General features: G+C 44.8%; 1 protein-coding gene and 2 long non-coding RNA genes across 4 annotated transcripts in view; 2 read left to right on the top strand and 1 right to left on the bottom strand.

Moving 5' to 3' along the window:
• Positions 1 to 8,208, top strand: part of TRIB2 (tribbles pseudokinase 2) — a 24,828-nt gene extending 16,620 nt beyond the window's left edge. Inside the window, exon 3 of the mRNA XM_039887823.1 lies at positions 5,738 to 8,208. Within this exon, the coding sequence (XP_039743757.1) occupies positions 5,738 to 6,206 (469 nt within the window). The 3' untranslated portion in view covers positions 6,207 to 8,208. The remainder of the gene's footprint in view (positions 1 to 5,737) is intronic.
• Positions 8,209 to 35,515: 27,307 nt separating this feature from the next.
• On the bottom strand, positions 35,516 to 66,361 carry LOC120621950 (uncharacterized). Of its 2 annotated transcripts, XR_005658357.1 has the most exons (4): positions 66,102 to 66,361; positions 55,928 to 56,324; positions 50,726 to 50,795; positions 35,516 to 38,747 (listed from the first exon to the last, which is right to left on the bottom strand). It is a non-coding gene; the product is annotated as an uncharacterized LOC120621950 (long non-coding RNA). The 2 variants fall into 2 exon arrangements; XR_005658358.1 differs by lacking the exons at positions 35,516 to 38,747; positions 50,726 to 50,795 and adding an exon at positions 51,930 to 54,450 and having other exon boundaries at positions 54,661 to 56,324.
• Positions 55,124 to 56,862, top strand: LOC120621951 (uncharacterized). Its single transcript, XR_005658359.1, has 3 exons — positions 55,124 to 55,208; positions 55,959 to 56,205; positions 56,304 to 56,862. It is a non-coding gene; the product is annotated as an uncharacterized LOC120621951 (long non-coding RNA).
• Positions 66,362 to 72,089: the final 5,728 nt, after the last annotated feature.

Below are 72,089 nucleotides of genomic sequence, written 5' to 3'. Positions count from 1 at the left end.
GAGGTTGGTGCCAGTTGCCAACATTAGAATCCCCCTGATATGAATTCGGAGGTCACTTTTTCTCAGTTACCCTATGGAGGACCTAGGACTTTTCATTCTGTTCTCATTTTACAGAGAGAAACCGAGGCTGAAAGAGCCGGTGGTCACACTGCACGTTCGACTTAGCAGCCCGTTGGGAGCCATTCGGGCCTCTGCCGAGCGCGGGCAAGGCGTCGGGGCTTTCAAGGCCATCGCTGCCACCGCGTGGGGGGAGGGGGTGGAACTATCCTGCTGCTTCTGGCTTCCTCCCCTGGCTCGGGGTCGGAGGACACACGGCCTGGCACTGGGCTGGGCAGGCAGGGAGTACACGGGCCGCCCCGCGCAAGCCTTGTTCATTCAGAGGTTGAAAGCGAAGCTAGCTGTTCCCTGCCCGTGCCAGGGACAGGTCGCAAGATGCACGCGGGGATGGGGCGTCTCGGCCACATCGGTCTTGCCCTGGGCTCGTGGCTCTTTTCTCCGAGAAATTACAGTGGATGACCACTGTCATTTATAGCTTTTTGGCCGCAAAAAGCTCTACCGCCAACCGCACCCCACCCCCGTGATGTTCAGGGATCTCTGTTCTTCATGTACCATCTCTAGTCCCACCGCCTCCCGAAGCCCATCCTCATGGCCTTAGTCAGGACTGAAAATAGTGAGCGGGAGCGAGCTGGGCACATGGAAGGGGGAAGAACATTCCAGAAGGGGAAAAACGAGTGCAGAGAGCGGAGGAACGAACTGGGCACCGGATTCACAAGCATTTCGATCTGCCGGAGGCTTGTTTGTCTGTCTTCGCCTCTGGGGTTCAGGTTGAAGGTGAGGCCTTATCTTAATAAGGACAATCAGAGTTGCCACCATGTGCTCCTGATTTTACTGTGCAAGCCTTGTTCATTTAATCCTCACAAAAGGGTTGGTGTTACTTATCATGTCTGTACCCCAGTTCCTAGTGTAAATGCCTGAGTGATTACTGGGACATGTGAATTACTAGAACCACTGACGCGCCCATTGATTTTTATGCAAATCAATTTCTTTGCCTGGAAATTTATAATCCAGACTCTTGAGGGGATATCAGAAGTTAAAAGCAAGTTCATTCATTTCTTCCCATTCCGACACGTGCAAGCGCCCGGCCGGACCCTCCCCACATGCACTGTCGAGAGGAGAGGTCAGTGGCCCCCGTTCCCAGAGCGGGAGCCAAGCCCCGGGGACCTTCCTTGTGCACTGGGTCCATGGGGACTGGAGCCGGAACTCCAGCCGGGCCTCGGGTCCCTGACGTATGTGCACCCTGCGAGGGCCTTGTTTAAAGACGCAGTCCAGGCCTCTTGCCTCGACCCTTGCCTGGGAGTGATGTAAACAAGTTCAGGATGTTCCCAGAAGCCGGCAGGGTCACAAGAACGCCTGCGATGCTGTTTCCTCCGCGTCCTTTTCCAGGCTTCTCTTCCCTCTGCCCTGGATGGGAAGGAGCAGGGCTCCTGCCCCGGAGGCCGCGTCCCTGACCTGGGCGCATGCGCGCTGCGGGCTCTGATGGAGCCCCGTTGACTCCGATGCCGATGCCCCACCGTGTGATTTCCTCCGCAGGTGCTCCGTGGCGGGTGGTGGGGACAGGCCTGAGGGCCAGGTGCTCAGAGCCCAGAGAGGCGAGTGCCCTGCCCTCAGCTAGCCTTGCTAGCCCAGCCGACGAGCTTACACGCCCTCCCTGAGCATTAGGCCCGGGGTCCGCGTGAAGGAATGACGATTCCAGCTTTGGAAGTTGATTTTATGAACTCTAAAGAGAAAATATATGTAGCTACCTAGCACACATTCAGGTTCACAGATGACGCTGATATTAGGTGCTTGGTAATTTTCGAAGGCAGAAGTTGAAAGTAGTTCGCTCCGACTTTAAGACTGAACTGGCCTGGTTCCTGTGTAGCTGCCCTTGTTCGGCTCGCACTGCATTGGATGCGACAGGCAGGTGGGGGCACTGAAAGCCTCCGCAGGGAGGGGGATGATGTGGCAGGTGGGTGAGCCCAGGGGCAGCTGAACCACAGCGTGTGGGGTGCCTTTATTTCACTCTCAAATTCTTTAGCTATTTGCATAGCTGCCGAGTCCTGCCTCGAGGTGGGGGAGGGGAGAGAGGAACTTCAGTGAGGGGTTAATTGATAAGAGGGAGCTCTTGACCATTTTCTAGGGCCCTTTCTTATGATCTGGAGGATTCTACTGCTGCCCGGAAGTGGAAGGGGTGGGGGGACAAGGCGAAGGAGAGTCGGAACCTAAGGTCGTGACCTGGAAGGGGATCAGAATGGAAAAGGGCTTTAGATTTGACTTAGCATAAAGAGCTTGAGGTGCTGTCCCCTGAAAGGGCTGAATCGCATCTTCCTGTGGCCCACACGGTGAAGGTGCTTGAGGCGCCGTAACTCACAAAGCCTGTCCTCCATACATCTCACGTGACCTCTGCTTAATTCTGGCCAGGTAGACAGAGTAGGGGCCCTTGTTACTTCAAAAGTGAGCACACCGAAGCTCCAAGGGGTTAACAGGGTGACTGTCCCTTTTACTCTTGGATTGAGTGTCCGTTGTGGGCCAGGTAGTAGTTTAGGAGCTGAACGTATAGCAGTAAACACAGGTGATTTTCTCTCTACATACAAAGTGACCTCGGCCACCAGCCCACGAGCTCCTGGAGGTGAGGAATGAGGGCCGTCACCCTGAGACGACCACGGGAATACTGTGTAGAGCCAACACACATGACTGTAGAAATAAAAATGCGTCGTGTTCCAGGGGCTGAGGCAGATGGGGCGTCCTGCGGCTGCGGGCACTACTTTATACAGGATGGTCGGGCATGGCCTCTAATAAAGTTCATCGGAGCAGAGACCTGAAAAAAGTGAGCAGGAGTGAGCGACACCTGTGTCTGGAGAAAGAGCACCCGGGTGGGGAGCGGGGGGGAGGGGTCCCCAGGAGGGACCTGGCTCAGCCTGTGTATGTGAGGGACAGCGAAGAGGCTGGAATGGAGAGAGGGAGTATGGCCGAAGGTGTGGCTGAGAGAGTCCTGGGGGTCACCCTGCAGCCCGGTGAAGACGTCGCCCCCACCACACACACTTGGCTGAGCTGACACCACTGGAGGATTTGGGCAGAGGAACCCCGCCCCAAGCCTGATCCTCTGATTCTAATCTAGTGCTCATTCCGCTGGACTGTCCCTTGTCACACAGATGGGTGGACTTACTATTATTGCTTCCGCTGCTGTAATTATTCCCGTAGCGACTCTGCTTCCACAACAGTGTGTTTGGAGGTGAGGAGTCAGCCTTACTCCTGAGGCTTGACAGGGGGTTTAGGGGTGAGAGTGGGCGTAGAAAGGGGTCGAGGGAACCACTCGTGGTTCACGCTTTCCTCCCCTCCGTCCTCTAGATTTCCCCGACTCCCCTCCAGACTCCCCTCCAGTCTCGGCGCGTCTAGTGAGGTTGGCGTGGGTCGGCGCCACCTTCCAGCCGAGATGAGGAAAAGGGAGGAAACTTGTGTTTAATCAGCTCAATTCCAGACAGGCACATCGAGACCCCTCCTGTGATCTATGGCACATCGAGACCCCTCCTATGCTTGTAGATCCCCAGCTGGGAGCGGAAGAGAAGAACGTGTACTATAGACAATAGTGGGACACAGGTGAGCAGATAGGGAAGATGTGCTGCTAAGTACCACAGAATCCCAGAGTGTTAAAACTGGCAGAGACTTTCACAGCATCTTGTCCAGATGGGTACACGACATGTGAATATACCTTAACGCTCATGAACTGTACACTTAAAAATGGTTTAAGTGGCAAATTTTATCTTATGCATATTTTACCATAGTAAAAAATTTAAATTCCGCCTTGCCCAACACTCCTTTTTAAATCTGAGACACAGAGAGGTTGAGTGACTCATCCACAGCCACACAGCGGGTGAGACGTCTGGCCATGATCCGCTCTCTTAGCTCCCAGCCTAGAGCTTCTTCCCTTGACCACAACCATTTCTTGCTCGTTGAGGGAAATGAGTAGAGGGACAGGGTCACTCCTTGGCCTTTGGAACGCCTGTCATCCAAATAGAAGATCTTAGAATCAGCCGAGGAATTCATCAGACCTTCTCTATGGAGAGCTCCCAGCAAATCTCCCCTGAATAATTTGAGTCTCGTCTCCCTTCTCTGGCTCTGAGTAGCTGTGGCGATTGCTCTGAAAAGCTAAGGCCTGTAGTAGGAGGGAGGAAGAGAAATAGCAGTGGATGGACCTGAGGCATAAGGTCCGATTTAGGACTGAGGCCTTATTGTGTTTTTTTTCAAGCGCTTTCCGATTCTCCACTCATTTGAGCCTCATGACACCTGGGGCAACAGGGTAGATGCTATGAAGTGCACTTTTGAGATGAAGAAACCAGAGGATGTGGATGACGTGGGCCTCGTAGGACCTCGTTGGTGCTGTCTATGAGGTTCTCACCCCTAACTCCAGCCCCGCCTCACCTTCATGGCAAGCCATAATCAGTACGACAGAATGGGATTCACTGAGTTTATGGGGCCTGAGAGCTACTGGAAGTCTGCGGTGGCAAGTGTCAGGCCAGGAGAATGGGAGAAAGGTTCCAGATTTAAGCACCGAAAGGTGGTCCTAACTTTCCACTTACGCACGGCAGGGAAGCAGGAGTACTCAGGAGGCCTTTGGGCTAAGCAGAGCATCCTGGGCTAGAATCTTGGAGTGTTGGGTTAGGGACAAGCCTCTGTCTTAAACAAGTCACTTTACATCCTGGTCCTCAACTCCATTCACGGGACACTAGGTATAGTTAATGAATGATAAGAATTCAACTCACTTCCAAAAGTGTTTATTGAGCACTTACTTTATTTTATTCCCAGTGATAATACCAAGCCCCGCTGTGTAAAGATGAGTGTATTGGGTTTCAGGGACTCAGAGGTCACTGAGGCGTTTCTCCCGCTCTGTTTTCCCCAGCATATCCAGGAGAGTCCCGACATCCTCGTCAGCCAGCACTGGGGCCCTTAAATGACGGGGAGAAGACTGGGGACAGGGCGATGAGTTTGAGAAGGGTCTTGAGCTCATGCTGTTATTCACATACACACCCATGCATACAAGTGTGTGTGCACGCGCACACACACACACACACACACACACGGTGGACTTAGGAAGATGAAGTCAAGTCTTCTCTGTTTCCCAGTTGAAAGGCTTTGGGAAAATTACTCAAACTCTGTGCCTTGACGTTCTTGTCTGTAGAATGGGATAGTAGTGTCTCCCAAGTCTACCAGAAGCACTGTCGTGAGGCCAAAATGCAGTCGAGTGACGCGAAAGGCCCTTATATCATGCAGCCTTATATCATGTCAGCCAGAAGTTTGCCAGAAGTGGACAGAGCTGCTCTGAACTCAAATCCTATGAATTCCCATCACTACTCAGACGTGACTTTGAGGCCATTACTTAATCCCTTGTTCCGGTGGCGCTAAGACAGGGTGATAAATAATGTTGTTTATGGTTTGTGTGCTTGCGGAAGGTTTGAGTCCCCCAGTGGACTGTAAGCTTCATGCAAAGTTCTCGGCGGTCTCGGTCACTCCTTTGTTCCCAGCCCTGGACTAGTGTCTGGCACCTAGGAAGTACTCAGTAAGTCACGTTTGGCTGGTTGAATGAATGCATGGATGAATGAAGCGCCACTGGGAACATTCTAGCAGGAGCTGTGACGTGACGACAGGAGTCCTGTGTTTCAGAGCACCCTTGGGAGCTCACGTTTTTCTCCCTGTCTCGTAGGACTCGAGTCAAGCTGGAGAGCCTGGAGGACGCGTACATTCTGCGGGGGAATGATGACTCTCTCTCCGACAAGCACGGCTGCCCGGCTTACGTGAGCCCAGAGATCCTGAACACCAGCGGCAGCTACTCGGGCAAAGCAGCCGACGTGTGGAGCCTGGGAGTGATGCTGTACACCATGCTGGTCGGGCGGTACCCTTTCCATGACATTGAGCCCAGTTCCCTCTTCAGCAAGATCCGGCGTGGCCAGTTCAACATTCCAGAGACTCTGTCTCCCAAGGCCAAGTGCCTCATCCGAAGCATCCTGAGGCGGGAGCCCTCGGAGCGGCTGACCTCACAGGAAATTCTGGGCCATCCTTGGTTTTCTACAGATTTTAGCGTCTCGAATTCAGGATATGGTGCTAAGGAAGTGTCTGATCAGCTGGTGCCGGATGTCAACATGGAAGAGAACTTGGACCCTTTCTTTAACTGAGCTCACACCCCACAGAGACTGAGCAGGTGCCAGGAGCGAGAGAGGGCAGCGGAAACGAGTTCGTCCAGGGAACACACGTCACCTGGCTTGGTAGCAAGAAAGACACTGACACTCACAAGTTTCTTGGTTCGAAGAAGGAAAACCTTCAAGGAGCTGACTGAACATGTAGCATGGGGGCAGGAGATGTGGGGTGGGCGTCGGGCTCTGGGGTCGGGTCAGATGGGTGGGAGCCCCCTGGAGCTTCTCTTCCCTGATGGATGGAGCCCCAGAGGCCACCCCTGTTGGTTGGGCCACTTCCGCCTACCCCACTTTTCATTTTGTTCAAAAACAGTTGTAGATCCTGACAGAATCGAAACACTCTGCCTCAAACACACATCTTGGCATTGCACTGTTAGCATTTAGCTTCTCGTCATGATTCAGGGAAGGTACAATTGGCCAAGGGTTTTCGTTTTTGTTTTTGTTTTTGTTTTCTTTTTCAAACAAGCCAACCACCTATCTGATAATTATCGGGGTTCACTTAAAAAAAAAATTCGGTGCACACAGACTGACATGAAACCTGGGTGCTAAACTAAAAGAAAATAAAAGTCCAGTTTGTGTCTCTTAATTGCTTCTGCAACTCATTTCTTCTAAACAAACTATTTAATATCCTGGTCAGGAAATGACATGTTAATGCTTTGCTCCCTGAAGGGGAAAAAAAAAAAAAAGAAAAATCTGTCCTTTAATAAGCTATTCTGTTTTGTGTCAATTGGTTTGTGGCAGGAAGCTATTAGAAGTCAAACTTCCAGATGCATTACCGCTATCGTAGTTGAAAGAAAGGAAGAAAAAGAAGAAGAATGGAAGAGGGAAATTCGACTTCTTAATCTTTTTCTTTTGAATGATGAGGGTTGCATTGCGGACGTTCCTCTCGGGGAGATGATAACGAGGGTGTGACATAGCAGGGAGCTTTTGCAGTCTGAAGCTTTCGTAACCCTCTGCTCCGAACTAAACGTTTTTGTTTCATTGGAGACTAGCGAGACAAAGGCGGTTGTCCCACATGTATAAAATACAGGGCAGCTGTTCAGTTTTCTTTACGGAGAATGATCCCTTTGGCTTGGGAGGCCCTCTGGTTTGGACGAGAACCCTCAGTAGAGACGAACGGGAAAGAAAATAAGCTGAAAGCTAGGATGGTATAAATAAAATCAGCTCAATCCCAATACGCACCTTTGTATCTTCAAGAACTCTTCTATTTATTAAGGAAAAATGTCACATTGTGATGTATTAAGCCAGTACTTCAATTACGGGTTGACTTGGGGTGACATGTTACATGCTGTCGTTAACGTTTATATATATTTTTTTCTTGTTTGAGTATATCTGTCTCTGAAATAACCTTTTCTTTGGCTTTTCTAGATAGCTTTATTTTATTTCGAGTGGCCACAATGTTTTTTTTTTTTCCTTTTTTTTTTCTTTTTCTTTTATTAATGGCTTTTCTATTGCTGTATGATACAGAACTCTTTTGGCATAAATATTTGTGTTTCCAGTACCTCTGTTGTTTGAATTTTACTGCCTGTACACGTTTTGTGAAATGGTCATGTTTTTGGGTAGGTAACACGTGGACTCTAGTATGTAAATGTTACTTGAATCTGTGCTTCATTATAGTATGTGGCATGTATGTGCAGACCTTGGATGCTTTACACCTGCTCAGCAGGGGCCTGGCCTTCACCTTCCCACGAGGGCGGCCTAATCGTTTATGTCAGGAGACAAGGCGGCCATGGATTTGACCTTGATTCTATTTTGATATTGGAAGATATAAAGGAGAGAGTTTTTTTTACATTCTGAAGATGGTGCTGTGTCAAGAAGGACCTGTTTTTCTTCCCTCTTCCCTATTTTTTAAGTACCCCGTAGGAGGAAAGATTGGTGACATGCATGGCGGGAATCTATGGCCTCTGGTGCTTTGTCCTGTATTTGGTTTAATGTTTTTGTCCTAATCTCTTCAATCAATAAAATTGTGCGTATTTAACTAAAATTCTGGGGTCTGGCAAGTGATGATTTTCTTCCATCTGTGGTTTGTGGCCACAGCACACCAGCCAGGCCTTCACTCTTGGAGGATGAACCGTGACTACTGTTTATACAAAGCAAAAGTTACCCTTCTATCTTGACTGGGCCTATGCTGGCCAATTTATGTAATATATCTCACTGAGTTAGTTGTCACCCACCTTCGGAGGTACAAACTACATTCCTGTTACAGATCAGGAAAGAAGTCCAGAAAGATGCATAACTTACCTGAAGTTAAACCACCTGTAAATGATAGAGTTAGGAATGGCCCCCGAGTCTGTTGACTCCAGAAGCCCGTTACTCTCTCTCTGAAGTGAGAGCCCAGGGATTCTCAGGGCAAGTGTAAGAGAAGCTCTGGAGTAGCCAGGTTTACCTGCGACCCAGTAATCCAGGCTTCCACACGATTCCCCAGGAAAAGCGGCATCTACTGCAGACCCGATTGAAAATCTCCAAGGAGATCACCCAAGTCCCAGAAATGATAGTCTGATCAGTAGCCCTTCTCTGTCAGACCCACAGAGTGTCGGAGCTCGGTGGGTCCTATCAGCAATCACGTCCATTGTGCATCTCATTTAAGAGACATAACTACAGCCCAGAGAGAGTGAATTTGATCCTGAAACTTTACGTCCCTCCTTTGGTATTTCGGTGCAGGTTGGGGAAACAGACATGGCCACAGACAAAGGCAGTGAGCAGACTGGAGTGGTGGGTGGGCACACTGATTCATGGAAGCCTGTGGGATGGGCACCCACCTAAGTCTGTCAGGAGGTGTCCTAGATGAGGTGACAGCTGAATCAGAGTCCAGAAAGAAGCGGCTTTGGGAAGGAGGGAAGGGAAACAGCAGAGGGAACGTGTGTGAGAAATATCTTGAGATTTGCCCAGTGAACACTGTCTATGCCAAGCTGTGAACAGAGCTCATCGAAGTCCTTTCAAAGTTGGGTTTGTGGCGTGTGAGGACACGGCTGATGTGGAGGATTTTTAGCCGATTGGACCAGACTTCTAAATCCACAAAATGCTCATCATCTAGTCATGTCCCCTCCGCATCGCCAGCATCACCCGACCCAGTGCCTGACATGACACATGGGAGGTTTTCAGCAAACAACTGTTAATCGATGTGTAATTTGTGCCAGAGGACTCTATGTTGTTAAATCTGGTTTCTACGAGGTGCATCGTTAGAAAACAGCCTTTGCAAGGACTAAAGCCCACCAGTGGCTTTGGCTAGGGCACGGATAGGCTGCTCCAATGTCTGCTCTTTTACTGCCTGTGATCAAACAGGAATGCACCTGCTGCCTAATGAATGTCGATTTGAATTGTGTTCTGTCAAATCTTGGTATGTTTGGTTGCTGGGAGGACAGAGTTGTTGGCACACATCTTCCAGCCTCTACATGACGTGCTTCCACCTTGGTGGGGACCCAGTATCAGCAAGCTCCTTCCCCCTTAATGTCCCAAGGCTCAGCCAGCAGAAATCTCTTATTTTCTAATCCCCGTGGGGACAGGTACTTCACTCCCTTGCTGCTTAGTCTAGACCGTGGGGAGTGAGGCAAAGGCTGGGGAGGTAGCTGGCCTTGGCTCTGGATCCCTACCCTCATATTAGCTGTGACTTGTGGCCAGGAAAATCACTGAACTTTGTAAAGACCAAGGTTGTTAAAAGGATTAACTGAGCTGGTGTGTTAAGGGCTTAATCCTGAACTTGCAAGAGGTGACGACTCCCTGAGACCCCTCCCCTGCCACAACCAAAGAAGCTCCTTTTTTAGCTTTACACCTGTCGTTCTAATGTAGATTTATAGGGAGGAAGATAAAGGGTGATCAAGTTCGACTCTTGATAAAGAGTTGATGAAGCGACATTGATAGGTGGCCCAAATAGAGTGGGGGACCAAGGTAGGCAGGAGCTTTGTAAGCGGGTGGCCCTGTACGCACTTCAGGGCTCATGTTATTCACAATAATTTTAGGTCCTTTATACTGTGGCCTTCTTCCCCGACCTCGTCCTTTCTCTTTGGTAACCAGCTTGATGACTAATCTTTAATGGATATCAGATGATAATCTGCAGTTATTTATGAATTATATATCAACATATAAGAAGTCTAAACCAAAGTTTTCTTATTCATTGTGCCTTTTAGATGCTCTCATTTAGGACAATTGTCTAGTGTCACAACAGAAAACAAAGGCCTGGGTACTCAGTTTTGGAGACTGGGTCCTTCCCTGAGCCCATGGATGACACTTGTCAGGTCTGTGTCATTTCCATACACTTGAATCTCTAGGGTATATATAGGCTGTCACTGTAGGAAACCAAACTTTGAAAGACAGACCTGGTCTAAGAGATGAAGGGAAGCAGGAAATAGGAACCAACATCTACTTAATCCATCGATTAAATAGCCTATCAAATCAGGTAGCAAATTTTACAAATGAATTAAGTGAACCTTCAATCGATTAAATTAATTGAAGGCTGCCATCCAGCTGATGTCAAATCCTCTGTTTGAACCCTGGTTTCACAGCCCCCAGAGTCATCCCACATTATAAAGACGCTGCCTCTCAACACAGGGGCCTAAATATCCAAACCTGGGAGCTGTGACCAGGGCCCCCTCCCCATTCTCCAACCCATTCCGAGAATATTCTCTGCAGCCACAGAAGCAAAGGATCAGAGGCGAGCCGTCTAGGAAGTCATCATAGTACATTCTCATACGGTTACGTGGCTGGGTTGTACAGCTACGTAATACAAGTTATCGACTTGGCATCCGAAAGAGGTCTCTATGGTCTTGTGCATCTTCCCCCACAGGAGGAGAGCCAGATCTTCACAAGGGAGAAGGGGCCACTTCTTCAGACTTTGAGGCATCGGGATCTGGGGAGCCAAAATCTTTGGGTAAATCCACCCAGATGCATCAGGAACTCAGCTTTTCTCAGCCAGGACCTTGACTTTTGCAAACAGACCTGCCTTAGAGACACATGCAATTGTCTTTGAGGCTCTATACTAAGTTTTAAATCCGGAGTGAGCGTCAGCGTTTTGTGTTCTCACACTGAAATACAGAAGCCCTCTGGGCTTCACATTCAACTTTTCATCATCCCCCTGCACTGTGGTGCAATCCCATTGTCCTTCTAGTACACTGGTGAAGGTCTATCCCTTCAGCAGACATTTTCCTAAAGTTGCCACTGCGGAAGGTTTAGCAATCAGGCCGCCACTTTGTCCTAGAGACGCTCTGTGCTCCACACACCACCCGGCATGCAGTCCTTGAGGCAGCTGGGTGGTGAGCGATCCAGCCCCCAAACCCCGTCTAACCACCTGCTTTCCTGGACAACTCCACTGCCGGTATCTCTGTGTCAGTTGGGTCTTCGCGAAGCATAAGGTAAGTTGAAATCAGAAATGCAGGAGATCTACCGCAGGAAACCCCTGTGGAAAGAAGCTGGAGGAAGCCGGGCTGGGCAGCCCGTGTGCGGCAGTTACTGCCCTGTGAGGCTAGACTCCTGTACCACCGTCTCGCTTTGTCATTGGCCGGGCCACCTGGGAAGAGCAAGGCTTGGCTCCCGAGCTGAGATGGACTTGGAATTCACGGCTGCAGGTGGCCAACCAGCCACCGTGAAGGAATTCTTTCCTAAGGGGGTCCTGAGAGGCACCTTCCTGGGTCCCCTGCCTCGATCCACACCGTTTATGGGGGAGATCAAGCAGATGACACTTAGGAAAACGTAAATTCCACTCCAAGGACTTAGTTTCTTCTCAATTTAAACCTGTCGTGATCACTTGAGTGAGACTGGAGTGAGGTCGGGCTCACGCCCTGAAGGAGCTCGTGGGCTTGTTGGGGAAACGCAAATTTAAGGCATGACATTTTCAGAGCCGATGGGATTCCCAGTTCTCTGATGCTTCCTTATTAAAAAGAAATACACTCAGACTTCAAAGGGAGCACACCTCCCTGGAGCGCCAGGCCCATAGGAAGGAGAAACAATGGGTGACATCCTTTGCCGGCTTTTCCTTTCCTGGGGAGGAAGTGGAGATCTATGGGCCTGGCAGGACCCAGAAGTCCCAGATCCTCCCTCCACCCTGGCTGTGGAGTCACAGGCCTGGAGCCCGAGAGGAAGCTGGAAAGGTGGCCTGGGGGGACATGCTGGGGAGGGGCCTGGAAGGGGGGTGGGAGGAAGGGGCCCGCCCCTTTCATGAGAACTGCTGATGTGTATCGCCTGCTCCCGGCCCTGCTATTCCCACAATGCCCTGGGAAGCTGGACAGGGAGGTGGAGAGATCCGCTCCGTGAGGCCACCTCTCAGACTATGATCAGCGTCTTTTCCTGAGAACACAAAGCCAGGACCAGGGCCCAGGTCCTTGGCATCTACCGTAATGCTTGCCTAACCAAAGCAGACTTAGGTCATGGGAAGGAATTTTAAAATATAAGCTTATTAATTATAAAAATAAGCATGTATTTTACGTCTTCTGTGTGCCCTAAAGTTACAGGTTCTGCTTTAAACATCCCTTTTGGAAAGCTGAGCCCGAACTGCCTCTGGGCTGTGGTGTCCTTGAGGGCAGGGTTAAGTCTAACTTGTGTCACTGGTCCCAGTGGCCCGCACAGGTCCTGGCACAGAGTCAGTATTCACCCTATGTGTGTTGAATGTATAAAGACAGACCAGAGACACTCTCAGGGTCAAATCAGAGTTTCAGAGCACGGGATTCTGATACGAATCTCACAGCTGACATGATTACGCCAGGTGGCATTGGAGCAGGGTGGGTGACAGTCAGGGAGGAGGTCAGCGAAGAACAACTGGTGAGCTGGAGAAGCTATCCTTTCCCTTCTTCTTCATTGCGTGGGAAGCTTTGTCGTTTTTAATATAGTGACTCTGGCGGCAGCGAGGAGGTGTACCAAGTTGTAAGTACTAAGAACATCCACGATCCGTCTGAATGTCTCAACTCTTCATACCGCTGAAGGGACTGAAAGCTAGGCTAGGTGGGCTTCTCAAGCAGGAGCCACATTCTGTTCATTCTCGAACTCTCACAGAGGGTCCGGGAAGTGACCGGCCATCAACAAATATTTGCAGAAAGAATGAACGCTGGGTTTCACGGACTGTGCTTCTTTACAAGCTGCCGATGCAGCTTAATGCTTTTTTTGCCAGGGATGTTATTCTGGAGAGAAATGTAGAACTTGTTTCAATGTGAGGAAGATTCTCTTATGTGATCTTTACAGTGTTCACCGGTGTCAACATGAAACTTATCGAGTCAGTGGCACAATGGCCGGGGATATTGTGCCCAGTGTGAATCTGCAGCCACTGCTGGTAGATGAAGCTGCATGATGACAGTTGGGACGACACTGGACAAACTCAGCCATCTCTGTGCCCCACTCATCAAGCTGTATTTCTGATATTTTCCCTAAGAGTTTATCTTCAGCTTATTTTCATAAGGAGGAGACTTTTATTAAACATTATTTTCTGCAATTCGTATTCTTTTAGGATGTATCACTCTCATTTTCTAAGTATAAACTTGCTAAGTTATTAAACATGCTATTTAAAGCCCCACACATATGAGATTCTGACATTCACCTGTGGGGATCAACTCCGTGAGCCTTAGCCCACCGGGTCATCAGAGCAGACCCCTGGATGCCGTGAGCTACGGTATCACTGAATCCCACAGAAACTTCAGGGGCCTTTGGCGATTAAAAGGCAGTATGATGAATGAGAAATGAGAAAATCACGGCCCAAATTTCAAATGCTGCTACTCTTTCAATTTGTGGATTTGGCCAAATCACTTAGACTCTCTGAGCCCAGGTGTGATTTACAAAATCGGAATGCTGACAACTGTTTTGCTGATTTCTAAAATACTCTGCCATGAGAGCTAGGCTGGTGGGAACGGTGGTGGAAGCTACAGACACCGCGGGCAGGGGGCGGGGGCCGGGCTGAGGCGGGGGCCGGGCTGACGAGCGACCTCGCCTCGCCCCCTGGTCTGAGCTGTCGAGTGGCAGATTGTCCCAATGGTTTCAAAGCTGTCAACCTTCCCACTGGCTTACAAATGCCTTTTCCAGGAACAAGGGCCTGTTGATAAAAGACACGGTTTGCAGTTTTGACCCATAAAGATTATTAACTCAGTTTCCCTGCAGCCTATTGACCTCCCATAACACAGATGTACCAACAATTCACTTCCATGTGACTCTGGGGTGGTGGTGAGTTCTGAGTGAGCCAAACTGTTAATTATATTGGTATCACAGAAAAGTTATCCCACAGGGATCTTATAGATATTTGTAAATTTACTTAGCTCACTCTACTTCTTTCTTCATAAAAATATTATATACAACTTTAAGAACAGAAACCAAAGGATGAAGGGTAAATGAGGAAAAGGTAAATCTGGGGTGACAATTTTTAGCGTGGAACATAAATTTAGTTCTGACCTCCCTCTATCTTTATTTCCTCCCTCCTTCTTTCCCTTCCTCAATCCCTCCCTTCCTTCCGTTGTGTATTTATTCAGTTAGACATTAAATCAGCAAATATTCCTGATAACATCTGCATCGCGCATCATTCAAGAAATACAGACACGAAAGACACATCATCTCTGCCCATGAGAAACTCAGCGTGTGATGAAGGAAGCTGACAAGAAACCAGACCATCACAGCGTCCCGTGAGAAGAGCTGTGACGTGCCTAAGCTCCAGACTTACGGGACCACGCGATTCAGCCTCGAAGGAGGTAAAGAAGGACCCGCCGAAAAACAGCATGGCCAGATTGAGCCTTGAAGAATGAGTAAAAATCTGTGAAGCAAAATGGTAGATAAGTATTTTTAGGTAGCGTGATCAGAAGGCCCATCAGTCTAAGACTATGGTGTGTTCCCAGCCGTCGTTGCCCAAAGCCAGACACAATTGGTTATGAGATGCAGCATGTCTGAGTAAAGACTTTAGTTAATTAGCAAAAACACACTTTTCCTGTCATCAAACTCTGAAAAAATTTTCCTCTGGTGTTGTAAGTAGCGTACAGCTTGGTAAGCCATGTGTTTCGAGATCGATTTTGTTATAGACGCAGATACAGACTTTACCTGATTTCATCATCCAGTGCCCCCAAGGTCCCAATGCATAAGGACACCTGAGGTCACCCCCAGTGCTCGGCATTGAAATGGAAGGCACGACCTGCCAGAGAAGTTGTAAGCTTATGAAGGGAGACAGCTCCAGGAGACTGGGGACACCTAAAAACTCTCTGGCAGGGTGCCTCTGAGTTTGAGTCTTGATTGATTTCATAGGATTAAAATTTCTGCCAACAGGGATTATGAATGGCTCTTGGTACTGGGTTTGCTGAGAGCTGGGCCTCAGCCTCTAGTTTTGAGAAATTCACGTTGTAGAACAACCTGGAAGGACAGCCCAGGACGCAGAACGTTTAGAGCAAATTCCAACCCACAACATCAGCTCAGGGTGTCAGTGGAACTTTGTTCACTGGGGCCGTTTTTCCTCTGAATCCCGAATCTAAAGCAATGATTGTTCTCACCAAGACTCGCAGTGTACGTTGCCAGTATTATATCAGTCGGAGGAAAGAGTTTCGTCCTGTTTTTCAAAAAGCTTATGTTCTCACATTTACTAAAAAACAAAACGAAACAAACACAAAAACACATAGCTTCACATAGACAAAGTAGGGGTTGAAAACCTAGGAGCAGAGTAAGATGGCCTTGGTTTGAATTTTGGTCCTGCCTCTTTAAAATGATGTTGTCTAAGTTACTTAACTTTTCTGTGTTTCCGTTTCCACATTTGTAAATCGGGGATGATATTACCTACCTCATACATCTATTGTGCTATTTATATGGGACAGTAGATTCGAGATGCAATAATGTCTTCCTAATATTATTAGATGGCCAGTGTCAGTCTCTCTCTCTCTCTCTTAATTTGCTTCTTATGAATCCTAGGAATCTCTGAGACACATATTTTCTTGGAGGAAAGAGAAAAGAACCATAATTAACCACTGGTAGCAGATAAACCCATGGCCTCCCCGAGAGGCCTTAGGAAGGGAGTCTGCACGTCTGAAGTACCCAACAGGCCTTTGTGCAGTGCCGTGCAAAGGCTCTCCTGGGCCGGTTGGGACCAGGGCCAGCACTGGGGGTGACCTCAGGTGTCCTCATGCATCGCAGTTAAATCACTCAGGAGAGATCCTATGGAAACAAGGGTAAAAATGCCAGGAGGTGTTGCAATATTGTTTTAGAGGATTCATCTGCTTAATATTATAGTTCCCCTCACTTAACCCTCAGAGGTTTTGGACTCTGTCTGGTGTGAAAATTTTTTTCTGTTTAGAAAGAGTTCCGCTCATTGCTCATTACTTTAGCAGACTGCACGTTGGGAAGACTTGTCTATCCTGCTGAGTGAGTCATCGAGAGCCTGCTCTATACTAAATCATGGCAGCATCTCGGGGCATCTCCAGCTCAGCTCTCTCATTTTACCAGTGGGGAAACTGAGGCCCGAAGAAGAGAGAGACGCGTGTAAAATCATGCCACGGTGGATCTCAGCCTAGAAACCAGGTGTCCTGATTTCAAGTCTTGGGTGTCATTGACTAAATGCAACAGACATCAACAGAGTTTGGGGGGAACTAGGTGGAAAGGAAACCAAGCTAAATATGATACATTTTATGTTCCAATTCTACCTCTCTGCAGCTATGGAAGAAATGCGTATTTTGGAAGCGGGATATGGCACTTAGTTAAGCAGACACAAATAGAAAATAACGCCATCATTAATCCCATATACAAATTATTTGTGCACTCGCTCCCTAGCCAATGCATTAGGTGCCGGGATATAAAAAAGAACATGACAGTCATGGTCCCTGCCCTCGCTGGGTTCATAATCTAGAATCTGTACTACTCGAGTGGTTTTAAAATTGGTTACTTGAAGCCCTAGGGTCTCAGAGTGATGCCTCAAGGTCTGCTGTGAGCTGCAGAGGAGATCAAGCTGGGTTCCAAATGTTCCCCCACACCCCACGCCAGCTCTAGAGGTGCCATTGTATCTCTTTCTATATGGGGACCTCATGGAAGATTTTATTTGAAGACAGGATTTCTTTGATAACCCACTAAATTGATTCATGCGGCCTCCTCCTGTTATTCATAAAAAGCTTCATGTGTAAGTGCAAAAACTCAATTCGAATGAACTGGACAACAGAAACCATAGAATTTATTGGAAACTTTTGGATATATTAAGTTTTAGGCTCAGCCAGGCCAAGAAGCTCAAACTCTGACCGGACTATGTCCCTGTTTATCTTCAAATAGGTCCAGAGCCTAGAACTTAAATAAGAACGTCAGGATTTGATCTCTCCCTTTCTCTCTCCACTCTGCTGACCCCTGTTTGGCTTCATTAGTCATAATCTGCCTCCAAACAGAAGGCGATATAACTATTGGCAGCCCCAGATTTATAACTTCCAGCAGAAAGAAACATTTTCTCTCCCTATAAGCGTATAGCCATCCCGAGGAAGAATATGATTGGTTCTGTTTGGGTCCCTCACTTATCTCTGAACAAATCAGTGGAGCCAGGGGCATAGGGATAATTTTACTGATCAACCAGTGCTCAGGTGCTAAGCCCTGGCCACTATGATTGACAGTCCCATCCACATCAAAGAGAATGAAGGATAGTTTTATAGAAAGAAAAGATGAGAATGTGCAGATGGGAAGACCAAAGCTACGTTATCATATTCTTTCCCTTTAAATTGAGATGTGTCATGATAACCTATAACCTTATTCTACTTCCTTTCTTAACATTGACTAATTGCAGCAATGGTTCCAGGCAGCTCCCGATAAAGCATAGGAAAGATAAAACTCAAATCTCAAATGAAAAGGCAAAATGGAATGATCATCTCATTATTCCTAGAAGCCCTCGCAAGGAGATGACATAAATATTGAGAATGACATTTCAGCCTTGAGTTTCTAGGGCTCCATTCAAAGAAGGGAAGAGTGGGTGCCTGATTCTCATATTAGAATCGAGTCGCCGATGGTTAGCACACTTTTATCTGCAACCTCGGCTGGTTCTTTTCTAAGCCTTTTGTGAAAAATAAACAGAGCCAGCATTTTTAATATTGATGTTATTCGAAAGAGAGCCCCGTGCTTCTAAGAGAGCTGGAGAGAGATAAGGAAAGATGACTATGCTGACGACCAACTCAGGTGGTTCAGAGTCACAGGAAGAACCAGCTGCAACCATCTTCTCTTCAAAGGAAACCGTTTCCTTTCTGTTTCAATAAGAATATGGGAACCACACAAACTCATTGTAAATAATGTCAGTTTTATCGAGAAAGTCACTGCAAAGGAGTCACGTCCAGAAAATTCTGACATAGGTGGTGGTACCACTAGGTGCATTATTACTCTCTTGTTCTATGGACAAGAAATGCAAACAAGAAATCTCTCGATTTTATAAGTAGGAGAATGCATGCAGGTTCTAAGAAAGGCAAATAGAACCCGGAACCTCAAAAGTCATAGTCCGGGCAATCTAGTTTATTTTTCTTTTTGTTTTGTTTTTGTTTTTTTTCGGTCTCTGCCCTTATTTGCTATATTGCCCTGTCAAAATACCTTTTTATTTGGGCTTTGTTTTCAAATCAGTAAAATACAAGTCCTGGTTTATATGATTACTAAGATTTCTTCTGGCTCTAAATGTCTATATCGAGGTCACATTTTTAATAATACGGTTTCTAGAAAACTATGCCTACCTATTCAATCTTTAAGTGACAATATCGTTTTCCACATGGAGCTTCTGGAAATCGATCTTGTGAATTGGCAATAAACTCTCATATTTCCAAAACACTCTTGTTTTTCTGTTTTTTTTTTTTTTAACAAAACTGACATTTTGTTGAGAAAGATTTTGAATATCTCTCCCTCTTAAAATTTGCTCTTTATAAATAGCCCTCTTCCTCAAGATACAAAAAAAATGAAATATTCAAAATTTTCTTAAAGATCTTTTTTCTCTATAGCTTCTCCTTATGACATGCACTTGAGTCTGTCAGCCACCAAAGAGACTTGTTCCTTGCCACCATGCTTTGTAAGGGGGCCTCCCCAAACCCTTGCCTCCAGAAAAGGACGACAGATCCCCACATACGAACCAGACTTAACCTTGGAAAGCTTGATTCTTCTATCTCCATGAAGGTGAACATATTGAAAACGAGGAAGAAAGACTTCATTTAAAAAGCCTGAGATTTGTCTCCCAGTTCTGCCAATTCTTATGTACATAAGAATTGCTAATACCGATTTGTCACTTTGCAGTTTACAATACCCTTCCATACGTATCATTTCACACTATTTTAACAAATGGCCCTGCAAATCGACAATATTCCTCGTGTTTCCTAGATGGGGCAGTGGAGGCCCAGACGGTTTAAGCGGAGCTGCCCAGAGAGCTGGTGGGGGAGGCGGGAACCGGCCTGCGTCCAGCTCTCACCAACTCATTGCGAGAGCGTGGGCTGGCGTTTTCTGTGCCTGGGCCTCAGTCTACTCACCGGTAAACCAAGAACCATCACCTCGGCCTAGCTGATTCACAGGAGCGAGTGTGTTTCGAGAAAACACAAATGCCATTCATTTCCTACTGAGCAAAATCCAAGTCTATTTCAATAGTCCAGAAGCATGGTCAAATATCAAAGACCTGAATTTAGCAACTCCCGACGTCAAAACAAGCCGAGCGCCACACAAGCTCTGCCTTCTCCTCAGAACAAGGTGGCATTAAGCGTCGAGCCCCAAGCTGACCCAGGACTCTGTCCAGCGGGACCTGAGAGGGGAGGAACGAACTTGACGTTTGTAATTTTGGTGTGGTTTGAGACTCCATTTGCAAAAAAAGAAGTTACTTACGATGGATGAGAAACATTTTTGTGGATACAAAAACTGGAGACAAAATAGGAAAAAAAAAATCAGAGATTTGAAAATCTTACAAAAATAACAAATGAATAATTTACAGTTTTTCCTTCATTTATTGAAAAACATTGGAACATGTTCTTACTCAATGCAACTCTTGAGTTCTCTTCCTGCAGCTATTACTCACTTAGTCATCTTCTTCTTCTTTTTTTTTTAAAGGCATTTATTTGGAGTTTGTTGCTTCTGGCTTCTCATAAGACACCATCTGAGCACCACCTGTGTGCTCCTGCTACGCAAGCCTTCTGCCTTCAGACTCAGTGTCTATTCGCCTCTGCTGTCTCTCCATTCCACGCCCCCTCCCCAATTCTGTCTCTCAAGACCTCCACCCCTGCAGCCTCTAGTCCCCAGCCTCGGATTATCACTGATTCGCCTTCACTCCTGCCCTTCAAAAATCCTCGGGTCTTATTCTTCTGATCTAGATCAACCTTCCATTGTGGATCTCTACGTTACCGGATTTAGCAGATAAAAACACAGATACCCAGTTAAACTTGAATTTGACTATGTACCTGTGTCCTGTGAATACTTGTGTTGTTACACTCTCGAGAGAAGCAGAGCAGGGATCACGTTTTCCATTCTGCAGAGTGCAAAACTGAGACCCACGAAGGCAAAGGAAATTGTCCACGATCCCACAGCCGGGAGGAGACATGGCCGGAATTTGAACCAGGGTTGGCTGACCTCAAAGCCCAGGCTTTTTCCATGGCCGTGTGCTGCTTCTGTTAAATATAACGGCATGTCTCCACTACTTGATAGTTTTCAAAACACTTTCAGGTGCATGATCTTCATTAATCTTCGCAGGAAGCCTTCGCGGTAGATCAGAATTCATTTGTTTGAAGACATTCTTTTTTTTCTTTTTTAATGCTTTAACATCTCTGATCTCGGGATGTTTTTTAATGTCATTAGTGTGTCGGTCTATAATAATGGCATCTTCCATTCCGTTAAATGCAACATTATTATGTATTTTCGTCAACTGAGCTCAGCCTCAGGGAGATCTGGTCTCTAGAATAAGGTGGCAGACACCGTAACGAAACCTGTCTTTCTGACCAGCGACCACCCTCACATGGAAAGGAAATTGCACAGCCTTTCTCCCCAGGGGGGCTTCAGGGAACATTTCCAGATAGCAGACTTCGGGAGGAGGGTGGAATCGTATACCTTCCGAATTGTCTATTTCAGCCTAGAACTTGAAGACCGGGCAGGGGAAGGGAAGAATCTGGCAAGAGATGGCTTCCTCTGTTTTGTCTGATTCTTCCAAGGGAAAGACACAGAGAAAATCATGGCGAGCTGCAATGTCAGACATGTGAGAGAATCAAAGGAAGAAATGAGAGACAGAGCTCGCCTCGGTCAAGGCGTCCTGGGCCTGGGCCTGCCAGCTGGAGCGCTCTCCCGACCGCACGCAAGCTGCTTGCTCCGAGCCTGGGTCCCGGCCCAGAGGCTCACTGACTCCGGCAGCAGGGCTGCCATCCCCTCCCCCGCCCCAGGACCCTCGGTCTCTGGTCCAGACCATGCTGGAGGTCACCCTTCTTGACTCTGGGTCCACGTCTCCCAGCTGGTATTCACAGAACCTCATCCTAGGTGCTGAATTCTTGGGCTCAAGACAGCTAATACCAGGAGGGAATCTTCATTAGAAAAGAGAAACACATTTTGCAGGAAAAAAGGAGGAGGAGGAAGGGAGGAGGAGGAGGGGAAGGGAAATGATGCGTTGATTGCAAGCAGACAGGTCTGAGATGGAATCGATTTACACTTTCAGAGCTTAAGGGGCGAGATGCGTCTGCCAGAAAGATGATCATTTTGGAAGGGATGATTTGAAGGCTGTAGAACTGAAAGCATTCGACACGGCCTTTCCTTTACAGAAAAAGGGCCTAAAACTGGAAGTTTTACGGACACAATATAGCACGTGGTGACTAGGTAACGACACGGTATTGTATGCTTGAGGATTGGTAAGAGGGTCGCTCACAGTGGTAACTATGTGAGCGACGGATGTTCCTGGCCTTCTCGTGGTCATCGTCTTCCACCATATACAGATATCAAGTCATCTCACTGTCCACCTTAAACTTACCCAGTATCATATGTCAATTATATTCCAATAAAGCTGGGCGGGGGTGGAGCTTATTCCACATCAGAAACCTACGTGCAGACGGCCTTCCGTGTTGATGACAATCAGATGCGTTACCCTTCCCTAGGTTCTCAGGAATACATCACAACCCTTCAGCTTCACCTTACGTCCACCGGTCAACGTTACTCTTCTCATCGTAGAGACACAGAAACAGAGGCTCGGGGACCTCAGCGACCTTGCTCAAGTTGACGAGACTATTCATGGCAGAGCTGGCAGCTGAGCCCGGAGCTTGTGACTCGGAGGGCTATGTTCTGTTTACTTCTTGCACCCGCAGCTGCTGGCACCTCAAGAATTAAAAACGGAGATCAGGTTTGGTTGGTGAACTTGGGAGAAAGTTGGGGAGGATTAGGTACAGTGGAATGACAGTAATCGGGACTCGAAGGGGCTTGAGAACTTTCCCCGTGTCCTGTAGATGCAGACCGGAAGGGGTCCTTAGAACATAATATGGAAAGGAAAGAGGGACAGGCATCAGGAAAGCCATCTCAGTAACGGTTGGAGTCGTACTGTGAGAAGATCAAGTCTGAAACTAGGAGGAGGTTCTGGAATAAAAGGCCTTTGTAATGAATTTGAAGGTTATGAAGAGGATTATTACCTCCTTACTCCATGAATATTGATGCAGAACGGGTGGGAGTTTTGGTTGGTTTGTTTTGTTGTTGTTGTTTAAATAGCATCATACTTCCTCCAATATAGCCAAAATTGCACAAAATGAAAAGTAAACGATACTTGGAACCATACACAATTGGGTCGAGTCCTGGCTGCATGACTTACTGATTTTTGACTGGAGACAAGTCGCCCAGGCTTCCTGGGCATCCGCTTCTTCATCTGTGAGATAGAGGCGACATTGCCTCCGAAGGGTTCCAGCGGGTCGTCCGCATAAAGCTGATCAGCTCCCTCTCTCCTTGGGCTCCTGGCATCTGGCACCTGTTCCGTTACGGCCTGACACACCAGAGTTCAGTTCCTTTTTCCCATCTGTCTCCCCTTTTACTCTCTCGGCTCCTCGGTGATTTCACATTGTCGCATCTCTCATGTCAACGTCTGGCAAAGGAGAGATGCTCAGTCTCCTCAAGGGAATGTTGGGACAGAAGGACGCAGAAATGATGTGGAAGAAAGGATTTCGTTTAGCAAACTCCAGAAATCTAGAATGTGGCCCCCATTTACTCGAAGACCTTCTCTCTCCTTCTAGCCTCTCGAGCCCTTGTCACAACCCCTGTCTCTACCCGACGGGCAGGTGAAGTCCAAAGGGAAGAGCTTTAGCATAAATGAGAAAGTATCTTTTCGGGGTGGGAGGGGGAGTAACAAGTTTATAATAATTAGATGTTGGTATTTTACAGTCAAAAATGCTCTTTCACGTTCATTGTCATCTCTTTTGAGTCTAGCAACAATCCCCTGTGGTAAGATGGAAGGACAGCACATTTCCATTGGACAGATCAGGACACTGAATCTCAGAGAGGCAAAAATAAATGTCCAAGGTCACGCAGTTACTAGTGACAGAATCGGAACCGAAGCCAAGCTGTCTGATTCCCTCTCTCTATGGCTCCTTAGGCTGCGTCTCTGAAAGATAATGCAAAGCGCATAAGGCTAAAAATAATGACAGGAGATCAGTTTCCCCAACATGTCGGAGGTGAGTGGGCTCTTCCAGAGTCTCGGATGGGAGGCCGCACAGCCTACACTTCCTGCTCACTCATCAGACAGGCCTCCCAGGCCTCGGAGGAGTGTGCAGAGCTGACACGGGAGCTGAATCATTGCAAGCCCGACTGTTGGATCGGAAGAGAATGGCGTGGGTGGTCGCATCCCAGACAGAAGACGCTCCGCCAGATGGAGACGTGCCCGTAAACTTGGATGGGGCTCTGGTTACTGCCGGATCCCCGGTGCTGCTCTCTTTTGATTGGAAAGATGGCTGGGGAAGTAGCAGCCGGGAGCTGCCTACCACTCACGGAGTCCCTGGACCTCTCAAGTGGCGACATGTCCAAGGGTGACCAGGATCCATGCCGGCCAGGGGGAGAGGCTGGGCACGGAGAAGTACAGACACAACCTAGTTCTCGGTAAGGAAATTTGGGCAGTAGCAACAGCCTGGCAAAGTTGCTATTTATACAACACCCATCTGGTGAGCATTCTGGGTGCTTCCCCTCCAGACACACAACTCAAATCCAGCAAGTTCTCAAGCTGAAGCTAAGGACTCACTCTGCCATGGCTGAACCGCTCGCCAGTGTCCTGTGCAAAATAATGCCACTTAAACGGAGGTGTATTTGCCATGAACCCCCCTTTCTCCTCTATAATGATCATCATAATGATCAGGACAACTGCAATTATTCTGTGCAACCCATTTCCAATCTTTCTGTTAATCTTGCTAAGCAGGCATCATCGTATTCATTACACAGGCGAGGAAATGGAGATTCGCCAAGGTTAAGTAAGTCACACGAGGTCGCACAGCCATGAACGGTGGACCTGGGCACCAAGGCCAGTCCACTGACTCCCTATGCTGGGGTCACAGCTGGTCGGTGACCAAGTGGGGTTGGACTCCGGTCTCTCCGGCCTCAAAGTCCAGCTACGCTCTGTGTCACTCCCACACCCCTTCCCCCTTGCCATTACCTTCCTGCACCCCGCCTCGAGTCCCCAGAGGACAAGAACCCCTGACAGTCATCTTCGGAGGGAGGCGAGAAGACGTCGCTCTCGTCGGCCGAGCACTGAGCTTTTTACATGGCATCGATCCTCCGGAATTTGTAGGCGAATGTTCCGCTTTTGTCCTTGGCAAATCCAACCGCACATTTCATTTTGACAAAGCCTGACGGAGACACCGAGAACTGGGAACCCCTCCTCCTGCCACCTCCAATTTCCTTGGCTCCTTCTATACCTGTCCTGTTCCTTCTCACGAGCACACCCAGGCGACGCCAACAGCATGATGAGAAGCCCATCTGGCCCCTCGGGGCTCCTTCCACCCTGCAAGGAGGCCCCCGGGAGCCCTGGCACCATCTGAAGGCCATCCAGGAGGCCATTTGTTTAGGTTTGTCCCCAACCCCTGCCGAGGATGGAAAGAAAAAGGACCTCAGAATCCCTTCGAATCCATTTATGGGTATGAATAAAAAGAGAAAAATTATAAATCTATAAATCTAACTAACTTTGGGGGGGAAATCTTAGGAAAATAAGCACTACATGCTTATAAATTGCTTTCATCTGATGAGAAGGAAGGAAAGGAGGGAAGAGAGGGAGGAGGGGAGAAAATGAGTAGAGAAAGCAACGTGTACTGAATATCCTGTGTGGCTCGCGAGCGGGGAGTCATCCGGGACGGGAATGAGAGCCAGGCCTTGCGTTTCGTTCCGATTCACCGTTAAACGATGTGCGACTTTCGGCAGGTCATTTCCCTCTCTGAGTTTTGGTTCCAAAGACGTGCTGGGGTAGCTGATCTCTGAACTCCCACCCGGGTCTCTGCATCTAGAGATGAGAGTCTTCACAGAGCGTAGCTGGACTTTGAGGCCGCTTCCTCCTGTGCTCTCGGTGAGTTAGCGAAAGCAGCATCTGACCCCTCATTACGCCACACGAGGCCAGCCGGCGTCCTGAGACCAGCGTTCGCTCTGGAGCTCAGCCCTGGGGCCGACAAGGGCACGCCTCTCGTCTGTTCAGTTCTGGCATGGCACTCTTTCTTTTTATCCGGGACAAGGACCTGGCCACTAGGCTGGGAAGGCCACCATAGTGTTAGTAGATTGGAGCCATGAGGAAGGACATGGGGACACTAAGTAGGTGAGAGGAGATCGGGGAGGAGAAGAGACAGCGAGGAGGAAAGAGGAGAGAGGACGTGTGAGGCGCCAGGAGAGGGGCGTTGCCGAGACGCGGCCGTGTGACAGGTCTTCAGAAGCCAAACCTCTCGCCAAACCAGTCTGCTTCATTTAGGGAGATAGCTAAGTGCAATGTGCTGAGACCTTGATCACACGTGCTCTTCGACCTGTGATGGGGTTCTCTCCGGATAAAACTCCATGAGGTGAAAATATTGGACGCTGAAAATGCAGTGAGCACATCTAACCTACTGAACATCACAGCTTAGCCTCAGCCCCCTCGGATGTGCTCAGAACACTTACGGGGGGCCCAGAGCTGGGCAAAATGCTCTCGCTGCCACTGCCCAGCATCATGAAAGAATGCCCTACTGCATACCGCCAGCCTGGAGAAGATCGAACTCCAAAATTTGATGTGCGGTTTCTACTGAATGCACATCACATTCATGCCACCGCAAAACTGAAAATTTTAAATCGGACCGTCATGAATCAGGGGTTATCTGCACTGCCAAGGGGTTTGGGTTCTCGTCCTGGACCTGCTTCTAACTGACACTTGGCCCCTTCCTTTTCTCTCTTTATAAAATAGGAATGCGCAAGGCCCTTTCGGTTGCACAATAGCATCTTGCTCGAGTACCGTGGCACTCGACAGAACACCCAGGGCCATTTACGTGCGGGCAGCTCACTTTGCCGTGATGACTTTCGTGTCTCTCGGCTTTCCGTAAAGACCCAGGTAATTTGTAACAGACGTTGCCCACCTTAGAGCTGGCGGCTTTCAGCGGAGTCTCCGCTCTTCCAGAGTGACCGGGGGGCTGTACCCAGCTGCCCCATTCTCTCACCCTTTTGCTTTTCTCTGCCACATCTGAGTCCTCTTGACCATTATTTGGAGGACGTCTGTGGAGTATGTTGCCAAGGTGATTCCGAATCAACTGGGAATCGAACTGGGAGTTCTCTGAGACATTCTCTAGTTCTGTGATAGAGAGACCAACTTCTTTTCCAGAATCAGGAGAGAGAGAGAGAGAGAGAGAGAGAGAAAGAGAGAGAGAGAGAGAGCGCGCGCGCACGAGACATGGCTTCTAGGAAAGCAAGGTCTTTAGAATATTGACAAATATACACATGACTAAGCCTTATTCTCCTTTATTTTTTTGCAAAACTAGGTAATGGGTTGTGATGAACACTCATGGGTGGGGAGGAAGCAAGGAAGCAAGCACAAAGGTAGAAAAGGAGAAAGGAAGGGAGGAAGAGAGAGGGAAAGAGAAAAGAAAGGAAGTAAAAAGGTGAAGGAAGAAGGAAATGAAAGAAAGAAAGAAGGAATGGAAGGAAGCAAGCAGGAAGGATAGCTTGTAGTGAAGAGTGTAGGCAGCTGTAAATAAAAGACGTAAAGAGAAGGAAGCGGGGAGAGAAAGGAGGAAAGGCAGACAAAAAGGAAGAGAGAAGGGAAGAGAGGAAGGAAACCAGAGAGGCCAACATGCTTCCAGGCTGATCCTGCCCCCGCCCCACGCACAGGCATCCGCCCCAAGATGACTTCCGCTGAGAAAGAACTTCTGGAACCGGGGAGCCGATCACGCTGCCCTGGCTGGTGCTCAGAACAGAGTCACTGCTGCTTCCGAAGGATGCTGGGAGCGCCGTAATTAGCACTGTGCCCTCGCCAGTGCCGTACCAGGAGAGACGGGCTGTTGGAGGACACGGTCTGGCTGATGGCTTGCTGACCTCTTGTACTGCCCCAGGGCTTGTCTGTGCATTTGAACTTCTCAGAAAAGCTGGAGAGAACGTGGGAGGAGGATGCTGGAGGTGGGCACTCCAGGCGCAGACTTCCGATCAGGGTCAGGAGGCCAAGCAAAGTGACGCGATGGCAACATAGAGACAGTTTGGAAAAGGAAGGTAGCAGAGCCCTTTGCGGAGCTCCTTCAGAATCATCTCAATTTTGTTGAGAATCGTTTAATCAACCTCTTTAAAATAAATTAATCCTGAGCTTTGGCCTCTTACAACCTTGGACTTAAACCCTACTTCATTCTTTCATGGTAAGCAAAGAATTTAACCTTTTAGAGCCTCGGTCTTTTTCCTTTTCAATGGCGGGAAATATCTGCAGAGCTCATGAGAATTAAAGACATGATGGTTGCTTCTTGGCGTGCTGCCTGGCGCCCGGCCGACACTCACCGTAAGTTGGTTCTCAAGTCCTTCGTACATCTGCTTCTATGCCTTTCTCCATATCTCCATTTGATTTGGTCCACCAAAGCATGTGAATTACTAGAAAACAATTGTTTATTTGAAAAAAGCAACAGGATCTTTTATGCGGCAAATATATTCAAGAGGAAGTAGCAGTAATCGGTAACCCGGGAGGCCTTGCCGCGTTCATTCGTTTGCTAAGAGATCGATGGTATCTCAGTGTTATATTTTCTGCCAACCCTCTGGTCACTTGGCTGCAGCATTACGTGCATTTTCCACCTGTTGCTCGCTCTGGTACCTCGGGCATTGTCCCCGACAGCCTTCTCACAATACTTTTTCCTATCAATCAAGGGTAACTCTGATAATTTGTTTTCTTAATGCACGGTTTTTACTCTCTTCTGTGCAATTTTGGTTTCCTCTCCTCAAAGTTTGAAAATTATTTTTGTGTTCCTGCATTTCCTGTCTTTTCTTACCAGTTTTTCTAAGCAGATTCAGCTGTTCATACCATCTGGTCATAGTCTCGAGAGTCAGAAGAGTTCGCAGTGCTAAGAAGTCTCATCTTCGCTTGCTTCAGGTATGCAGGCCGGAACCGAGGTTCAGGGGACACAGCTGACACGCTTCATCCTGCTGTGTGAAGCCGTTGTTCACACAGGAGAGTTGATCGAAGGTGGTGTCACACAACTACACACAGAGGCGTGGATCACACACACACACACACACACACACACACACACACGTCTTGGAGAATATACAACAGATCAGACTTCGAATTCTACCTCTGTCACCATTTGCGGTGTGACCTTAGTGTAATCTCCTCCTTCTCTTAAGCGCATCATATGATCCCAATTTTATAAATGAGAACACTGAGGCGCAGGGTTGTTAGTGTTGGGCTTGATTACATCACATTTCCATTATATAGAGCAGCAAGTATGCCAACTTAGTCTTCTTGTTCTCTAAACCAAGAACTCAAAGTCGAGGTTTACAAAGAAGACTATTTATGTATCTGTGTCTTTAACATGGTGCCTACACTCTGCTGGCTGCTCCTCCAGGTGTGCACACCTGGCCACCATAAAAGACAAGTCTGGCAAATCTGTTCCCTCCATGGTCTCCACTCCTAGGTACTCATCTCACCTTTCATACATTCTATTCAATCCGATTTATCTAGGGGCAACTTTGTGCCAGACCTAAGTTAGACACTTGAGATAAGAATATGAAAATGATAAAATTCTCTCACCTCATGAATTTACACGATAGTATGAGTTGAAGAGAGGCAGAATATAAGCAAACCATTAAATAAGATAATTTCAGATAAGATAAAATTCAGACGTGTATGAAGCTCAGGAAGTGAATAATCTGATTTTTTTGTTTTTGGAGATATTACTCCGGCTTCTGTGTGGAGAATGATTTGCAAGGATGAGGGAGAAACAGAAAGACCGTTACTGGTTATCACAACAGAATAGGCAAGAGATGATGGCAGCTTCGTCTGGGGTGGTCGCGGTAGAGATCAGAGATTGGGAAGGCTTCAGGATATATTTCCGACGGACAATGCATTCTGATGACTGGATGTGGGTGGTGGCCCATTCTTCTTCTAACGAGCACAGTGGCCAATTTCTAAAAGTTGGCTAGAGAATGAATAACCAGAAGGTGGCCTACAAGTGGTGAAAGATGAGCGGGATCTGCGAAAGAGACCGAGAGAGAACAGACAGAGAGCGGAGAGCAGGAGAGACACGATCGTGAAGAACAGGGAGTGACGAGAATGGCCAGCAGTGTCCGACGATGCTGGATGATCCAGGAGAGACGTCGGAATGAGAAGGCATGAGCTCAATGAAGTAGTTGAGATGAGGAGTAAATGTCTGTGCCTTGTTGAATGAACGTGTGGCGAAGGTAAGGAGTGAGAACGTATAGTCAAGTCACCCTTGAGAAGTGGGACTATGAAGAGGGAGGAAGCAATGTAGGGCGATGAGAGGGGCCTGCGGAGCTGAGGCCTCTGTGCTCCACGGAAAGACCCCGCAGGATGTTCGACGTTCTCGCGGAGGCAGGAGGGATTGCTTCCGACCCGCAGAGAAATGCTTACCTTCTGAGGCTGAGCCCTTTCCTTGAGGAACTTCCATTCTCTTTCTGAGTTCTTAGCTTCTCTTCCTTTCTTCCCAGCACCATCCTTCTGCGTTCAACTCTATTGTTTGAGCCGATTACTCAGAGCCAGGTGTTGGAAAGGAAGCGCACCGATTAAACAAATCTGTCCTCAAGCGTTGATGAAGAAAAGCCTTCACGTGTTTCCTAGGGTTTTGTATTTGAAAAAGGAGCCTCGGTGAACCCAGCTGATAGTCTAATAAGTTATGGGTTCTTCAAACTACACGAAAGGTGATGTGAGAGCTCTGGGAGTGGGAGACCGAGTGATTTGTGACCAGAGAATGCGTAGATATCTTACTTAAAATCCACCCCGGGACATCTCCTTCGCTCGACCATTTTTGAGCTTGGGGCTGCTCATCTAAAAGCTGCTTCTAGAGAGTCCTTAACTGTAAAATGTGAGTATCTTTAACACTGGAAGAGTCTCACTCAATATGTACTTTATCAAGTGCTCTAGATGGTTTTTTTTTTTTTTGCATTCTTTGGGGGTGGTGGAGGATCCAAAAGCAGTGCTGGGAGGCCGAACATGAAAAACAGGAGGATTCAATTAGAAAGCAAGCCTCGGCATCATCCCCTGGGACCACACTGCCTCATTCCTGCACGAGATTCCATCTTTGAAATGTCTTCTGTACAGAACTCCCGCCCCTGCCTCCCTTGAAACTCCGCAGCTGTGATACAGAGGGACTTTGAAGGGCAGAAAGACAAGAGGGATTTTTCCTTCCTCCACGGTCGTACTTAACAGCCAGTTCCCAAATGGTATTAATAAACATTTAAACTTCAAAAACTGAACTTGACGTTTCTCCATCCTTTCCCTTATTGCTATGTTTTTGTCTTTGTCATTGCACAGATGATTTCTGATGGTACACGGGGGGACCAGCCTGGGTTCAGATGCCTCTGGGTTCAGAAATAGGTGTTTGTTTGTTAAGTGTCTATAGGTGCCCGGGAAGTATCAGACTAGCAGCTGTTATTTCAGGCTTAGGTACCTAGGGGTGTGACTCTGAAGATCGAGAACTCCAAGACGGGTACATGGGGTACAGGGAGTAAAAGTGCAAATATCCTTTTGGCAAAAGGGCCAAGTGAGATGGGACAGTGATACAGTAGGTGCTAACTTAAAACCTTTTCCTTGAAGCCCACACACATCACAGGCTACCTGAGTGATTTTGAGTAAATCACTTACTCATATTGCCTTTGTTTTCACTTTTGTAAAATGAGAGTTGCATTGGAAATCATGCCTAAGACAGTAACTGGCAAACTGCAATGGAGGGTCTCTGTTTTGTTGACTAGGATAGCCCCAGAAGCTCATGGGCTTGACTGTACTTGTACCTGGCACTGCTGCTCTAAGGAAGTGGCTCTGTACCAGTAAGGAACTCTGAGTTCAAGGACACAGAGCCTGGTGAAGGAACCTAAAGAGCCCAAGTCACTTCATTTTTCTAAAACTGAGCGTTTATCATGCCATGACCCTGATAAAGAACTTCCGCTTGCCCCTGATCGCCTTCAGAATAAACCCCGCCTCGCTCCAGACCCTAGGATGGTAGTTGGAACTGGTTCCATTCAGTTCTAGCCTGGTCTCATGCCACGTTCCCTCAGCATTTTTCTACTTGCATTTCCCTGCAGGCTCCTGGTCCCTTTCCTGCCCTGACTTTGCACGTTCTGTCCCCTCTGCCTGTACTGACCCTCCTGCTCCAGCAGCAGAAATTTACCCTTTAAACTGGGCTCTGGTTTGGGCCACAGTGAAGCCAACCTTGATGGCTCAAAAGCCCTTCTAAGTGCAAACTCCTTGACTGCCCTTGGCTCCACGTGGATGACTGTCTGTCCTAGGGTTGTGAGCTCACTGTCTGTTCTAGACTGAACCTTTCACGGTAGAGGAGTCAGTGTATTTCATCTCCATGTGTCCTGGACCTTGTACCTAGCCTGAGAAACATTGGTTAAATAGATAGATGGTTGAATCACTTGGATTTCAGCCCGCAGCACATTTCTCACAGTGCGGGTCTCAGACCTCCTGCATCAGCATGTCCTTGGGGAAAGCCTATTAAAAATGGGAGGTTCTGAGCCTCACCCCAGACCTACACCATCCCTCGGGCGGGGCCTTGATTATCTGCATGGCTAACAAACTTCCCAGGTTATTACAATCGCCTGTCATTGAGAATCACTGCTACAGCAGATGGGGGTGGGGAAAGGCTGCTAGAGACAAGCGTTGGCGAGTTTTGAGAGCCCAATGGGTGGACAGGGGGAGTGGGTAGTCAGAGCCACTTGAATATAGAGCCTTATAACTGATAGTCCTAACGCTGTGGTCATGACACCACGCCACCAAGAAAAATTTATGGCTAGTAACCTCTCTTAAGAAGGAAGAGTATATAAATCATTTTAGGAAGATTTTCACCCCAAATGGAAAAAGCTAAACCTTTTTAAAAGCTGAAGAATAAAGAAATGAATTATTTGGAACATTAACTCACAAAAATTTTCTGGGTGAACTTTCTAAGGAATAACTAATATACAATATAGATACCAAGTTCATTGTAGGCAGTTCATTTGCGCCTTTGCCACACTCACCAACTGGCCTCACCGGTCGAGCCAAACAGAGGAGGGATCCGGGAGAACCAAACACCTCATGGGTCAGTGTGCTTAGCTCACAGCAGACAGCGCTACGGAGCGCAAACCCAGGGCATTCGGAGGCTTGCAGACCTGGGCTCAAATCTCACCTCCAGCTTTTACTCATCTTGGGTCTCTGAGTATTTCTTTCCCTCTAAGATGGCAGGTGACGTCTTAATTATACGATCGGTAATAGAATTCTGTTTAGTAATAAATGCCAGGCACTTTACATACATTATTATTAAAGAAGTTGTTGAAAAAATGAGGTTTGAAGAAAGGAAAGGACTCCTCGCTAGTTGCTTAGATAGCGAGTGCTGGAGTCCAACTTTGATTTCGAGTCATTTGTGATAACAGATGTCACACTTCCCATGTCACGCTTCCTGGAAGGGTATCAGTGAATTTAAGTTCTTCCGTTCCCATTGCTAACAGTGTCCTAAAGAATAAGACAAGATGCCTGGAACATCTCAGCCGTCTCTCAAACCACGTTTCTGGTTTCACCACAGAAGCAGCCAACATCTCTCCCAGTTTCTCTCCATCTGGAAATGTTAAACGAGTCCATCTCAGGGAGCAGGTGACTGACATGGTGGGAAGGGCCGGCTGCGGAAAGATTGACCCCAAAGGTGACCAGGATCAAAGTGGATGCGGGCTTTGTAGAGCAAGGCGCTGCCTCCCCCATGGAGTGACCCAGAGAGCCGAAGTCAGGGCGGCTGGCAAGCCCGGGCTGCTGGAACATCACGCTCCCATCAGTTCACGTAATTAGGCAGCCAAGTGCATTAGCGGAGGCTTCTGGGTGGTCTGAGCGGCCCTGTCCAGTTGCTAACCACAGCTGAGCTCGGATGGGAGGTCCCTAGGCCTGCAGAACGGTGCTCGGGCCTAGCCAGGGAGACACAGCCCACACCACTCGCATGAGACAGTGGGCTCCCAGCCCTGCGGCCATGGTGGGCGTGAGGCTTCTGTTGTCCTCGGGAGCCTGTTTGTAGAGAGCTCGTGGTTTCCCAAGTCTAAAGAAGAGGTGCTCAGAGCCCCCAGCGCTGGTTTGCTGGCCTTCGTAGAGAACGTGTTTTTGAAGGTCTGTCCTGTTGAACCCTTGGGTCAGGACTCTGACATTGACACCGAGGAAATAATAACTAGAGCTACGGTTACTGAGAGCTCACAGTTTACACGTCACTCAGACCCTCGCACATGCTGCTGGTGGGCATGGTGATCCCCATGCTACAGAAAGGAACGCTGAGGCTCGGAAAGATGAAAGGACCCCACAAGAACACATCCGTCGGAAGCGGAGGTGGTAGGGCTTCGATGGGTCATTCGAATGCCAAACCCGCAGCAGTGCGTGACAATGAAACACAAACCCTCAGTGACGACCTTTAGCATAATCGCTTTTGCGCATTCATCTGTGGGCGAGATGGGACGTTCTGGTGACTTGAATCGGGCCCCGCTGGTGGAGGCCGAGCTCCTTCCTGGGTCTTTGTCCCTGCCGTGTTGGCCGGGACGGCACCTTCTGGACGGTCTCGGCTGGGAAGACCGCCCCTGGTGCCACGTGATCTCTGGGAATGACAGGAGCCCATGGGCAAGAGCGGAAGTGCACAGGCCTGGGCGCCTAACTATCATACTGGCACGTCTTCCTCATCCTACCGCCCCCACACGAGGGAGAATATTGTGTTGGTATCACGCTGAAAATTGTCTTGAATCTGGTCGGCAGAATATTCCAGCGTAGAAACTGATGCTATCTGTAGATGGAAAGAGATCTGAAGTCACACTTGCAAAGATGATGCTTAGATAAAGAGAGGCCATTCATCGGGTCCCTTAATGCAATCATTTTACCGAAAATCCGTAATCTGTCCACTACACCGGTGTGCCACTCGTGTAGAATACTGAGACGTTTTATACATTTCTTTTATTTTTAGTAAAGAAGCTAGAACTTCAACATCACCTTTCCCTTGGTTTAAGTGACGCACATACTTACGTTCAAAGGTGCATCATAACATTCTCATCAAATGTATTCTTGCTCTAATCGACACCGAATGAGCAACGGAAGAAAATGAAGGACACAATTCTCTGTAGTCACTGTGTTTCAGGAGTACAGACTCAGACTTTTCATCTCACAGACACACCGCGATGGCACCTGTTTTATTTGAAGATCAATGCGAAGTCTCCGTGTGCTACTCTGGAATGGTGCCCGCCCGGCCTCGTCTTTTCTTCCATCCCTTTTCCTCTCGGGCTCTCTTCCTCAGTCCTAAGCGATTTCTTTCCTCCCGAAATCGCCTAACTCTCGCCGTGTCCCTGTTTCTTTTGTCTGAGGTGTCCTTCCTGTTTCCTTGCCTGACTCCTGCTCCCACCCGGCCTTCACGTCTCCAGCCCGCACACCCGAGTGACCGCCCTACACCGTGCTGCGTTGTCCTTGCTCAGACCTCGCTCTACAGCGTGAGTTCCCTGGGGACGACTTTGTTCTCTGTACTTCCGGTGCCTAGCACAGTCACGGCAAGTGCAAAGTAGTTATTTTTCAAATCAGTGAATACATAAATAAACCCCACACCTGCTTTGAATGTTATTTATTCTTTGAGAAAGTGACATCTATAAATAGCTTTAAATGTCATCATGCCTTATACAATTTTTGCACTTAAAATCATACTTTCCTTAATTGTTCCTGCATATCAGAGGTTAAAGGAGATTTTTAGCAGCCACACATGTTGGGTTGGCTGGAAAGCAATGCGGGTTGAATAGAAATACCTCATTTGAGGACACAAAGCTCCCGGTCCTGTCATGCAGCCCCAGGTCCCCAAGCCCCGTCGGAGCTCAGTGGCATCTCTCCACGAGCTGTTTCTAGGTTCTTTCCAGCCCTGCTGGGTACATCTGAACACTTGGATTATTGGATTTCCACCCTGAAACATCGCCAGTACCCAAACAGGGCGTGCGGTTTGAAGAATGAGGGTGTGTGCAGGCGTTTCAATAAATAATCCCATCCTGGAGGGTTTACTGGAGAAGCAGGGTGGAGTGAAGGATGTCAAGGATGCAAGAAAGGGAAACTAAATTCACAAGTACTGAATTTTAAAATAATTCGTGTAGATTTATATGTAGATTTAGGACATGTGTTATTGTCTAAGTATAGTACATACGTATGCATGTACATATTTTGTGTTTATCATAAGTATACATTTACATGTATGCATTTATCTCCCTGCTTTGTATATGTATATGTATGCACATATGCACTTCTTTGTATACACATGTGCCTCTGAACATGTGCATAAATATAGAGCTTGTGTATATTTGACATACATATTATATGCATATCATCACAAAGCAGGCACAGCTCATTAACTTTCTACATAGAGGTATAGCAAGGCTCATTCATATGCACGCATATATATAAATATCTTACGCATAAATGTGTAATATTTTATATATGTAGTTTTCTCGTGGGCATGTATTTATGTGCTGTAGCTATCTCTGATTATTCATGTGAGTAAGTATGCATAAATGTTTTTCTACATATGCAGATATATAGACACACTTGCATGTAGCCTTATCAAGTCCTAGATTTAAAATATATAATATGGATATTTTTGTACAGGAAACATATGAAGGAAATTCAAGACTGTTTATAATTTTTTTTTTTTTTTTAATTTCCAAGAGTGTCTGGCAAAGTACTTTGCATTTGTAGGCGCTTGCAAACATCCATGTGGCTACACCTTTCAAAACGGACCGCATTTGTGAAGGTAACAGTAGATACTGGGACAAATAAAGCTCAAAGCTCAGTGGGACACTGAAGACCCAGGTCCCTTCCTACTCCTTGGCTCATTTCCTTCTCTCGGATTCCATTTCTTTAACATGAGGGTGTTTCATGAAACAGCTCAAGTTTCTCCGTTCGTGATTACAGGCTTTGCCTTTTTATTTTTGGCAGTCCTTAACTGGACACCCAGGCTCAGTGTTGCAACGTTTTTAGAAGCAGAGGTGCCTGGACAACAAAAGGAGAGAGCCCCGGCTCAATTTCTTTTGCGGACCCCTCTGAGTTTGCGCGATCTAATGGGTGGTTCTCGCCTAACTCGGTGAGGTTGGAGGGAGGCGGATGCGAAGACGGGCAGGAGAAAGAGATCCATTCCTGTGTAGTCTTTTCCTTGTTCCTTCCTTCAGAAAGCCACCTAGCTTTTTCTCAGACGTGGGACAAAGAGGACGGTGCCGCTGCACCCACCACAGAGACTGGTTACAAGGATTAAACGAGATCGAGATCGCTAATAAAGCTTTGTAAAACGCAAAGCGACGTGGTTGCGATGGTGGCGGTAACTGACGCCTGCTGTTCCGGTTTGTAAGGGCAGTAGCGAAGCAAGACGAATGCTTTTGAGCAGTGACTAGAACAAGAATAAACCTGAAGCCTCAGGGATTCCGGTGTCCAGGGTAGTAACAGGGTCGGGCAGAGGATTTCCAGCCGAGATTGGAGAGGACCCCTTGGTCAGGCGAGGCTCCTCGAGGAAGGCTGCACTGATCTGCGCCTTGAAACATGGAGATTTCCATCTACAGTAAAGAAGTGGCGTAATGATCCCCAATGAGAGGGTCCCCAGGCACTGAGGGTAGCCTGGTACCCATGCAGACATCTAGTGTGAGCTTGCCAGAGATGCTGGCTGCAGAAACCTCTGGAAGATGCTGGGCTAGAAGGGTAAGTGTGGTAGCAGGAGCTAGAAATTAGACTTGGGTGGGAAGAGGTGAGTAGAGCCATCAGGTTAGCTTAGTGCGTGGGCGTGATGAGGATGTTAGCGGCGACCATCTGAGTTAGACTGAAAGCTTAAGGGGCTTTCAGTATGCATCACAGCAGGAATAACAGTATTGACAGCAAGTTTAACTGAGCATTTATGTGCCAGGCACTGTGTTAAGAATTTTACATGGGTAAACTTAACTCGAGCAGCCCCTGAAGCTCAGAGAGATTAATTACCTTGCCTACGGTCATGCAAATAGATATCTAGGATTTAAATCCAGGGAGTCCAAATACACTGGCATTTATTACAATAGCACAAACTATCCTCAAATGCTCATCCTTGTGTAAGCAAAATACAGTCATTCCCAGAAGGCTACAGCCCAGGATCCACTCTAATGGCACGGAGGTCCCCCAGTCTCGTTTCTGAGCTCCACGTGTTAATCTTGAGGAAAATGCAGAAAACCATGTCTAGATTCGGGGAAAGAGATGACAGGCAAACATGGGATTTCTGGGGGCGAGCAGAACCCCACCGTGTAAGCAGCCGGGCCAGAGGGCTCTCTGGGCAGCTGGAATGGCCTGTGGTTTGAGTCTTTCGTTGGCGGGGCCACTTTTTCACTGCATTCCTGAGTGACCTTGGCTCATCCTGGTGAACCCAGAAGGTTTTGGAGCATCCTGGTGAATCCAGAGGGTTGACCAGTAGGAAGCCCCAGTTAACTTTGGTGGGGGGCAGGCTTAGGATGGAGGTTCTGTGTGCCACAGAAGTCAGAGACAATCACCTTGTAATTACTTTTAAAAACAAAAATATAGAAACAGCAACAGCAAAAGAACACGGGCTAGAGCACAGATTTCAAAATTCAGCATCATGGATTCGTCTCACCCCTTTTCCTTGTGAAGGTTAAGAGAGAGCGAGCTGTGGTGAGAGAGATGGCATCCAGATCTCACCAGCCTTCCTTTCAGACAGCGCAAAATTAACGAATTTCCCAGGATCCTGCCTAACCCGGGAAGAGGGGGCTCAGGCTGAGATGCATCAATTCGCAGAGACGAGAGTGACCAGTAAAAACTCGACTTCTCTAACTTCACTGGACACTTGAATTCTTTCCACACCATGTTTTTGACACACGGATTGAGTGACATTTACTTAAATTGCTTCGGTGGCACAAAAGTTGCTACCTCCAAAGGTGGCCCAGTATGTGGCAGATTTTATCCTTACAAGGTTTTTCCTCATGCGAATTCATTGTTCTCTCCTGTAGCTTCCTCTTTAGCACTTGTGATGATATCTGAGAAAAAAGAAAATTTTTATTTTGTTTTTAAATTTTATCTTAAGTTTCAAGTATATAGTGTGTTGATTAGACATTTATATAGTTTATAAAGCAATCCCCCTAACCGCTCTGTCTCCCCTCTGGCTCTCTGCCTAGCCGTTACGTTAATGCTGACTGCATTCCCTATGCTGTGCTCCCCATTTGAAAATAATTTTTAAAGTTTTAGCTGTTATGGCACAACATATTTGTGGTAATGGGACCAATTAGCTGAACAATCAAAGAAGATCTGACAAATCTCCCCTTTCTGCCCCAAGCTTTCCTTTAATTATTAATATTTTAGTTCATTTAGGTCTTACTGAATCAAACACATAAGTCTAAGCAACATGAGTTAAATTTTTACTTAATTTAGTCACAGGAAAGTATGAAACCTTTATTTTTGAGAAAAAATACTTGGTTATTATTATTGCTCTTACGTTATGGCATAGGACGTGGCGTATATTGGGTTCTTTCTTCAGAGCAAATGCTATGTGCTTTTGTTCAATCTTCATCATGACGATATGGGTAGATATTATTACCGAGTTTTGCAGATAAAAAGAGATTCAAAGACTAACAGTCCTGTATGAGCGCATATACGCATGTAATGGTGAAAGCCAGGCTTCAGACGCAGGAGAGTTTGTCTCGAAGCCTCTAATCCTTACATTATTATACACTACCTACCTCTTACATAATTAACCGTATTACTTTGTAATGCTCTCTTAATTGCTTCCCCTACAAGATTTTGGTGTCCTTACGTACAGAGAATATATTCACCTTTGAGTTCTTTATATCTAATAGAATCCCTTGTGCAGAGTGAACACTTAATAAATTAAACGAGTGACTAATTAAATGGATGAAAGTTGGCATGGCCACTTTATTTAACCATCTGCTGGATGTTCTGTTAAAGAAAAAAACACTGGCAATCCGTTGCTTTCCTAGATACACTTAGTCCAATGAGAAATGCTGAGCCGAATATATGGATAGCTGCGGAATTTTACTAGTAGACGATGACAGTCTGTTGTTGTCTGTCTTAAGGCAAACCAGGTGATTCGTCACATGGGTGGGAGAGGATTCTTGGAAAGGGGACCTCAGAGGATATTAGGGTCAAAGAGAGGATGTAGAAGTTGAACCGTGCTTCACACAAGAACTGGGAACAGCTCCAAAGGAAAAGGAATTCCAAAAGGAAAGAATTGACTTCTATCTCCTTAGAATTCCGTTCCATTGTGTGAGCAATGTTTGGAGAAAGGACAGAAGAGAAACAGGAAAACAGAAAGACTGTGTTTTTCTATGTTCTTTGTTAGGCAGTTGGAACACAAGGGAATGAGAACTAGATGCAGAGTCAGAGAGACTGGGGTTCAAAACCTGTGCTCAGACATTTATTAGCTGTGGGAAAAATCACTGAACGTATTCAATACTTTGTGTCTCATCTGCAAAATATGGTCGATAATATCCATCCAACTTAAAAACGATAATGAAAATTAAATGAGATAATCGTCGTGAAAACGTCTAGCATAGTGTCAGCCACATATTAAATATTTCGAATGTGTTTACAGAGATGACTAAGAAAAGCCCTAGTCTTCCTAAATATTTTCCAGGAAAGACCATCATGCTGGGAACTGCTGGACAGGCTAGTTCCCGAACAGCAAGAAAGATTTGACCTTCTGTGTCTCTGCTGATCATATAGCTGAACAGCCTTGGCAAGCCACTAATTTGAAACAAATGTAGACTGGAAATATATTTGCTAAGCAAACTCTCTTTCTGAGGAAGAGTGGAGGTTTTTTGTTTTGTTTTTTTTAAATCTCTGCCTATCTGCATTAAACAGATTTCCTGGGAAGTTGTTACGGGCTAGGCACTGTACGAGACTCAGACAGGAACGGATGTAAAAGACTGTGCCCCAGTTGTCTAGGAAATTGTGGTCTGGTGAGCCATAAAAATATTCCGTGGCTGCTTTTATATATCTGAGAGGGGGTCCTGTACTGACTCGGTGCCCGTTGTCATGCTTCTTCTCCCTCATAGGTACTTGCATACACATATCTCATTTAATTCTCACTGAAACACTACATACTATAATGTCTATCTATGTGTTTAGATGACAAAATGGAAACTCAGAGATTAGATAACAGTTTCAAGTTATTAAGTTAAAGATAAATTTTTAAAAGTTAAAAATACATTTTTTAATATGTAAAAGGCAATAGTGAAAAATAGTCATACGCAATCTAGAAAAATATTATTACAATTACTTCAATTTATTTGGGGAAGTAAGTAAATATTTCTTAACTGTCGTCTTTGAAAATCTTAAAGAAAAAGAAAAAGAAAGAAGAAAGAAAGAAGGAAAGAAACTGTCTATAGTAAACTGAACAGGGAATGAATATGAATCTCGACAATAACAGTTTAATACTTACAATTTATATTAAGTAGTTTTTCTTTGAAAATATCTATTCTGACGTGATACCATAGTTAAATTGATTCCATATTTACTACCTTTATTCATAAACCATAAATTCCTCACTTATGACATCTTTATTTTGATTGTTATTTCAAGCACATTTTCAAGATCACAGATGTTCTGATTTTTAAGGGCTTTTATCGTGAGAATCATTTTGTTGTTGTCTTTATGCACAGTGACTTTGCTGCTGATCGAGAAATTTGGAGCCATACAACTTTCCTTTTAAATCTCTGTAAAATTTTTTAAAAATCGCATGTTGTTTTCTAATGTTGCTGAAGCAATGTCTGACTGGGAGGAATTACTTTTCTTTTTTAGTGGTCTCAGCCTAGAAACCGATTTCTGGTATGCTTTTGCATCCTTGAAGTTTACTAACTTCATCAAAATGTGCTTTGATCTTATTTCTTTGATATTTTTTCCCTGCAATACCATGTATATTTGTTTTTACAGTGATGGCATAGTAAAATCAAATGATATCGTACAAAAATGGAAACATTTATTTCTCACCCTCCAATCAGCTCAGGTGTATGGCTTCTCTATGGGCCAGCTGAATGCTGCTGGCTCAGGCTGGTCTCCTTACCCTCGGCTGGGACACACATTCCATGTGTCTTCAGGCTGGAGCTCAGGGTAAGGAGCCTTAATACCTGGAACATGTTTTCCTTATCAAAGAGTTCAGAGGCTCAAAATGGTACCTAAAAACATGTGATGCCTCTTCAGACCTCAACTTGACTTGGAAAAACACCCATATTCCATTGGCCAAAGCACGTTCTTACAGTCAACCTCGAAGTCAATGAGATGGAGACGTAGTTTCAGACCATAGATGTGGGACTGGATGGGGTGGGATTCAGATCTTCTTTTATTTCAAGAAAAGTTTTTAGATATATTTAGAGTATATCTTATTTTCATCTTTTCTGTGATCTCTTTCAGATCCTGGCCAGCAAAGTGTTAGATCTTCACCTATTTTTCGGCTATTTTTCACATCTGCTTTTTACCCTTGATTATTTTTATTTATCTTTCCTTTTTTTCTCTGTTATTTTCAAGACTGAATCAAGTACAAAATAAATGATGAAAGAGACAAAAGTAAGAGTTGTAAACATTGTCAAGTAGGAGGCAAATTTGTCATTATTTTCAGAGAGACTGTCCACTTAGAAATCCAAAATCAACTAAAACTGTTTTATGAGGCTTTGGTAATTGTAAGTTTGCTGGTTAAAAAATGTTTATAAATTAATAACTTTGCTATATAGCAATATTGTTATTATATATTAAATATGATGAACAATTACCAGTCGCAATAAACATTAAAATATGAAATAACTAGGTATTAGCTTAAGTACAAATACAGCTTATATGAACAAAATTATGAAACTCTTTAGACGAATGTAAACGAATTTTGAATATATTGTACTTGAAAATAAATCTCAACATTGTAAAAGTGCTAGTTATTCCGAAACCAATCTATATATTCAACTTAATGGAAAAGAATTTTAATGAAACAGAAAAAAATTTTTTTCAATTGCCCTGGAAGAATAAGCTTATTAAAATTCTTAACACAGTTTGGGAAAAGTAAGAATAATGAGGGAAGACTTCCCTCACCAAATGCTTAAATCTAACATAATGCCATTGTAATTAACAGACCTTGTAGTTGACACAGGAGTTCATCAACAACTCAATGCATCAACAACTCCATGAATCAAAATAGAGAATCCAGAAATCTATGCATGCATGTGATGGGGTTGAGTGTGCCATAAATGTGGTACAAAAAGGGCTAATTAGTAAGTAATTTCAGGACAACTAATTAGCCTTGGCAAGGAGTGGAGGAGGAAGAGACCTTTGTCCTTGACTCACTTGTAATATACAGAATAAATTTAAATTTTGGTTTATTTTAAAAAATCATACTAGAAATATATTTGAAGAAAATACTGGTAAATATTTATAATCAGAGTTTAGAAGACATTTCTTATCTTTTTTTTTTAACATTTCTAAATTGTACCTTAAATCCTGAAAGTATAAAAATAAGTGATAGATTTGAGTATATTAAAGTTTCAAACCTCTGAATGACAAAACCATTGTAATTGAGGTTAAAAAGTTTGAAAAAAAGTTGCTATATATATGACATCATGTGCAAAGGTTTTAGAAAGTAATAAGAAAAAGAAAATTAAAATGGATAAAGAATTTGAATAGACAATTGATCAAAGAGGAAAGTACAAATGGCCACTAAAAATATTAACGACATTAATATTTATATGTTTATGGTAAAATACATAATAAATAACAAAATAAACAATATATTATATATCAATATATAATATACAGATATATAAATATAATTAATTATAAAATTAATAATAATAATGAGATTACATGTCAGTAATATTTTAGAAGATCAATCAGAAGTTATAGTTTTTGAAAAACATATATCATTTACCAATACTTCAGTCTTTGACAATACAATAGAAACTCTCTTAACCACCACGTTACGAATTTGCCGGATTAACTACTGTTGCTCTTGGCACACTCTACTGGGACCATACTTTTCACCAGTCAAATTAATGCTTTCCAATTTAGCCATGTTTGGTCCCAGACCTGTTTGTGCCAGTTTACTTGCTATGTCAATTATTTAATGTCATTAAGTCTCTTTTACACTAGTGAATACAAAACAGAGACTTTGTGGCTATGAGGTTGAATGCTTTGTAGTCTCTGAAAGTGTGAATGAATTTAAAAAATGTTGAATTAGACATGATAAAGACAATCTTAAAAGTTTATACCAGAATAAAAAAAATCCTGAAGTATATATATATATAAACACATATTTGTCTGCATAAAGATTGTTTTACAAGTGCTCTGAAGTTCCTGTACTCTGTTGAAAAATTGAACTTGACAATGATGGGGAAGAAATCAAGATGGACTTTTTGATGAAAAGGAGAATAGGGATTGTCAACTGGTAACTGGACAAAAATTTTAGAACGGTCTCTGAGCTACATATAAAGATCGGCTCAGTGCGAATTTTATAACAAATGTGTGAAAGCTTAAATATTGAGAAAAACTTCATAGTGTTTATATATTTCATACTAGGAACAATATTTTCAGTATAATTAACCTATTCGAACATTTTTAAAGAATCAGAGTCATTTTTTTTCAGTAGGGGAATCTTGATTAGAGAAAACTTTTACAGTTAGATGAAGCAGGTCTAAACTACAAATTATCATCCATCAAAATAGTGGCACACAAAGTAGAACAGGAAACACAAAGAGACCAAAATTCCAAAGAAAAAATTAACATTCCCTGCAATAAAGCAACTGGAACTCACAAACTGCCATTTTTTGTTCTTAGCAAATCAAAGAATTCTACCACTTAAACACACACACACACACACACACACACAAATCATTTATTGTTACCATTTATCGCTGCTCACAAAATCAGCAAGGAGGGATTCCAAACTACTTAAGAAAAGCTTTTAATGTTTTTCCCCATGCATTTATACGTTAAACTTACCTAAACAATATTCTATCTCAATTGTGATCGATCTAAAAAAGAAGATATAAAAGCTTTGGTTCTACCAGTGTCTATGGTTCTGGAATGTTTAGTAAAATGCTACTATAAATATTTTAGTTATAGTTTGGAAAAAAAATAGGAGACATAAATAATTTCTTAAAGAATCATTTAAAGTTAGCAACTTCATTGATTTTCTTTACAATGTAGTATTAGCATGGACTAAATTTCCCTATAACTCTATTACTATAGTTTCAAAAAACATGGTCTGAAACTGACTTTGCTGCAGAAATCCTGAACTATGAGACAAAAATAAAAAACATAATTTTTTAACTGGCTGCAAACCAAATGAATTTTTTTATACTCTATCTCTGTCTCTAGAATGTAAGTTCCAAAATACAAGACTTTTTGTGCCGTGCTCACTCCATTGCCCAGATTAGTATTTGGTCCATTGTAGGTACTCAACAAATATTTGTTGAATAAATGAGTAACAATATTGAGATATCTGATTTCTGAGGTCCTTCAGCAATATTTTTCTATGGTATTCTTATTGTCTGCCAAGAAGAGCATAGATTTTGGAGTCAGAATCCCTATTCTGCAACTCTCCTGCTGTGTAATTTTGATTAAATTATGCTATCTATGGTTCTCAGCTTTCTCATATACAAAATAAGAATTAGAACTTGTAGACTTGTTGATCAAATTAACTGAGATAATATATGTAAAGTATCTGTTGTAGAGAAAGTTCTCTGTACGAGGTATCGATGTCAGTGAAGACGGTGATGCTGCTGGTGGTGGCTCTGCTGGAGGTGGTGTAGGGATCGAAACTTTCGGTGAGTGCCTTTGGTGAGTGAGGAACTTGTCCAGTCTCCAGACAGCACTCCCATGCTCAAAAGAGGCCACACTCTCAGAGAGGAATGGCTCAGCCCAGAAACAGTTCCTCCGTGGGTCAATCTGCAGAAGCACTGCTTTGGCGAGCTTAACAAAAGGGCCATTATTCTCACCCACAGACAACGCCAAGAAGGTGCTGGGTGGTCTAGAATACAGGAGACAGATAATGTAATGACTCCATTCATCAAACAGCCCAGCATGCACACCAGCTGCCCGCCAGCTGGAAAGTGAAGCTCCTCTCCTTTCAGAGGATAATTTACTTCTGCTGGGGAGACTCTGAGATGCCCTTCACCTTAAGGGACCAGCAGAATTCCAACAGTGCCACGTGACATTGTGCTGACCCAGCAGTGAGGCTCAAAAGGAGAGCGAAACAAAACGAACAAACAAAGAAGTCAGTTACAGCTCCTGTTAGAAAACAAACAAACAAACAAAAAACTAACAAACAACTGTTTTTCTTCTGTGAATTTGCTCTATTGTTTTTTGTTTTAATTTATTTTGTTTTTTACCTTACGGATATTTCAAATTCTATAGTTGATTGTATTTCTCTTCAGTCTTCGGCCATTAGAAAGTCCATAACACCAAGTTGTGGTCTTTGTCTAATCAGAGTGTAAGAAACGATGCCTCGCATTTTGCTGTGGGATACTTCTATGGCCTTTACTGCTTTCTCCTCCAAACTTTAATGTAGCCCATGACCCACAATTACTAACTTCATCTCTTCATTTTGGACACATTTTTGAGATCTTCTCCTAGCTCCTGCTGGATGACTCAGGAATACGCATCATGAAACGTAATGAGATCATGGTTTAAACACCCGATACTTGGTAAAACCTATAGGTGCTTCGTTCCAGCTTAAAAAAAAAAATACATAGTTCTTATATCTTTTCTTCTTTTTCCCCCTCTTTGATTCCTCCTCCCACCCCCGCAACTTCCACCCCTGACCTACAGATATTGTTGTCTCTCTTTAAGAACTGGATCTCTGAAGATGGGGTGTCTCCTCCCACATGCTCTGGCCCACCCGGGGTATGTGAGCCCAGGACCTTCTGCTTGTAGAGCAGACGTACTAACCACTATACTATGGAGCCACCCCGTCTTATATATTTTCTGTAAGTTAAACAGGATCAGAGCCACTTGTGAAAGGCCACAAAGCTGATTTGATTTAAAGCTATTTGATTTAAAAACTGGAGTGCAGGGTCTTACTGCATGTCATCTATCACCTAGCAATCTTCCACTTTATCGACTGTTTTCTAAATTCTAACCTCTGCTAATCATTTTATAGAAAAATGATCTCATTGAATCTTCCTGACAACCCTTTAAGTGGGTTCTATTCTTATTTACATGTTCAGGTACTGGTCCTGAGACCAGTAATTTACCAAATTCCTACAGTTAGTAATTGATGGATTGAGGATTTGAACCAGGATCCATCTGAAATCAGAGTCTAAGTCTGAGATTACATCAAATTGCCCCTATGGCTGCCTACGTGTATTTGGCTTTCACTAAAAGACAAAGCTCAGTATCTCTGTGCATTTTACCTGATCAGATAGATCTCAAGTAAAATGCAGCTGGAGTTCATGAGGACGTATGAGCCAGCCAGTGTTGGTCTGTTGATTCGAAAGGAAAACTTTAACTTCTAAAAAATCATGTGGTCACTCACACATTGAAGAACACAAACCAGTTCAGGAATTGGGTGTTGCAGTCCCCAGGGTAAAGTAAAAAATTACAATAGAATACGAAGAAGCAAAGTCATGGAAACAATGAAGGTTTTTTGGCATGGTTTTCTTGCAAGGAGGAAATTATTCATGAGAGACGAAGAGGTGAAAGAGGCAAGATTCTGCTCTTGGAAAGCAACAGAGGATGAACATGACCTCCAGGGGTGGGCGAGTGGAAAAGATCCTTGGTCGGAGTTGAAGAAGGAAACTCTGGACAGTAACTTTTAGGTTTCGTTAATTATGTTTACATTCAATTATTTTTCCGGGAGTAGGCTCCTTCCTGCTTATTATATTTTGCTTTACTCATTAATCTAGAAAGAAAAACTCCCCACACCCCAACATGGAAATAACCATCTTAATTGGGAGAAATTCAATCTCCAGGAAGGGAATCATCTGTTTTAGTTACATTTTCCATAAAAAAAAAAAAAAAAATTAAAAAAATCGATTTATCTGACTGCTATTTTTGCCACAGAGCAGCCAGTTTTATATATAAACTCATAATAAGTCATTAAAGTCTTATTATTTCCAGTCCCTTCCTGTGGGACGTCTTCTCTAACCACCAGCCCGCAGGAATGATGCTGTCTTGGGTGCCATCTGGACTCTCTTTGTATGTCTGCTGCTGCTGTCTTGGAGGGCTTGTCACTGCCTTGAGAGCATGTCCAGCCTTTGCATCTTTTCCATGCTTTTGTTTGACCCATTACGCTGCCCCCCCAACCCCGGTGCTGACCACAGGCAACAAGTCACTTACTACCGTGGTACCTCATTCCAACAACCAGCGAGTGAGAAAGCCGAATCGGTGGTGCTTGCCATCTTCCTAAGCAGGAGAGTCACACAGGGACTAAGAGGGGTTCTCACCAAACTGGAAGAGCTCCGAAGGAAACAGATTGTTATTTACTTGGAAAACATTTGAAATTGAAGAAACTGAGATCGAGGTCATAGAACGAATGGGAAAAGGGTTTGCTTGCAAAATGGCAGACTTGGCCAAACCGCCCAGTGAGAGAATTGGGGCCGTTTTGTGAGGCAAAAGTCTCAGCGTGAGCCAGACCAATGTGTTGTACATTTTGAAGTAATGATCAGGCTACGGGTGATGGGGGAGGCAGAAGCTGTGGGACGAGAGGGCCGGGAGGACATTCCAGGGCAAGGCCGAGGAGCTCAGTTTGAGTAAGTAGGAGAGGAGTATGTCAACTACAGATTTTTCAGTGCCAGCTAGAATGTTACCTGCCAACCAACTTAGATCGTAACATCTATTTATCCACGCAACAAACGGATTGCCCCAGCACTTTTGAAGACTGGGTCACCGTCATCGTGCTCACCTTATTACTTTTCTATAGGCCAATTCGTATGAAGACATTTAGTTGCTAATATGTGTCATCTATCTACCTGTTACAGATCAGTCAGGAGTCAGTGGAGAGGCCCAGATAGCTATAGAAACATCTAGTATCAGTAGTCAAAATAAAACATGCTTTAGGAATAAAGAAAGCACGGCAGACATTTATGACCAGTATTGGCAAAGCAAGACGTGGGTTACAAAAGACCTCTGTTAGCCCTCCATGGACTGCTCTGTCTCCCAGGGAGCTGCGTCATGAACGTGATGACTGCTCATGTCCCTTTCCTTTCAATGTGCATAAGAATCACCTGAGGATCCTGTTAAAAAGCAGATTCTGATCTAGTAGATCTGGACTGAGGCCTGAGATCCTGCGTTTCTAACAAGGGATGCCAATTGGGCTGGTCCGGCAACAACACTTTGAATAGCAAGGTACCACCACACAGCAGTCTCGCTCGCCTCTGTTATCAATTGCACCAAGTAAATATTTGTTTAGCTTCACTGAATAGGGACAGGGCAGCAATCTTTGTTCTTGATGATCTCTCATTTCCTGCATGTAGTTGCAAATGTGTAAGTTGGAGAAGAGGCTGGATATAGACTGAACAAATAAATCAGACAAAGTCTACAGTTCCATGAGGATGGCCAATGCCACCAATGATGGTCTAGTTCTGGCCGAAGGGGTGTTCTCAGGCCATCCCTGCTTACTACTGGCTCTGACATCTCTGTGGCTTAGGTTTTCCTATCCATTTACTATAACTAAAGAAAAGGCATAAAACTCAGGCTTTTCAGAAAAAGTACTTCCTGGTAGTAGGACAGGGACATATTCTACTGTTGCCTTGTACATCTACCAACAGACTAGTCCTTGCTAGTGGGTTGGTGGTCAACAAAAATTGGACCCAGGAAACCCCTGGGGATCTTTTTAGCCCTGTTTACTCCAATTCGTGCCATAGAAGCATAGAGGACAGTCGCAGAGTCCTGCTTAATGGCCAGGAAGAACTTTCTACAATAGAGATGCCGAAATCAAGCTCTGAAGAATAAGCAGGAATTAGCTAAGAGATGCAGCTGAGTAACAGCATAGACATAAGGGACCCTGGGATCTGCAAGGAACTCGGTGTGGCCAGAGTGTAGATTATGGGATAGAGAGGAGGGCGAGAGATGACACCAAGAAGTAGACAGAAGATAGATTTTAATAAAACATGGGCTTTCCCAAGAAAGCACGAAGATCCCTTTAGAATGGCCTCATTGAGCTCTGAGGTCCAATGATGTTTTTTTTTTTCTCTCTAAGAGATGGCCTGTGAGCCCATTTTCTGCCCCCTGATAACCAACTTGGCAGACCATCGTGAGATGCTGGCCGAGGCTCCTTCAACTGCTTCCCCACCTAATGGTTTTTATAGCTTCCTTTCACAGAGAACATAAAAAACAGAGACAAATTCAAACTGATATTTCTGTCCCTGGAAGATGAAATTCAAAGATTGGAGGTTTTAATGCTCCAGAATATCTCACACTTTATGAACTATATCTGACATTAAATGTCGAGCAGATGTTGACGCTGGGTTGCATTGCCTCAGCATCTATTTCAGCCTTAGCATAGAATTCGGAGATTTGTACTTAGTGTTGTTGTTGATTTTACATTTTTGTTTCTTTTTTCCCTTAACATACTCGGTATAATTTGAAATAGCCACAACACGAATGGCCACTTGAAAACAGAGACTGTGGCCTGAGTAACGAGACATTCAATGCAAGAAAACCGTGAGGTTTATTTTATTTGTATGCATTCAACGAAAACAAGACCATCTCTTGCTATTTACATTAACCCTTTAGTAACAACCGTGGGGTGTCTGTGAAACTAGTGTAATACATTTTGCATGTGCATTTGAAAAAAATGTTATATATAACATCTGTTTTCATTCATGGGCATGGTGCATTATTTCATCATGATGTATTCTTTGCGGTATTATTTTAGAAATCTATTACCCACAGATCACCAGAAGATCGCTTGTCCTGTCATCTTTGGGATAACGAACACTCTCCATGTGTGTAAGTCTGTCAGGCCGGACCTCCCTAGAGAGACAATTACTGATTTACAAATTAAAGAAATCATTCGTACCTTTTTTAATCAGTGAAATACTGTAGAAATGCAGGAAGTCATCAGCTTGAACTGTAAAACATCAGGGAACCTATTGAAAGAAGGCAATTTAATCTTTCTTGGTTTTTTTAAAAGGGATTTTTGAAATAAAGAAATTCCAAGATATAGTCTATTTTTGAATGAACAATTGATCAAAGAGTTCTGCATCAAATTCACATTGACACTCATGTTGTAAATAAAGGCACCGAAATTAATCTAGCAATGCATTATTTTTGTGTTGAGATTCTTGGAACATCTGATATCCTGTCTAAGTTTTAACCAGAGCTCTTGTTTGGTCTATTCACTAAAGTTCCTCAGCAAGATATCAAAAGAGACATGGTTTTATTCATTGGATGGATTCTCAAGAAACAGAAATGATGGGTAGGAGATATTTTTTTGAAAAGAGCATGGGTGCTACCTGACAGATTCTCAATTCTGTGGGACAATGCCACAGACTTTCGCTCTCTGTTGTAACGAATCTATTAAATGAGCATTTATTAAATATGTATCTTGTGACAGGCACTGTGGAAAGTTTTGAAGGAAGTTATTCTTACCCCTAACCCACAGGACCTCTAGGTAATGAAAAAATGCCCAGAGAGAAGCTATCAGCCACCAAGAATATCTGAGATTTCAGGCCACAATGCTCACTCCTGAAATAAGCAGGTTAGGGATGGACAGAGGGCAGCTCGATGCTCCTGGAGAATTCAGAAAGAAGAGGAAATCAGAAAAAGCACACAGCACAGTGAGAAATTGTAAATGTGGGTTTGGGGTTAAATATAAAAAGAATACAATTGTCAGTGTTCCAGGAAAATTATTTCTGAATGGTAAGTTTATTATTATTCAGTGGAAATTAAATGTGCATAAAAATAGAACAAACAAATAAAAGGTTGTGTTTCTTTAATAAGACATCAAGCTTTCAATTTTAAGATTATTTTATGCTGCCATAGTTTGTACTATTAAGATTTTTTATTAGCACCAAATCTGAATAATTTATAGTCTATTATGTACTAACTATTCATTTAAAATCGGGGGGGAAATCATGATTTCTGTATAATAGAAAATAGGTTTTTTTTTTTAAATCTGCTTCTTTGTCTTTAGTATTTCCCCCACCAGGTTTTAAAATATCTTTATTATTATTATTATTATTATTATTATTATTATTATTAATTATTTTGTAGGAGAGAGAGAGAGAAATCATGAGCTTTTTGATACACTTTTTGCTCAGGAAGAAGAAATTTGCTTTCATGTCTTTATTAAGTTATATCTAAAAAGATGTAATCACTGTGGAGTCCTCTACTGAATAAGCAAAGTTGAGAAGGGGGTGGTGATGCCAATTGCAAGGCATCTTTATTGGGGTGGTAACATCCAAATCTTTCTTCTTTTAATTTAATTGAAGAAACACTGGTTTCTAACATTATGTAAGTTTCAGGTGCACAAAATTATTTGCTATCTGCGCACACTATATCATGCTCACCACCAAAGGCCTAGTTTCCAGGTATCATCATATATTTTACCCCTTTTACCAATTTTATCCTCCCCCACGCCCCTTCCTTCCCGGTAACCACTCGTCTGTCGTCTGTGTCTGTGAGTTTGTTTTTGTTTTGTTTGTCCTTTTGCTCCTCTGTGTTTATTTGTTTTATATCCCACAGGCGAGTGAAGTCATACGATTTTTGTCCTTCCCATCTGACTTATTTGACTGAGATCCAGCTGTTCCACTTCTGGGTATTTATCTGAAGAATATGAACACACTAATTCGACCCCTAATATACGCACCCCTGTGTTCAACCGAGAACGCTCTTTAATGCAGGGCGGCGAAGTGAAGCCTCGCTGCGTGGTCGGAATCTGGCTTTTAACTGTTCAGGGCTTTAATTTTCTTTTTCTTCTATCTCACAAATCATCTCACAGCTCTCCTTGGAATTGTTTAATTTATAATATTTTGATAACTTCAAAGTTGACAGGATGAAATAAGAGATGAGGCTCTGCTTCTGAACAGCTGAATGATATGGAATTAACTTATCTAAGGATATTTACCCTTTTAAGTGATGGAAAAATGAGAACTAAGGGCACTTCATGTAGATTGTTTGCACGTCGATGACTGTAGTCACACATATCCCTCCTTTCATAAGTAGTAGAAAGGGAAGAGTGTCTTCTGGAAAAAGGATTAGATGCCCTGCCTGACCTCAGAGAAAGGATTAGGATCAATGAATGAACGTTCAGTGGAGACAAGTTTAGTTGGAATTAAAAGAGCCACTTTGCCTCATTAATATCTGAACAGCAATGGCATGGGATATTTTTAAGGTAGTGATCTTACCATCACTGGAGGTGTGCAAGAGGAAGTTTAGTAACTCTAAACAGGGCTGTTTCTAAAGAGGATTTAAACCCTGAAGGGTTACTGGCTTAGACGCTCTTTCAGATTCCTCCTGAATCCGTCGGAAGTCATGATGGGTGTCGCCATGCCGGGCTCATTCCTTTCCTAAGCTTCTGCTCCACTGTCCAGGGGAGCATGCGAATTAGGGCTCCCAGGTGTTTCCAGATTCTCACCGGAGGGTTAATCTGCGATGCACGGAAGGGCGCTTCTTGTTCTGCAGCTTCTCTCAACTCCTGGAACCTGAGCACCCAGGCCTCTCGCTGACATGTACACGAGGGGTACGGAGAGAGTGGGTGGCCACTGAAGGGTTTCTCCCCCTCAATGCTGAGCCAGCACCAGTATCGACAGTGTGCAGAGCTGAGACAGATGGGTGGTGCCTTCCCCAAATGCTCCGGGAGCCTCCTGTGAGCTACATCTGTGTCTTCTTGGCTACACCCTGCCGACCCCCGCTTAGGCTGAGCCCGATTAAGCCTTTCATAGTCTTTCTCCTGGGGACAGTGTTTGGAGGGTGAGATTCATTCCATAAATCCCTTTATTTTTTTTTGTATCTCTAGAGTCCTTTTCAAAAGAACCTTCATTTATATAATGGTTTAACCTTGTGTCCAAAAAAAAAAAAATTACGAGGCACACCCAGGCCTTCTTTTATTTCAAGAAAACCCAAAAATAGACTTGAAATCATTATGGCTCGGGATGCCATTATAAAGGGTTGGATAACTTTTGTTCTGTTTACCCAGAAAAATGAATGGGGACATTGCCAAGTTTCTGAATGGCAGCATGGTACACTAGCAAAGCCACGGAGGTGTGAGCGAGAAATCTGGCCTCTAGCACAGCTGTGGGAGCTTTGGTTAGATTTCATCTTGAAGAGATGCAGTTTCCTCTCATCTAAAATAAGAAACTTGGAGTACATGATCCCTAGAGACCTTTCTAGTTGCTAAAAGTCTTAGTCTAGGCAGCTGTGGCTCAGAGAGCTGGACCATCTGACCCAAGCACACAGAGTCAGCTGGGAATAGCCAAACACTTGAAACCAGGCACAGGGCTGTCATAATACTGAAGATCTTTTAGAGGACTTTGGACAGCAGAGAGAATTTATGCCCTCACAGTCTCTCCTGGTGCGGATTGAGGTCGATATGCCCCAAACGTACAAGGCTCTCTAATCAGTAAGTCTCTCTAAAGACTGTGGCTGGCATTTTCTCCATTTGGGGGATTTTGACTATTTCTCTCAAGTCATTAGTACAGCAAATTTAATAGTCACAGATTTTTCCTTGTTCCCGGCCCATGAGATTTTTCTTTTTCTTAGATCCAGTGCCTCTTATAACGACATGACAGTGAAGCCAGTGTGCTGCAGAAAAATACAGAGTGAGCAAAAGCGTGTTTAATAAATAACAGCAAATCCTGAGGTTATAATTTTTAACAGCTCCGTTCTATTCTATTCTATTCTATTCTATTCTATTCTATTCTATTCTATTCTATTCTATTCTATTCTATTCTATTCTACTCTATTCATTTTAATTTTTTTTGAGCCAGAAAGTGATTTCCAATGAACACTTACCACATCTATTGTCTACCTCAAATCCTTGTTTTAGAAAATGTAAATAAACCCCTCCCTCTGGTTCCAGCCCACGTTTCCAGGCCAGCTCGGCTCCCTTTCCAGTGTGGTACCGGAAATGAAGTCAGTCTACACAGACGGAAGTCGCCGTGTTCCTGTGCTGGAACAATATCTGGATGTAGTGGAAAAAGTAAAGGAAAAGCCACTTCACAACCCCAGCTCCACCCCTACGTGGTGATACCACGGTGGGAAAATGACTTAACACCAAGAGGACGTGAACGCTCACTCGGTATTGTTCTAGCGATTAGAAAGTGTGCGCACTTTCTAATCGCTAGAATAGACCGTGTGTACCACCCAAGAGAGCCAGACCTTGGGGGTGCTGCACACGCCTGTCTGATGGTCAATAGCTATCTGATGAGTCTGAAAGCATGACAAAGCTTTGGAGCCGAAACAATCAAAGAGAATAACGCACCGTGGAGAACTTCTTACTCTGGTCGAGGGTAGCCCTGTGTAAGGAAATAAACTTTCTAGTCCAGGCTGTGCGAAGTTCGGTGAGTTATTTATTGGGCCTTCTGAGTTTGGCGGGCTCCAAAGAGTGGCTTAAAATGTGTGACTGGATGGCACACAAGACTAAGTGCTAGAAGGTTGAGGCAAATCAATGTTTCCTCCACCGCCTTGCCAAGGGCTTACAGTTAAGCATCTGGTCCCACTGAGGGCATGGAAATTCAAACAGTTTGGGTCTGGGGGTGGGAAGCAAGAATCCTGTGTTTGTGTGTGTGTATGGGGGGGTACAACTCCGAGCAGAGGGAGACTCAGAACTATCTGGAAATATCATGAGAACATCAGACCCAGCAAGAGTAATCCAGTGTGGCCCCAAACAAACAGGAAAGCTCAGAGAGTCCCTCATATAGAATATACAAGGAAGAGAAGAAGAAGCCATTCATACACCCAACTGGCTGTCTGCCAGGGGCATAGTGCCCACTGGTGAACGAACTCCCAGAGCCTTGAACAGAAGCAGATAAGAATCACCAGCAAACTCAAGACTAGGTTTTGTTTGTTTGTTTTTGTTTTTTTGCTATGATCAATTTTCCTTTAGGGCAGGTAAGTCACACACTTCAAATCTTCCCTGGAGATACTGAGAAATATTCACATATTTACACTCTATTTTCTATTGCAAGATAAAAAAACAAAAAAACAAAAAAACCTAGAAGGAAAGTAAAACGGAACTGTGTGGTTCGTATATAAGGAAGTCTGGACGTTAAGGTCTCACCATATAGCTCTCTGATCCACAAATGCTGTAGGAGAAGGAGGCTCTGCCTAGTCCCTGCTCCCCAGGCTTGGCGATGACTCCGCCCTCTGTGTCTGCCCCTCACTTGTCAAGAACAAAATGCAAATGACACGTGAGAAATTCTCATCATTAGGGTGCTTCCGGCTCCCTGTGCTTCACCAGGTACCCCGCGTTCTCTTCCCTCCGGGGTGGGACGTGTGCCCTTGAAGACGTGAAGCACACAGATCAACGTGCTCTCCGTGGATTTTGACACTTTAAAGGTGAGCGAGACTCCTCTGGTGGCAAGTATGAGTGTACGGATGACGTATTATTACAGCAAGTTCCAACGCTGCCCTTCCTTTCATCTCCTTTAATTCAGGACACTGGGGCTCTATCTGGGCTGAAGGAGAGACAAACACACCGTTGAGACATCCTTGAGAAAATGTCACTGAAATGGGTCAGCCTTTCTATTTCAGAGCTGTGCTCATCTGAAAACATCAAAGAATGCTAAAAATACGTACACGATGTGCTCTCAGCTACTCAAGCCAAGCCGGTATGTCTCTGAGAAGGCCTTTGGATATGAAAAATCGACTCGTAGACATAGCAGCCGTCTGTGATTTTCCCAAGGAGTGATGTGGGCATTTTGGAAGGCCTGGCATCACTCACTGTCCCACGTCCCTTTTTCAACAAGGGAGAAACTCTTTGGACAATACTAATCTCTTGGGAGTGGGGTGGGGATAGTGTGGGCAGGACTTAATGAATCCAACTTTTATGCACAGCAGATGCAGTCAACCTGGCTGTGGAACATTCTCTAAACACTGGGTTTCCACATTTAACCTGGAAAACCAAACTAATTTTAACATTGACTTTATTTCTGTTCCTCAGGTTTTTTCCCCCTTTGTCTCTATATGAAGCTGTTCTCCATAATCCCCTGATCTCTATAGATTCAGCTACAGAAATACTCAGAGACAGAAAAGTGACTGCAGAGACAGGCAAAATCGATGATGATTTTCAGTTTTGTCACTGATGAGCTGTGTAAGCTACGTTATACTTTGCTTTTCCTTTCTAAGTCTCTGTTTCTCCATCTACACACAGTAGAAATAATAGACTATTCATGCATTTGCTGTGAGCATCAGGGATGCTGAACAAAATTACTCAGACTAGTGCTAGAATAGTGCTTGCTGCAATGTAGGTATTATTTAAGTCCTATCCATAACTATTATTGCTGTTGCTGCTATTATTATGATTTCTCTTGCCAGATTTTGTGATTTTTCATTAAAAGTGCTATATCTGGGGCTACAAGATCATCTCTTGCCTGATCTCATACCTAGGTTGTTGAGTATCACTTGCTCCTAAACTCACAGTCGCCACACTCGAAGGCCAATGAGTTGTCTTAGATTTCCATGTTTTACCTGCCACAGTATTCACTACAAAGTGCCCTACTCGGGGCCAACGCCAAATGCCTCTATCTGGGTTAATGCTGTTTACTTCGTGTGTGAGAATTATTTACGTGTCTGTCTTCTCCCAACCGTGATCTCCTTGAGGACAGGGAGCAGGTCTGATGCAGGTCTTGCTCTTCAGGCCTAGTACAGGTGAGGCATGTTTGATGTTCCCTGTTCTGTTGGCTGAATTTTTTGAGACACCGTGTTTGTCCTGGCTACTGTCACTTCCTTCACAAATTTGGAGCTCGATTCAGCTTTCCTGTCCCCTCCCGCTCCTGTACCTCATCTCAGTGGAGGGTGGGGTTCCAGGAGCTGCCCGCCCTCTCTGCCCTAGCTTCCCTGCTGGCCACTGTCCCACAATGTGATGTTCTTGCCAGCGGTCAGCTCACAATGCAGGCACGTATTACTTATGGGAACACAATGAAACTTGACCTGAAAAAGCTTGTAGTGATTACTGCAGTCATAATAATTTATATATTAAAGAACTTGGGAAGGAAGGAAGGAAGAAATTAAGGAAGGAGGGTGAACAGGCAGGCTAGGAGGCAAAGAGGAAGGAAGAAAGTAGACAGGAAAATTCTTTTAAGAATCTACTTTGTGGTGAGCCTCGGGCCAGACACTTGTATAAAACCCCTCAGGTGTATTTTTTTTCTTATTTCTGTTTTAATATTAAGAAGAATATGACTCAGATAGGATAAATAACTCCTCGAATCATCTATTATGTAGTAAGAGGTAGTTTAACCATTGCAAGATGTTAAAATAGATCTCAGAGTCCCACAAAGTATAAGGGAAAACTAATAAAAAAACAACCATCAACCAGACCAAGAAACCGCCAAAGCCCACTCCTATTTCAGCATGTGAATTTCAGTTCTAGGAGAAGCGTCTGTTAAATTTTATAAGAGATGATATTAAAGGTTATTTACAGAACTGTGGTGAGCCCAGAGAAGAGTAATCTGCCGAGGTACTTTCCCAAGTAAGGCTCCGATTTGAGACAATTCCCCAGGGTTCTATCTTCTCTCATTCTTTTGATGTCTTAAGAATTCTCTGCCTGCAGGAAGGGCACAGCCGGCTTGCTCCCTGCTGAAGTCCTTGAGCTCTCTCCCCCTCACTCTGCATGTATGGGCACGGGATTTTCATTTTTAAATGACAGTTGAAATCCAGAGCAACACATTTTTTTTTTCACATTTGAAAGTAAAAAAAAAAAAAAATGATTTTGCTGCTTCAGCAGCAAACAAAATTTCAAGAAATGAGTATAAATCAAGGATCACTGTGGTCCTTTAACCACGAAGCTTGCTAAGGTTCTAGCGTTTCGTGCGTGTCGGTCATTATTTTTGAAGCGATGATGGATGTCTGACAGTAAACAGAATGCAAAACCCCATGGTCCTTACTTCTAGATATGCTCAGGGCATAGTGGTAATTAGAAGGTCGGTAATCACTTTGTGAATGAATGAGCCCCATAATTCAGGGGTTCTTGCTTTCCTTGTGAAATGACCCTGGTCTGGTCAGTCTCGCTAGTTCTTCTCAGACAATAATTTAGTGTAACGGCATTAGTTTAGAAAAATATTAGCCAGAAAAACACAATAACTTTAACTCTTTGTTGTGCAATCTTTTGTTCTCTGAAAGATCACAGATTCTTCAAATCACCACAGAATATGGAAAAGGCAAGGTCTGTGCACAAATATTGGCTCATAAAGATTAGAATTGGAGACAGTGGTATGCTGGTAAACATTTAACAACTGGCTCTCTGTAAAATATATACCTAATTTTGTTGATACAAATTATATGTAGTATATAATTTACAAATAATAAAATATTTAATACTCTTTACTATAAATCCTACACAGGCAATTGCTTCTCGCAGAATGTTTTTGTTGATTTTTGCCAACCTCTTGAATCCACAGACAAAACATAGTATCAATTGACAGACATTTATAGTTCCAACCCGAATGTTAGTTGATATTTTAATTTATCTTAACAAGTAGGATCAAAGTGAAATAACAAAGAAGAATGTCTGAACTTCACTCATTTGTCAATGATGTGAACAACTTCTTTGTCGAACTGGATAATTGTTTTCAAATGCTGAAAGAATATAATACTCACAATGTTTATTTATAGTGTTTCAGCTATAGGCATGATACTCATCTAAATTTAATCAGCATTAAGATTTTCTCCATAATTTTCTTAATCCTAGATATCAACAATAAATCAAGACCTATATTAGAATATTTGCCAATTTGGTGTAAATATAGACACTATGGTTGCCTTTAATCTACAAATGCCACATCACTGAATGTTGCGTTGGCAAGAGATTCTCAGTAGCACATCATTATATAGAATTTCCAAGATATGGTTATGAAAGACATAAATAACCTCAAGATCATAAATAATGACAGCATGTACAATAATTATGAAATGATGAGTTTTGAGTATTTATTTTTAATATAATTTAATTGTAAGTTTATATAATTTAATATTTGATAATAACTGTGTTTAAGAATTAGCTTGCAAAGTTCCTGAATATTTAACAATTGGCTCTTGCTAGATGGTATATTACCTTACAAAAGTCCTACCTCCTAACACCATCACAATGAAGATCAGAATTTCAACATACGAATTTTGCAAAGGCCACAAACATTCAGTCCAAAGCACTCACCTTATTAACAGACAAAACAAACAAACAACCTTCTTTCCCTAGATGCAGAAGAAACATTAGACAAAATTCAACATCCATTTCTGATAAAAACTTTCAGCAAGCTAGGAATAGAAGGGAACTTTTCAACTTGATACAGGGCAATATAAAAAACCTACAGCTAGCATGATAGTTAATGGTGAAAGATTGTCTTCTCTCTAAGACTAGGAACAGAGAAAGGACCTTTGCTCTCATCAGTTCTACTTACTACAGCATCAAATAATATAAAATACATAGGAAAAAATCTGTCAAACAACGTGCATGACCTATATATGGAAAACAAAATATTACATAAGGAAACTAAAGAAGAAATATAAATGACAACATATCCTATGTTCCTGGAAGACATCACTCACTATTATTAAGATGCAAATTTTTCCCATACTGGTACTGAGATTCAATGAAATTTCAATCAAAATTCCAGCATGCTTTTTTAAAAATAGAAATTGACGAAAAGATTCAAAAGTTCATCTGGAAATGCAAAGTATCTAGATTAGCCAAACAAGTTTGAAAAATAAAGCTGGAGGACTTATATTAATTCCAAGAATTATTATAAGCTATAGTAATCGAGGTAATGTAATATTGGTGTTGACAGATAAACAGATCAAATTAACATAATAGAATTCAGAAATAGAGGCGCAGTTAATTAATTTTTGACAAAGATGCAAAGGCAGTTCAGTGGAGAAAGGAGTCTTTTTAACCAATGGTACTGAACAGACTTTATATCTACACATAGAAAAATGAACTTGGATCCACCCCTCATACCATATACAAAAACAGCTACAAATAGATCATAGACATAAATGTAAAATAAAAAACTATAACACTTTCATAAGTACACATAGAATAAAACCTTCATAATCTTAGGTTTAGCAAAGATTTCTCCGATACACATTACAGGCGTGATACATAAAACAAAAAAAAATTATTAACTTAGACTTCACCAAAACTAAGAGCTTGTATTCTTTGAAAGATACTTTTAAGGTAATGAAGAGATAAACTGTAGGCTGGAAGAAAATATTAGGAAATCACATATCTGCCAACAGACTTACATCTAGACTATGCATATGTGTGTGTGTGCGTGTGCGTGAGTGTGTGTGTGTGCATGCGCGCGTGTGTGTGATATCAAGAATATATATGTATATCAAAACTCTAACAAGAAAACATCCCATTTTTAAAAATGGTCAGAGTTTGGCCACAGATAGATGGTCAACATATGTGGATAGCAAATACGCTCCTCGAAAATGTTCAAATCTTTAGCTATTAGAAAAATGCAAATTCAAATTACAATGTGTTACTGCTATACACTTATTAGAATGTCAAAATTAAGAAGAGGGACTCTACCAAGAGCTGGTGAAGATGTGAACAAATGGGAACTCTCACACTCTGCTGGCGAGAATGTAAAATGGTACAACCACTTTGCAAATCCCTTTGTTTCTAGAATTATCATTCTCTTACCATACGACCCAACCATTCTACTCCTAGGTTATTTTCCCAAGAAAAAGGAGAGCATATATCCATACAGAAACTTGTACATAAATACTCATCACAACGTTGTTTCTAATAAGCCCCAGACCAGAAACAACCCAATGTCCATCAAGAGGTGAATGGCTACTTGAGTTCTGGTATATTCATGCAATGTCATCCTATTTAGCAATAATAGGAAATGAGCTGTTGATACACATAGCAACATGGATGAATTTCAAAATAATCGTGAGAATGAAAGAAGCCAGACAGACATGCTATATGATTCCAAATTTATTCTGTTCTAGAAAATGCAAACTAATCTTAGTGATATGGAATAGATCAGTAGCTACCTGGTAAGGGGTTCAGGGGAGAAGTGATGGATGTGTTATTTTTGTGATGGTGGTGCCGCCGTGCATCATCAAAACTTACTGAATTGTATAGTTTAGTCACAAGCAGTTTACTTATGTGAAAAATGCCTCAATGAACTTATTAAAGTCAGTAAATAAGGAGCAACACGAATTTGATCTCCAAGCTCGTCTTCCTCACCTGCAGAAGAGAACTTTTATCTCTCGCCTCTGAATTTCTCTAGCATATCAGTTACGTCTACTTCTTATACCTCGCTTGTACATCAGGCTGTGAGTTACGTACATTATTACAGTTATTCTACTTGGCAAAAGTATTGCTTGGGGATTTAGGAAATCGGGCTCGGCCCTATAGTCACTTTACCCCTCTGAGTCCGTTTCTTCCTTTGTGAAACGGAAGTTTGAATGCGAGCCATTCGGAAAAAAAATAAATGCACGCGGAGCTGTATTTTTGATTGTCAAGCACTGTGTGCTCGCTGGCTACCAGTGTGTCGCTCGCTTCTCTAACACCTTCAGCTTCTTCTCTTTCGCAGTCCAAGTGCAGCCTTCGTCTGCAAGACCAGGACTCAGGACTCCTCAGTGTCCGCCGTGGAGCTGTGGGGACGCGCTCCACCGCTGGGCACCCAGGTGACGGTTAGCTCAGTGCCCGCCGTGCTCGCTGCCATCAAGAGAGAGCATCCCAGGCCTGCATAAGCAGTTTAAGCCCTCTGGGGCTTGGCGCAGTTCGGCACCCAGATTAATTAGTTAATGCTCACGAAGCCCTTTGAAGACGGCAAATGCCGTGGGAGTGCGAAGCTCATGTGTTAACGATGATAATTACATGAATTTGAGCTCCGGATTCAGCAGCCGTTGCTGAGTCCGAGTGGGGCCGCGTCCTGAGCCGGGACGGCCCCATGAAAGGTGTCGAAAGCCATCTGCCCGGGGTGTTCCAGGAAGCAGGTGGGCATGTGTCCCTCCTAAGCCATCCTGCTGGAAACGGCCCAGAAATGCAGACTGCTACCTGTCTGCAAGTGGGGTCATTCCGTCTTCAGCGAGTGTGTGCTGATCACGTGCTGTGTGTGAAGGCCTCTTCAAATCCACGTCCAGCAGAATTCAAAGTCCTGCTCCCTCTATCGGGCCCCGAGGCTGGGGGTGATCGAGAAGCGGGTCTGAACCCCAGTTCTGGCAGTGGTACTGAGTGTTGCTTTGGGAATGTTATGTCACAAGCACATGTCCCAGGGTCCTCATGTTTAAAACAAGTAAAAATTGAAGGTAATAATGTCAACCTTTAAGAAGCCTGTCTGTAAAACACCGGGTAAGTAACTGACACATCCGAGGGCTCCGTCAGTGGTGACTCTGGTTAATGCATCACCACGATACACGCAGGATACCAGCTTCTATCCACTGATGGGAATTTTAGTGGCAGTCGTTGGTTATGCTTTGTTTGAGGACAGTCTCCTCTTTTGTCCCTACCTGAGCGGTCTCAGCAGAGAAAGGAAAAGGGCGTCGTCATGTTTTCTTTTGCTAGCGGCAGTTTCTCCAGGTCCTCAGCAGTTCATTGTCAACGACCTACTTAGTCCATAAAATATCTCACTTTTGGGAGAAACCCGATGTCCCCGAGTGCTTTGAACACAGAAGTGAGACTGAAGGGCCGTGTGCTCTGGCCCAGCCTCCTGGCCTCGGGCAAGGCTGTTAAAGGCACACGCTTTACAGGCCTTTGACTGGGTCTCTCGCTGCTCGGAGAGCATGGCACGGGCGCCCTTTACACGCTCACGTGCGCTGAGCTGGCCCGGTGGACCCCGTGCCCCTCCTGCCCGTTTTCCTCACGACCCTCTCCCCTGCTGGTCCCATCGGAGCCCCATGGCCGTGCCGCCAAGCTGCCCTTGAGAATGCCTGGGGCTGATTGAGGCCTCTGCTGGCGCAAAGCCTGTGAGTCACTCGTAATCATCCTGACTTGTCAGCCAGCTTCAGAGGCCTGGTTCTCCCTGATACTCATTATCCCTTCAATAGACGGAGTTGGGCCAATAGTTAATTTGCAAATTGCAGGACTCGGTAAGGTGAGACTCTACAGGCAGGGTAATTCATAAATTATTTTTCTTTTACAGAGAGGTCGAGTCCATTCAATTTTCCAAATTGACCATACCTGTAAGACAATCTTCTTCATTCCCTCCGACCTCAGGGCTCAGGAGAGTTCATCGTCAGCCCTCCTTCGGCTCTCCTCCCTCACTCACCCTCTTCTGGCGGCTCTGAGCCGTTTTCATAGTCACCTGACACTGCCAGGTGGTCAAGGTCAGACTGTGTCATTCTAAGAGGTTCCTTGACAGGCGTTTGCTTATTATAAAACGCTACACGTGTGCTCTCACTCCGTGACTTTGGATCGGGCCTCCCCACTAAGCCGGAAGCCAATGAAAACGAGCCCTAAAAACCACTTACTGGAATTTCTCGGTCTGGCTGACCTCACTCACCCCCGCTGCCTTTCTTCTTGCTCTGACGGCTACTTCCCTACCTCCTGGCTCGCCTGGCTCGGCCGTACAAAGCAATTTGTTATTGGTTGGACTGTGTCCACCCAGAACTCACATGATGAAGTCCTAAGTCCCGGTGTCTCAGAATGGGACCTCATTTGAAAATAGGTCCCATTGCATCTGTTACAGATGCAATTAGTTAACATGAAGTCGCGCGAGAGTAGAGTAGGGTGGGCTCCTAATCTGCTGTGACTGCTGTCTTTATAAGAAAAGATTCATGAGAAGATGCAAACACACAGGGAAAATGCCTCAGGAAGACGGAAGACCAAAGCAATGTATCTACAGGCCCAAGAGTGCCGAAGATTTCTAGAAAACCACCAGAATCCAGGAGGAGGCCAGGTCAGATTCCCCTAAGTTTTCAGAGAGCGCGTGGTCCCATTGATACCGTGACTCCGACTTCCGGCCTCCAGAACTGTAAGACAGTAAGTCGCGTTGTCTTAAGCCACCTAGTTTGGCATCATGATAGAGTCCCCGGCACACAGGTACACAGAGCTACGGCAGAAATGCTGTTTCCTGAGGCCGAGGCTGAGGCACGCACAGTGCTGGCTCTAACGGTCAGGTAGCATCGAAAACTTCCCGTCTTGGTCACGGCATGTCCCGCAGCACTGCTTCTCAGGGCAGGTGCTAACTGCTCATCACACTGACGGAGAAGTCTGTCTGCCGCGGGCCAACATCGGGACAGCCTGACGGCTACCAGAGGCCCGTGCTCTATGAACTACTGGAGACACAAACACCTGCTCACAAGACCGAAGAGGACAGGTCACACCAAGAGTGTTTTTTAGGAGCGCTAGCTGTGGGACTCGCAGGACGGTGTCCTGGGCCGAGGTGGCTTGGCCATGAAATAGGTAGAGAAATAGAATCATTGACATTGGTTGTTGTGTAGCCTACAGGGGCCAAGAAAGACTCACCCAAAGAAGCAACAGCGCTAAATCCCGAAAGATAGAGATTGTATAGCGAGTGGTGAGGACGAAGGATAGTCCTTGGGGACCATAAGGATGACACGTGAGGCCGAAGCAGAACGACAGGTGTGCTCAGTGACGTCACGGCTGGTTAGAGTGGTGGATCACAGGGAGTGGGAAAAACAGCGTTGAAGGTTAAGACATGTACCCTCCCCCTACTCTGGCCATTAAATCATCTCTTCTCTCTCCTTTCTTCTCTCTCTCTCTCTCTTTTCCTTCCTTCCTTCCTTCCTTCTTCTCATCTGGTTTCATTCTCCCTTGCTCCTTTTTTTTCTTTTCTTCCTTCAACATTTAACATTGACATACTGATCGCCTGGGTACCAAGCCCTCTGACAGGCTCCAGGATGACAGCACACGACCTCGTGGTCACCTTAGAGAAGCTCGCGCAATTACACACAATGACAACACACCGTGCTGAGTGCCGTGACAGGTGCCGTGGAGCACAGATATGCAAATGAATGCACCGAGGCAATGCTTGACTAACAAAGGTACAGGGCACTCGCAGGTATTGGTAGGCACACGTGGTTCTGAGGGGTTTTATGCACCTCATCTCATTTAATCATTACAGTAACCTGACAAAGTGGTTATTATTGTGCGTAATTTACATACGAAGAGAGCGAAAAGTGAAGAAACATCTCCATCTCTAATCACAGAGCTAACAGACAAAGAGCTAGATCCCAATTCCTAAACCTTCACTTGTGCTCTGTGTACGGCGTGGTATTGTCCGTATATTCTCAAGCCAGAAAAACAATTTGTTTACCTGGATTTTTCTTATTGTTCATTGCTTTGTGCTCATGGACACGTTTTGGTGATGGGGGCTCAGAATGAAGCGGATCTTCTCGGAAGTTCTGTCCCTCCTTCTGCCCCTTCTGCCCTAGGGATGGACATCCTTGACAGGCAGTGAAACACCGGAGAGCTTCAGCTGACAGAAGGCTCCCTGCCCCTGATTCTGCTGACGGGAGACACACCAGCTGAGTGGTGGCGGCTAGCTGAAAACACACACTAATCTAATCTTCTGGCTGTTCTAGACAAATCTCAGGAATGTGGGAGGCTAGCATGTCACATAGGCAATTATGGGCCGGACGCAGGATTGCATAATGCGATGATGACTCGGGCTTCCTGCTTTGGCTCGCATGCGGTGAGCTTGCCAAAAAGCATTTATCTTCCCAGGAGAAACATGCCAACTTGGGGAGGATATGAAGTAACTGTGATTATGGGAAGAAAGCATGCTCAATGTGAAAATAGTCAAGGTCTCTCGATTTGTACTTTGTCTCTCTCTCTCTCTCTCTCTCTCTCTCTCTCTCTCTCTCTCTCTCGTCTCTGTTCCTTTGTATCATTCTGTCATTTGGTCTTTTTCTCTGGATTTCTGTGTCCCTCTTAGCTTTCTTTTGTTTAGCTTGTATTCTAACTGGCCTCTTTGCTTTTCGTTTAAATCTTCATAGCGATGTAGCGTTTGAGGACAGGGCCTCTGTTCATCTTCCATAGAAGAAGAGCCGATAGGAAGTCTCCGCGGTGCTTCTGCGTAGGAGGGATCTTTCAGACTGAAGATTCAGTGGAAAGGACTCTACTACTTAACACGCAAGAAGCTGGTCGATGTTTATGACTACCGAGCAAACTGTCTTTCCCTCCGCGAGACCCACGCTGCTTACCTGCTATCACACTTACATGACTGCAGATGAGGTAAAGCCAGCTCTCATGTGGTCCCCTCTGAGACATCAACTCTGAACCCCTGAGCGCGGCCAGTTCAAATGCTCTCTGAAAAGAGAGGAAAATGGCTCACCAAAACAAAACAGAGTGAAGAACAGAAAGGGCTCTCTTAGAGATATTTCTGGGTCTTTGTTTTTGTGACAATAGGGACAAAGTCACCCCTCCAAGTCCCACATCTGCCCCTTCGGGACCCTGATCCAGCTTCCCGCTAATACTCTGTGCTTCTTTTCCTGCTGAATTAGACGTTTGTGTGTGTGTGTGTGGGGGGCGGCAATGAAAATGTCATGTGACAGCTAAAAAATTATGGAGTCACAAACATAAAAGTTTATAAAACCTAAGAACTTATATATTGACAGAAAATCTCTCAGTAAGTATTTATTTTCTAAGAGGGCTTTATACCATGAAGAAAAAGGTTGTGTTTTTTAAAAGACAAAAACAAAGAAATAGCACTTACAGACTGGTTAAAAATTAAATTAAAATTTTCATGAAAACTTTCTGGAAGTGTTAAAGGGATCAGCATTAATTGTCTGGGAAATACATCCAGTTCACTCAAACAAATTCATATTGAGTGATTAACCACTTACTGAGTTTTTATTATTTGCCAGGCACAATAAATAGTAGGCATGGCTCATCTCACAAATTTTTACGGAGTTTTATTGTCTTATTTTAAATATGAAAATCCAGTGCAGAGAAGTCAATCAACTGGCCCAAAATGATGCCCTCTGGTGCCCAGGCCTTTCCCCTTTCGCCCTCACCCTCTCTCCGGCACGTGCCAGGGGCTCCCCCAGGTTCAGATAAAAGTAAGATCTTATTTCAGTTTGGTAGTCCAACACGCCTCTCCGCCCTTGAATGCTGTGAATTTTGCATCATCGCAGCGTAATTAATCTAGGGAATTAAAATCTAGATTAACGATCTAGATTCGTTTCTAGATTCGTTTTCCTTACAAATAATAGGTATTCTTTAATTTGCCGTTACCCCTATGAAAACTATCAAATAGAGCCTTAAAATATAGACGCATTGCTTTAAAACATAAGCTCCATGTAACAACGAGGGAGCCCCCTCCTTAAAGACGGTCAGCGTTCAACGCTCGCAGTAAGGCTTACATTACGTCAGTGTGTTCTTAATGACATTACCTAACTGCATAGATGTCCTGAATATTACACGGTGGCTGGTCTCACACCTCACTGCACTTTATTTTATCAGCGAAGTATCTATGTCACAAACATTGTTAACCCTCACTTTTCTCCTAGATTCTTCCAGCTGGAATCATCCTTTATTGCACAGAGTTCCTGAGCCAGTTCTGAGCTACAATGGAAAAGGGTTTCCGCAGGTGGGACCTGCTGACGTGAAACCTGTGACCTTCTCCGTGTCATTTCCATACTCAGGTTGAGCCTCAATGTCACTTGGCTTTAAAGACACACACCGCCACCTTATTACTAATATCTTCATCCCAATATCACCATGACCGATCTTTAAACCAATCCCACCAGACAGAAATGATCATCTTTATTTTCCGGAAGAGAAAACTGTGACTCATAGAGCTGAGCTAAGTGGCCCAAGATCACCAGCTCGGTAAATTGTATGGGCAGAATTCAAATCCAGGCCTCCCTGCCTGCCAAGTATAAAGACTCCATCACTGCCTAAGCACTAAGGTGTTTCTACCTTCCAGACCCCGCCAGCCCCTTGCCGCGGTCCACCTTCTACATCGGCACCCCTCGCCGTCACCCAGGCCGGGCATCCGTCTAAACCGCGTGTTTGGGTGACTGGTTACGGGATCGTGCGGCCCAGCTGGGGCTGACTGCCGTGACCATCTTACCCTGCTCACTTCCATCCTACTCCACGCAGGCTTTCTAATCCTTCATTTCCTCTCCTTAGGACCCAGTGTAACTGATGTCCCCAAATGCCTTGCGCCCCAACATCTCAGCGTTAAGATATTCTCAGGAAACACTCTCTATATTAAAACAATGTTAGCCAGGCCTTATTTATAATTAATCTCCTGCCTTATAACACATGCCAGGGGCATTTCAGACACATATCACAGACCAACTCAGTCGTGAGCTCTGAAGGCAGCTGGGGTTCAGGACAGACAGACAGACGGTCCCTCCTCTGGCTCCTGGTGTGTTCGCATTGGGGGCTCTATTCCACCTGATTCTGCGGCCTGATCTGTCGATGCTCCTGATCCCTTTACACTCTGTTCCTGTCCTTGGTCTTCTGAGAACTGGCCATGTCGCCCTGGTCCCACTCCGTGCCTCTCACTGTGCTGCTGGGAAATAACTCTGTGCCCTGAAACTGATCAAGTTGCTGCTGACGTGGCCTGCCCTTCCCCAGCCCGGTGCCCTCCTGGAGAGCGGTGTTCAGATGCTTGACTTTTGATGACAGGGAAATAGAAGATTTCTTATGTCTACCACCAGCCGGCAGACACCTCTCAGACCCTCTCACCCGCCCGTGGCTCAGATACATGAGGTTCTGAGAAACCACAGGCATCTGACTTTCCAAACCACCACGAAATAAAAGAAATGGACGGGTCCAGATAAAGGGATGTGTATTTCCCAATCCTCTTTTATTTCACTGGTTTCCAAATAATTCTTTTCTCTCGTTTATTCCACTCGGAGACGCTCAGAAAGCCATAAAAACCTTCCACGATGCTGCGGAGAAAGGCCGGCTCTACCAGTTCCAAACCCGGTGACTGCTGTTCCAGAGAACCCTGGGGGAGCCCAGGGTTCTCTGGAACAGCAGGGTTAGCAGTGGGGGCTTCCCGGCTGGTACTTGGGATCTTTGCTCTGGCTACCTTGCCGAGTCATCCTGGGTAAAGCTTTCCACCTTTCTGGGTTCTCTCAGTATCCTTATTTACAAAATAAAGTAACTTCTATAGAATTATGATGTGAAGGCAAAGGTGGAACGTTGGGCTGCATCTCCAGCTCTGTGCGGTAGAGGGTGGGCGTCTGGTGACGAGGAGGACGGAGGCAGCACAGGCTGCTGGGGGAGGGCGTCGGGGAGGTCCGTGGACACCTGTGAGCCTAAGTTATAGGAACTCTGCAGGGCTATGGGGAGGAGGACAAGGGGGAGGAGGCGCTGATTAACTCACTCTCCTCTGATTCCTCAGAAGCCAGCTCCCCGTCGGAGAGTGAGTCATACTACACTGCTTGCAAGACGTTTACAGAGACTTCAAGGAGTGAACCGAGTTATTAAAAGAGTAGCAATTAGGCTGGCCCATCCCAGCAATTTAAAGTTTCCTGTCTAAGGAAGCATGGGAGGAGGGGATGGTCAGGGAGGGGAGAGGGCGGGAGCATTCTGGTCTCCCGATTGGACGTCTCTGTGATCTCCATTCTGAATACAGAAACAGGAGCGGCCGGTCTGGCCCAAAGCCCCGATTCCCTGCGAGACAGACAAACAAGCGGCCACAGATGTTCCAGCTGTCGTTGGGCCCCCTTCCTCAAGGAAGTGTCTCCCGCTTTCTTCTTTTAGGGGATCCAGGCTCAGCTTTGAAAGCCTTTTGGCATCTTCTGCCTGACTAAAAAATCCCACTGCGTTGGAGGCTGCCTGATCAATCACTCTTTGCACCTCGGTGGCCGTGGGACGCACCGAGAGAGAGTTTGCCTTGTGACTCGCAGCTGCTGGCCGAGAGGGCCTTCCGAAACGGCCAGCTTAGACCAGAGAGTCATCTCTTCCGAGATGAGGGTTTCGTCTAGTTCAAAGTGATGCTCAAGAGAGGAATCGGGATCGCTTTGTCCCACACCTGCTGGCCATCCCTCCCGCAAGCCAGCAGGAACCTCCAAGTTCATTTCGTCCATGCAACTTGAGCTCAGCCAAAGCGGTCCAGAAGGCAGTCTGGTCAGGACGGGCCATCCACGCCTCGCTGGGGAGCAGGGAGCGTTCTGTTTCTGAGCTGAGGTTGCAGGGTTGGGCCTCTGCTTTGTGGTCGAGGTTTCCCAGAACCCCAAGGGTTACGTCGGGGAAAACGCCCACGTTCCCTCATCTTGTCATCTGCTGCCTCCCAAGGGCATTTCATTTCCTTTATTGGTTTCCACAGTTGCTGTTGGAAGTCAGGTGCCCAGGACTCAGCTTGAAAATGGACCGGTTCCAAAATTCACCCTCCGTGAGGGGTGGTGGGGAGACCCTGATATTGACAGCTTTTTATTCTAGTCTATTCTAGTGTGACAAGGCAATGGACTTCTTTTCGTGTTAATTCTTTATCTTCAAAATGAGAATGAGATCTTCTTTGAGTAACTCTCGTAGCCGGCACAAAGTTGGCAAACCGGTAAATCAAAATTAAAACATTTAAACGAAAATTAAATTTTGTTATTTGTTTTCTGCTTTTGTTTCTGTTCTGTTTTCCTTTCTTTCCTACTGTTTTCCAGCCTACCATTTCTATGGGAATTTAAAAGTACTTAAAAAATGTGAGAGTTTAGCACAAACATAGTAAAAATAACTTTCCCAAGACTAGATTTGACTAGATACTTTCAGTTCCATAAAAGTCAGAAGGTAAAGATTAATGGAGATTTATTAGCAGTAATACTTTGCTAAAGGATGCACGACATAAAAAAAAAAATGTGAGTTTGTTCACGTAGAGAGAACATAGGTTTTTTTCACGTCTAGGGTGAAAAATCTCCTTGGGAATGTTTAACACTAAATGGCAAAGGACAGGCCATGTGAGAGGAGAAAAACGTGCTCACTTTTACTTCCTAGCGATGGAGAAAGCTAGGACTTTAATGCAAAATGTGCTGCATTTATTCTGAAATAAAGATCCCCTGCCTCTCACTCCACGTTTTCTTACAATTCCCTTTCCATGCCAATATTCCAAGAGCAAAGGTACAAAGTACAATTTTATCAACAGGAAATGGAAATTGTTGCTTTTTTCCTTCTCTCTCTTTTTTTTTTTTTTTTTTGACTGGTTTGATTGGTTAAGGAGCGCATACAAATGTGCGTGACCTTGTGCTGAGATTCAGAATCTCGTCTCAGAGATTCATCTGCGATGCTCATGGCTCTTTGCATTATTTAGAAATTTTGCTTGAAAGAAACAGGGATGAGCCAAGCTAGTTAT

Source organism: Pteropus medius, unplaced genomic scaffold (genome assembly GCF_902729225.1).
Source record: "Pteropus medius unplaced genomic scaffold, Ma_sr-lr_union100, whole genome shotgun sequence".
NCBI lineage: Eukaryota > Metazoa > Chordata > Mammalia > Chiroptera > Pteropodidae > Pteropus > Pteropus medius.
Note: the sequence above shows the minus strand (reverse complement) of the source record. Positions and strands in the feature narration are given on the sequence as shown.